This window comes from Oncorhynchus kisutch, unplaced genomic scaffold (assembly GCF_002021735.2).
Source record: "Oncorhynchus kisutch isolate 150728-3 unplaced genomic scaffold, Okis_V2 Okis01b-Okis20b_hom, whole genome shotgun sequence".
NCBI classification, from domain to species: domain Eukaryota; kingdom Metazoa; phylum Chordata; class Actinopteri; order Salmoniformes; family Salmonidae; genus Oncorhynchus; species Oncorhynchus kisutch.
In genome coordinates, this window is record NW_022261978.1 from 8993320 (window position 1) to 9048351 (window position 55032).

Sequence of the window (55032 nt, forward strand, 5' to 3'; positions counted from 1 at the left end):
CATCCAGGAACAGTTTGGTGACAACCAATGCCTTTTCTAGCATGATGGAGCACCTTGCCATAAGGCAAAAGTGATAACTAAGTGGCTCGGGGAACAAAACACAGATATTTTGGGTCCATGGCCAGGAAACTCCCCAGACCTTAATCCCATTGAGAACTTGTGGTCAATCCTCAAGAGGCGGGTGGACAAACAAAACCCTACAAATTCTGACAAACTCCAAGCGTGGCCCAAAAGTTAATTGACAGCATGCCAGGGCGGATTGCAGAGATCTTGAAAAAGAAGGGTCAACACTGCAAATATTGGCTCTTTGCATCAACTTCATGTAATTGTCAATACAAGCCTTTGACACTTATGAAATGCTTGTAATTATACTTCAGTATTCCATAGTAACATCTGACAAAAATATCTAAAGACACTGAAGCAGCAAACTTTGTGGAAATTATGGCCATGACTGTACTTTTCATGATTTCTCAATAAACTGGAAAAGACACACAAATGTTGTCAAAAGTGTTAGTGTTCAATTACTGGAGAGTCGAGACCAAATCACGGACGCTGGACAGAGTGGATTTCAGTTGTAACAAAAGGCAGTTTTAATGAGTCAAAAGATATCTTGTCCTGCAGTTTAACGTGCACGGACCTATTCGCATAACTCAGTAGGGAGTTAGGTGAAAAAGGGACCTATACAAAGGTTACAATCATTTTTATACATAGAATAAAGTAGGTAGAGTCTTGTCGCCTTCTGGATGGTCCTGAAGGGTTGGAGGCGGACCTGCTCTAGCCAGAGCAGGAGCCCCATTGGTGCACAGCAAAATCTTCTGTTCTGAGCACCCGACCAGTAGAGGGGGGTTGAGATGTGTGTGTTTATGCAAGGAGATATTTGTGTGTCAGGGGATCGTGAGGCAGGACAACAGAGAGGGGGCAGTTTTATGGCTGGGTGTATGTGTTCTTGCGATGGAATGTCTTTGTTTCCTGGGGTCGTGAGACAACAGAGCTGAGGGGGTAGTTTTAGGGGGGTAGTTTTATTGCTGGGTGTGTGAGCTAGTTCCTGTTTTAGCAGGGGTACGTAAGATGACTTGAGTCAGGCGGTTTGGCTTGGCGCTGTATAATATATGAGCTATGTGTATGAATGTTTACACATATATATATATATATGACAAAAGTTAAATATTATTTGTATTTTTTTTAATGACCAGTCCTTACTAAAACCCTGACCCTCACCGTCTACTGGCCGTGGCAAACACAGGAAAGGAAGTTAGGAAAGTAAAGAGAGCTAGGAAAGGAGGAAGGAAGATAAGAGAGTTGTATGTTGCTGGGATTCACCACAACAAGTAGATGATAATAGCATTAGCTAGTTTTAGTGACAGGCTAGTTTTAGTGACAGGGTAGTTTTAGTGACAGGCCACTTTTAGTGACAGGGTAGTTTTAGTGACAGGACACTTTTAGTGACAGGCTAGTTTTAGTGACAGGCCACTTTTAGTGACAGGCTAGTTTTGGTGACAGGCCACTTTTAGTGACAGGGTAGTTTTAGTGACAGGCTAGTTTTAGTGACAGGGTAGTTTTAGTGACAGGCTAGTTTTAGTGACAGGCTAGTTTTAGTGACAGGGTAGTTTTGGTGACAGGGTAGTTTTAGTGACAGGCCACTTTTACTGACAGACAACTTTTAGTTTTTTTAGTGACAGGCCAGTTGCTGCAGGTCTCCAGCCTGAACTGTCTCGCTGACAAATAAAACACCTGTCCCAGGTTTTCAGAAGACTGAGAACTGTTAAGATGGGCTTTGCTCCTTTCGCATTTATTTTGATCCTAACAAAGCTTACCCATAACATGATGCTGCAAGCAACAATAGTACAATAGTCCCGACACTCTGTTAACACGTTAAAGGCTTAATGCAGCCATTTTTATATCAATATCAAGTATTAAAAAAAGATTACAAATTAAATGATGAAACATTGAATTTGGCAATAATGCTATTAGCCCATAGAAACACCTTGAATAGCAGATTCATACTTGGAAAAACTGAAAACTAGCTATTATTGTCAGAGAGGTTGGAACTCTTTGTTATTGGTCTATTAACCAATTCACCGATTTTCACCTTGGAAACCTTACAGTGTTCATTTCATCTGCTACTGTACAATATGATATGAAGCAAGGAAAAACAGAATTTTTAATTTCTGCATTGGGCCTTTAATAATCAAGAATCTGATTAAACAGCATGATCATTACACTTAAAGGGCCACTCTAACAGTTTTGAGAATTGAATGTTAATTTATCTAACATAACGTTGTTTTACAGAAGTCCAAACAGCCTCACAACTGCAGACCAAGTATATGGTGCTGTGTGGGCGAGCGGTTTGCTGATGTCAACGTTGTGAACAGAGTGCCAACAACTGCAGACCAAGTATATGGTGCTGTGTGGGCGAGCGGTTTGCTGATGTCAACGTTGTGAACAGAGTGCCAACAACAACAGACCAAGTATATGGTGCTGTGTGGGCGAGCGGTTTGCTGATGTCAACGTTGTGAACAGAGTGCCAACAACTGCAGACCAAGTATATGGTGCTGTGTGGGCGAGCGGTTTGCTGATGTCAACGTTGTGAACAGAGTGCCAACAACTGCAGACCAAGTATATGGTGCTGTGTGGGCGAGCGGTTTGCTGATGTCAACGTTGTGAACAGAGTGCCAACAACAACAGACCAAGTATATGGTGCTGTGTGGGCAAGCGGTTTGCTGATGTCAACGTTGTGAACAGAGTGCCAACAACTGCAGACCAAGTATATGGTGCTGTGTGGGCGAGCGGTTTGCTGATGTCAACGTTGTGAACAGAGTGCCAACAACTGCAGACCAAGTATATGGTGCTGTGTGGGCGAGCGGTTTGCTGATGTCAACGTTGTGAACAGAGTGCCCCATGGTGGCAGTGGGGTTATGGTGCATTCAGGAAGTATACAGACCTCTGGACTTTTTCCACATTTTGTTACATTACAGCCTTATTCTAAAATGAACAAAACAGTTTTTCCCTCATCAATCTACACACAATACCCCATAATGACAAAGCAAAAAAAACAACTGTTTTTTTTAATCAATTTTTGCCAATTTACTACAAATAAAACACTGAAATATCAAGCATTCAGACCCTTTTCTCAGTACTTTGTTGAAGCATCTTTGGCAGTTTCGCTTCGCGTGACGCTTGGCATTCAGGTCAAAGAGTTCAATCTTGGTTTGATCAGACCAGAGAATCTTGTTTCTCATGGTCTGAGAGTCTTTAGATGCCTTTGAAAAAACTCCAGGAGGGCTGTAATATGCCTTTTACTGAGGAGTGGCTTCCATCAGGCCACTCTACCATAAAGGCCTGATTGGTGGAGTGCTGCAGATATGGTTGTCCTTCTGGAAGGTTCTCCCACCTTCACAGAGGAACTCTGGAGCTCTGTCAGAGTGACCACCGGGTTCTTGTTCACTTCCCTGACCAAGGCCCTTCTACCCCGATTGCTCAGTTCTAGGAAGAGTCTTGGTAGTTCCAAACTTATTCCATTTAAGAATGATGGCCACTGTGTTATTGAGGACTTTGGGGACTTTCAATGCTGCAGACATGTTTTGGTACCCTTCCCCAGATCTGAGCCTCGACACAATCCTGTCTCGGAGCTCTACGGACAATTCCTTTGACCTCATGGCTTGGTTTTTGCTCTGACATGCACAGTCAACTGTGGGACCTTATCTAGATAGGTGTGTGCCTTTGCAAATCATGTCCAATCAATTGAATTTATCACAGGTGGACTCCAATCAGGTTGTAGAAACATCTCAAGGATATTCAATGGAAACAGGATGCACCTGAACTCAATTTCTTGTAGGGCCTGGTCCGGCACAATCGCTGTCTTTCACCTCTGACAAATTGAGGTCAGTGATCGCTATTCTGATGTCACAAAGCTATTTTTGGCCATAGGAAACTATTGTGGAAAAATATTTTTTACTCCGAATCGCAACTGAGAATCAATTCACGTTTAGATGGAGTATTTGGCTGTTTTGACTGCCAGAGCCAGGTTACCTCTGAACATATTATAGGGCTCGTCACCTAAACATCAACAATATATTATTGGGCTAGTCACCTAAACATTAACAGTAGATTATTGGGTTTGTCACCTTAACATCAACAGTAGATTATAGGGCTCGTCACCTAAACATTAACAGTAGATTATTGGGCTAGTCACCTAAACATTAACAGTAGATTATTGGGCTCGTCACCTACATTTTATGAATATATTCTTGGGCTAGTCACCTAAACATCAACAGTAGATTATTGGGCTAGTCACCTAAACATTAACAGTAGATTATTGGGCTCGTCACCTACATTTTAAGAATATATTCTTGGGCTAGTCACCTAAACATCAACAGTAGATTATTGGGCTAGTCACCTAAACATCAACAGTAGATTATTGGGCTAGTCACCTAAACATTAAGAATATATTATAGGGCTAGTCACCTAAACATTAACAGTAGATTCTTGGGCAATCCTGGTTCTAAATGGAGAGCACAAGACCACATGAGTGATGTGTCATCCAGAACGGCAGGGAATTTTACAACATCACTCAACATTATCATCACTCAACATCTCTCTCTCGTTCCCTTGTCTCTGTGTGTGTTTACCTTTTTTTTACCTAGGTGCTTTTGTTGTTTATCCAGAACTGGGAGTTTTTACAAAATCTCCTCTTTTCCCTCCATCCCTTTTCATCACCTTTCTTATGTTGCGTTGTTGTAACACCACAGCATCACAATGTGGCAGCAACACAATGTGGTAGCAACACAACGTGGCAGCAACACAATGTGGTAGCATCACAATGTGGCAGCAACACCACATGGTAGCATCACAATGTGGCAGCAACACAACGTGGTAGCATCACAATGTGGCAGCATCACAATGTGGCAGCAACACAACGTGGTAGCATCACAATGTGGCAGCAACACAATGTGGTAGCATCACAATGTGGCAGCAACACAACATGGTAGCATCACAATGTGGCAGCAACACAATGTGGTAGCATCACAATGTGGTAGCATCACAAAGTGGCAGCATCACAATGTGGCAGCAACACAATGGGGTAGCATCACAATGTGGCAGCAACACAACGTGGCAGCATCACAATGTGGCAGCAACACAACGTGGCAGCATCACAATGTGGCAGCAACACAACGTGGCAACAACACCACATGGTAGCATCACAATGTGGCAGCATCAAAGTGTCTACTGTTTCATCACCTTTCTTATGTTGTTTTGTTTGCAGAGGCCTCTCAGGTCAAGTTCTGGGGGACTATATCATACCCTGCTCAAGTTCTGGGGGACTATATCATACCCTGCTCAAGTTCTGGGGGACTATATCATACCCTAGTCAAGTTCTGGGGGACTATATCGCACTCTGGTCAAGTTCTGGGGGACTATATCGTACCCTGGTCCAGTTCTTGGGGACTATATCGTACCCTGGTCAAGTTCTGGGGGACTATATCGTACCCTGGTCCAGTTCTGGGGGACTATAACGTACCCTGGTCCAGTTCTGGGGGACTATATCGTACCCTGGTCAAGTTCTGGGGGACTATATCGTACCCTGGTCCAGTTCTGGGGGACTATAACGTACCCTGGTCCAGTTCTGGGGGACTATATCGTACCCTGGTCCAGTTCTGGGGGACTATATCGTACCCTGGTCCAGTTCTGGGGGACTATATCGTACCCTGGTCCAGTTCTGGGGGACTATATCGTACCCTGGTCCAGTTCTGGGGGACTATATCGTACCCTGGTCCAGTTCTGGGGGACTATATCGTACCCTGGTCCAGTTCTGGGGGACTATATCATACCCTGGTCCAGTTCTGGGAGACTATACCGTACCCTGGTCCAGTTCTGGGGGACTATATCGTACCCTGGTCCAGTTCTGGGGGACTATATCGTACCCTGGTCCAGTTCTGGGGGACTATATCGTACCCTGGTCCAGTTCTGGGGGACTATATCGTAACCAAAATGTTGACCTGCAAGTATTATTTTTTACTTTTGAAGAGAAAAAGGAAAGTTTGGATCAAATAAGTAATTTGCTTTTGACCTCAATGCATTCTAATAACCACACCATGTGTAACAGTAGTCATAATGAAAGTGAAAACATATGGTCAGTAGGAGAAAACATTAAGCCTCTCTTCACACACACACACACACACACACACACACACACACACACACACACACACACACACACACACACACACACACACACACACACACACACACACACACACACACACACACACACACACACACATATATGAAGCAGTCTGGACTACATTAGCAAGTTAATTAAGGGCCTACCAAGAGGTAAAGCGCCTCCTGTGGGGATGTGGGCTTGGACAAAAACACATCACGATAGAGAGACACAACAACACGACATAAAGATAGACCTAAGACAACACAACATGGTAGCAACACATGACATACAGCATGGTAGCAGAAGAACATGGTAGCAACACAACATGGCAGCAACACCACATGGCAACAACACCACATGGCAACAACACCACATGGCAGCAACACCACATGGTAGCAACACAACGTGGCAGCAACACCACATGGTAGCAACACAATGTGGCAGCAACACCACATGGTAGCAACACAATGTGGCAGCAACACAAACTGGTAGCAAAACAACGTGGCAGCAACACAAACTGGTAGCAAAACAACGTGGCAGCAACACCACATGGTAGCAACACAATGTGGCAGCAACACCACATGGTAGCAACACAACGTGGCAGCAACACAATGTGGTAGCAAAACAACGTGGCAGCAACACAATCTGGTAGCAAAACAACGTGGCTGCAACACAATGTGGCAGCAACACAATGTGGCAGCAACACAACGTGGCAGCATCACCACATGGTAGCAACACAATGTGGCAGCAACACCACATGGTAGCAACATAACGTGGCAGCAATACAATGTGGTAGCAACACAACGTGGCAGCAACACCACATGGTAGCAACACAACGTGGCAGCAACACCACATGGTAGCAACATAACATGGCAGCAACACAACATGGTAGCAACACAACGTGGCAGGAACACCACATGGTAGAAGCACAACGTGGCAGCAACACAATCTGGTAGCAGCACAACGTGGCAGCAACACAATCTGGTAGCAGCACCACATGGTAGCAACATAACATGGTAGCAGCACAACGTGGCAGCAACACAATCTGGTAGCAGCACAACGTGGCAGCAACACAATCTGGTAGCAGCACCACATGGTAGCAACATAACATGGCAGCAACACAATGTGGTAGCAACACAACGTGGCAGCAACACCACATGGTAGCATCACAACGTGGCAGCAACAAAGTGTCTACTGTTTCATCACCTTTCTTATGTTGTGTTTTTGTTTTGTTTGCAGCGGCCTCCCAGGTCCAGTTCTGGGGGACTATATCATACCCTGGTCAAGTTCAAGGGGGACTATATCATACCCAGGTCAAGTTCTGGGGGACTATATCATACCCAGGTCAAGTTCTGGGGGACTATATCATACCCAGGTCAAGTTCTGGGGGACTATATCATACCCAGGTCAAGTTCTGGGGGACTATATCATACCCAGGTCAAGTTCTGGCGGACTATATCATACCCAGGTCAAGTTCTGGGGGACTATATCATACCCAGGTCAAGTTCTGGGGGACTATATCATACCCAGGTCAAGTTCTGGGGGACTATATCATACCCAGGTCAAGTTCTGGGGGACTATATCATACCCAGGTCAAGTTCTGGGGGACTATATCATACCCAGGTCAAGTTCTGGGGGACTATATCATACCCAGGTCAAGTTCAAGGGGGACTATATCATACCCAGGTCAAGTTCTGGGGGACTATATCATACCCAGGTCAAGTTCTGGGGGACTATATCATACCCAGGTCAAGTTCTGGCGGACTATATCATACCCAGGTCAAGTTCTGTGGGACTATATCATACCCAGGTCAAGTTCTGGGGGACTATATCATACCCAGGTCAAATTCTGGGGGACTATATCATACCCAGGTCAAGTTCTGGGGGACTATATCATACCCAGGTCAAGTTCTGGGGGACTATATCATACCCAGGTCAAGTTCTGGGGGACTATATCATACCCAGGTCAAGTTCTGGGGGACTATATCGTACCCTGGTCAAGTTCTGGGGGACTATATCATACCCAGGTCAAGTTCAAGGGGGACTATATCATACCCAGGTCAAGTTCTGGGGGACTATATCATACCCAGGTCAAGTTCTGGGGGACTATATCATACCCAGGTCAAGTTCTGGCGGACTATATCATACCCAGGTCAAGTTCTGTGGGACTATATCATACCCAGGTCAAGTTCTGGGGGACTATATCATACCCAGGTCAAGTTCTGGGGGACTATATCATACCCAGGTCAAGTTCTGGGGGACTATATCATACCCAGGTCAAGTTCTGGGGGACTATATCATACCCAGGTCAAGTTCTGGGGGACTATATCATACCCAGGTCAAGTTCTGGGGGACTATATCATACCCAGGTCAAGTTCTGGGGGACTATATCGTACCCAGGTCAAGTTCTGGGGGACTATATCGTACCCTGGTCAAGTTCTGGGGGACTATATCATACCCAGGTCAAGTTCTTGGGGACTATATCATACCAAGGTCAAGTTCTGGGGGACTATATCGTACCCTGGTCAAGTTCTGGGGGACTATATCGTACCCTAGTCAAGTTCTGGGGGACTATATCATACCCTGGTCAAGTTCTGGGGGACTATATCGTACCCTGGTCAAGTTCTGGGGGACTATTTCGTACCCTAGTCAAGTTATGGGGGACTATATCATACCCTGGTCAAGTTCTGGGGGACTATATCGTACCCAGGTCAAGTTCTGGGGGACTATATCGTACCCTGGTCAAGTTCTGGGGGACTATATCGTACCCAGGTCAAGTTCTGGGGGACTATTTCGTACCCTAGTCAGGTTCTGGGGGACTATATCGTACCCAGGTCAAGTTCTGGGGGACTATATCGTACCCAGATCAAGGTCTGGGGGACTATATCGTACCCAGATCATGTTCTGGGGGACTATATCGTAACCAGATCAAGTTCTGGAGGACTATATCGTACCCAGATCATGTTCTGGGGGACTATATCGTACCCAGATCAAGTTCTGGGGGACTATATCGTAACCAGATCAAGTTCTGGGGGAATATATCGTACCCAGATCAAGTTCTGGGGGACTATATCGTACCCAGATCAAGTTCTAGGGGACTATATCGTACCCAGATCAAGTTCTGGGGGACTATATCGTACCCAGATCAAGTTCTGGGGGACTATATCGTACCCAGATCAAGTTCTGGGGGACTATATCGTAACCAGATCAAGTTCTGGGGGACTATATCGTACCCAGATCAAGTTCTGGGGGACTATATCGTACCCAGATCAAGTTCTGGGGGACTATATCGTACCCAGATCAAGTTCTGGGGGACTATATCGTACCCAGATCAAGTTCTGGGGGACTATATCGTACCAGATCCAGTTCTGGGGGACTATATCGTACCATGGTCAAGTTCTGGGGGACTATATCGTACCCTAGTCAAGTTCTGGGGGACTATATCGTACCCTAGTCAAGTTCTGGGGACTATATCGCACCCTGGTCAAGTTCTGGGGGACTATTTCGTACCCTAGTCAAGTTCTGGGGGACTATATCGTACCCAGGTCAAGTTCTGGGGGACTATATCGTACCCAGATCAAGGTCTGGGGGACTATATCGTACCCAGATCAAGTTCTGGGGGACTATATCGTAACCAGATCAAGTTCTGGAGGACTATATCGTACCCAGATCATGTTCTGGGGGACTATATCGTACCCAGATCAAGTTCTGGGGGACTATATCGTAACCAGATCAAGTTCTGGGGGACTATATCGTACCCAGATCAAGTTCTGGGGGACTATATCGTACCCAGATCAAGTTCTAGGGGACTATATCGTACCCAGATCAAGTTCTGGGGGACTATATCGTACCCAGATCAAGTTCTGGGGGACTATATCGTAACCAGATCAAGTTCTGGGGGACTATATCGTACCCAGATCAAGTTCTGGGGGACTATATCGTACCCAGATCAAGTTCTGGGGGACTATATCATACCCAGATCAAGTTCTGGGGGACTATATCGTACCCAGATCAAGTTCTGGGGGACTATATCGTAACCAGATCAAGTTCTGGGGGACTATATCGTACCCAGATCAAGTTCTGGGGGACTATATCGTACCCAGATCAAGTTCTGGGGGACTATATCGTACCCAGATCAAGTTCTGGGGGACTATATCGTACCCAGATCAAGTTCTGGGGGACTATATCGTACCAGATCCAGTTCTGGGGGACTATATCGTACCCTGGTCAAGTTCTGGGGGACTATATCGTACCCTAGTCAAGTTCTGGGGGACTATATCGCACCCTGGTCAAGTTCTGGGGGACTGTATCGTACCCTGGTCAAGTTCTGGGGGACTATATCGTACCCTGGTCAAGTTCTGGGGGACTATATCGTACTCTGGTCCAGTTCTGGGGGACTATATCGTACCCTGGTCAAGTTCTGGGGGACTATATCGTACCCTGGTCCAGTTCTGGGGGACTATATCATACCAGATCAAGTTCTGGGGGACTATATCATACCCTGGTCCAGTTCTGGGGGACTATATCGTACCCTGGTCAAGTTCTGGGGGACTATATCATACCCAGGTCAAGTTCTGGGGGACTATATCATACCCAGGTCAAGTTCTGGGGGACTATATCATACCCAGGTCAAGTTCTGGGGGACTATATCATACCCAGGTCAAGTTCTGGGGGACTATATCGTACCCAGGTCAAGTTCTGGGGGACTATATCGTACCCTGGTCAAGTTCTGGGGGACTATATCATACCCAGGTCAAGTTCTGGGGGACTATATCATACCCAGGTCAAGTTCTGGGGGACTATATCGTACCCAGGTCAAGTTCTGGGGGACTATATCGTACCCTGGTCAAGTTCTGGGGGACTATATCATACCCTGGTCAAGTTCTGGGGGACTATATCATACCAAGGTCAAGTTCTGGGGGACTATATCGTACCCTGGTCAAGTTCTGGGGGACTATATCATACCCAGGTCAAGATCTGGGGGACTATATCATACCCAGGTCAAGTTCTGGGGGACTATATTGTACCCTGGTCAAGTTCTGGGGGACTATATCATACCCAGGTCAAGTTCTGGGGGACTATATCATACCCAGGTCAAGTTCTGGGGGACTATATCATACCCAGGTCAAGTTCTGGGGACTATATCATACCCAGGTCAAGTTCTGGGGGACTATATCATACCCAGGTCAAGTTCTGGGGGACTATATCATACCCAGGTCAAGTTCTGGGGGACTATATCGTACCCTGGTCAAGTTCTGGGGGACTATATCATACCCAGGTCAAGTTCTGGGGGACTATATCATACCCAGGTCAAGTTCTGGGGGAATATATCGTACCCTGGCCAAGTTCTGGGGGACTATATCGTACCCAGGTCAAGTTCTGGGGGACTATATCATACCCTGGTCAAGTTCTGGGTGACTATATCGTACCCTGGTCAAGTTCTGGGGGACTATATCGTACCCAGGTCAAGTTCTGGGGGACTATATCGTACCCTGGTCAAGTTCTGGGGGACTATATCGTACCCTAGTCAAGTTCTGGGGGACTATATCATACCCTGGTCAAGTTCTGGGGGACTATATCGTACCCTGGTCAAGTTCTGGGGGACTATTTCGTACCCTAGTCAAGTTATGGGGGACTATATCATACCCTGGTCAAGTTCTGGGGGACTATATCGTACCCAGGTCAAGTTCTGGGGGACTATATCGTACCCTGGTCAAGTTCTGGGGGACTATATCGTACCCAGGTCAAGTTCTGGGGGACTATTTCGTACCCTAGTCAGGTTCTGGGGGACTATATCGTACCCAGGTCAAGTTCTGGGGGACTATATCGTACCCAGATCAAGGTCTGGGGGACTATATCGTACCCAGATCATGTTCTGGGGGACTATATCGTAACCAGATCAAGTTCTGGAGGACTATATCGTACCCAGATCATGTTCTGGGGGACTATATCGTACCCAGATCAAGTTCTGGGGGACTATATCGTAACCAGATCAAGTTCTGGGGGAATATATCGTACCCAGATCAAGTTCTGGGGGACTATATCGTACCCAGATCAAGTTCTAGGGGACTATATCGTACCCAGATCAAGTTCTGGGGGACTATATCGTACCCAGATCAAGTTCTGGGGGACTATATCGTACCCAGATCAAGTTCTGGGGGACTATATCGTAACCAGATCAAGTTCTGGGGGACTATATTGTACCCTGGTCAAGTTCTGGGGGACTATATCATACCCAGGTCAAGTTCTGGGGGACTATATCATACCCAGGTCAAGTTCTGGGGGACTATATCATACCCAGGTCAAGTTCTGGGGGACTATATCGTACCCTGGTCAAGTTCTGGGGGACTATATCATACCCAGGTCAAGTTCTGGGGGACTATATCATACCCAGGTCAAGTTCTGGGGGACTATATCGTACCCTGGTCAAGTTCTGGGGGACTATATCATACCCAGGTCAAGTTCTGGGGGACTATATCATACCCAGGTCAAGTTCTGGGGGACTATATCGTACCCTGGTCAAGTTCTGGGGGACTATATCATACCCAGGCCAAGTTCTGGGGGACTATATCATACCCAGGTCAAGTTCTGGGGGAATATATCGTACCCTGGCCAAGTTCTGGGGGACTATATCGTACCCAGGTCAAGTTCTGGGGGACTATATCATACCCTGGTCAAGTTCTGGGTGACTATATCGTACCCTGGTCAAGTTCTGGGGGACTATATCGTACCCAGGTCAAGTTCTGGGGGACTATATCGTACCCTGGTCAAGTTCTGGGGGACTATATCGTACCCTAGTCAAGTTCTGGGGGACTATATCATACCCTGGTCAAGTTCTGGGGGACTATATCGTACCCTGGTCAAGTTCTGGGGGACTATTTCGTACCCTAGTCAAGTTATGGGGGACTATATCATACCCTGGTCAAGTTCTGGGGGACTATATCGTACCCAGGTCAAGTTCTGGGGGACTATATCGTACCCTGGTCAAGTTCTGGGGGACTATATCGTACCCAGGTCAAGTTCTGGGGGACTATTTCGTACCCTAGTCAGGTTCTGGGGGACTATATCGTACCCAGGTCAAGTTCTGGGGGACTATATCGTACCCAGATCAAGTTCTGGGGGACTATATCGTACCCAGATCAAGTTCTGGGGGACTATATCGTACCCAGATCAAGTTCTGGGGGACTATATCGTACCCAGATCAAGTTCTGGGGGACTATATCGTACCAGATCCAGTTCTGGGGGACTATATCGTACCATGGTCAAGTTCTGGGGGACTATATCGTACCCTAGTCAAGTTCTGGGGGACTATATCGTACCCTAGTCAAGTTCTGGGGGACTATATCGCACCCTGGTCAAGTTCTGGGGGACTATTTCGTACCCTAGTCAAGTTCTGGGGGACTATATCGTACCCAGGTCAAGTTCTGGGGGACTATATCGTACCCAGATCAAGGTCTGGGGGACTATATCGTACCCAGATCAAGTTCTGGGGGACTATATCGTAACCAGATCAAGTTCTGGAGGACTATATCGTACCCAGATCATGTTCTGGGGGACTATATCGTACCCAGATCAAGTTCTGGGGGACTATATCGTAACCAGATCAAGTTCTGGGGGACTATATCGTACCCAGATCAAGTTCTGGGGGACTATATCGTACCCAGATCAAGTTCTAGGGGACTATATCGTACCCAGATCAAGTTCTGGGGGACTATATCGTACCCAGATCAAGTTCTGGGGGACTATATCGTAACCAGATCAAGTTCTGGGGGACTATATCGTACCCAGATCAAGTTCTGGGGGACTATATCGTACCCAGATCAAGTTCTGGGGGACTATATCATACCCAGATCAAGTTCTGGGGGACTATATCGTACCCAGATCAAGTTCTGGGGGACTATATCGTAACCAGATCAAGTTCTGGGGGACTATATCGTACCCAGATCAAGTTCTGGGGGACTATATCGTACCCAGATCAAGTTCTGGGGGACTATATCGTACCCAGATCAAGTTCTGGGGGACTATATCGTACCCAGATCAAGTTCTGGGGGACTATATCGTACCAGATCCAGTTCTGGGGGACTATATCGTACCCTGGTCAAGTTCTGGGGGACTATATCGTACCCTAGTCAAGTTCTGGGGGACTATATCGCACCCTGGTCAAGTTCTGGGGGACTGTATCGTACCCTGGTCAAGTTCTGGGGGACTATATCGTACCCTGGTCAAGTTCTGGGGGACTATATCGTACTCTGGTCCAGTTCTGGGGGACTATATCGTACCCTGGTCAAGTTCTGGGGGACTATATCGTACCCTGGTCCAGTTCTGGGGGACTATATCATACCAGATCAAGTTCTGGGGGACTATATCATACCCTGGTCCAGTTCTGGGGGACTATATCGTACCCTGGTCAAGTTCTGGGGGACTATATCATACCCAGGTCAAGTTCTGGGGGACTATATCATACCCAGGTCAAGTTCTGGGGGACTATATCATACCCAGGTCAAGTTCTGGGGGACTATATCATACCCAGGTCAAGTTCTGGGGGACTATATCGTACCCAGGTCAAGTTCTGGGGGACTATATCGTACCCTGGTCAAGTTCTGGGGGACTATATCATACCCAGGTCAAGTTCTGGGGGACTATATCGTACCCAGGTCAAGTTCTGGGGGACTATATCGTACCCTGGTCAAGTTCTGGGGGACTATATCATACCCAGGCCAAGTTCTTGGGGACTATATCATACCAAGGTCAAGTTCTGGGGGACTATATCGTACCCTGGTCAAGTTCTGGGGGACTATATCATACCCAGGTCAAGATCTGGGGGACTATATCATACCCAGGTCAAGTTCTGGGGGACTATATTGTACCCTGGTCAAGTTCTGGGGGACTATATCATACCCAGGTCAAGTTCTGGGGGACTATATCATACCCAGGTCAAGTTCTGGGGGACTATATCATACCCAGGTCAAGTTCTGGGGGACTATATCATACCCAGGTCAAGTTCTGGGGGACTATATCATACCCAGGTCAAGTTCTGGGGGACTATATCATACCCAGGTCAAGTTCTGGGGGACTATATCGTACCCTGGTCAAGTTCTGGGGGACTATATCATACCCAGGTCAAGTTCTGGGGGACTATATCATACCCAGGTCAAGTTCTTGGGGACTATATCATACCAAGGTCAAGTTCTGGGGGACTATATCGTACTCTGGTCCAGTTCTGGGGGACTATATCGTACCCTGGTCAAGTTCTGGGGGACTATATCGTACCCTGGTCCAGTTCTGGGGGACTATATCATACCAGATCAAGTTCTGGGGGACTATATCATACCCTGGTCCAGTTCTGGGGGACTATATCGTACCCTGGTCAAGTTCTGGGGGACTATATCATACCCAGGTCAAGTTCTGGGGGACTATATCATACCCAGGTCAAGTTCTGGGGGACTATATCATACCCAGGTCAAGTTCTGGGGGACTATATCATACCCAGGTCAAGTTCTGGGGGACTATATCGTACCCAGGTCAAGTTCTGGGGGACTATATCGTACCCTGGTCAAGTTCTGGGGGACTATATCATACCCAGGTCAAGTTCTGGGGGACTATATCATACCCAGGTCAAGTTCTGGGGGACTATATCGTACCCAGGTCAAGTTCTGGGGGACTATATCGTACCCTGGTCAAGTTCTGGGGGACTATATCATACCCAGGTCAAGTTCTTGGGGACTATATCATACCAAGGTCAAGTTCTGGGGGACTATATCGTACCCTGGTCAAGTTCTGGGGGACTATATCATACCCAGGTCAAGATCTGGGGGACTATATCATACCCAGGTCAAGTTCTGGGGGACTATATTGTACCCTGGTCAAGTTCTGGGGGACTATATCATACCCAGGTCAAGTTCTGGGGGACTATATCATACCCAGGTCAAGTTCTGGGGGACTATATCATACCCAGGTCAAGTTCTGGGGGACTATATCATACCCAGGTCAAGTTCTGGGGGACTATATCATACCCAGGTCAAGTTCTGGGGGACTATATCATACCCAGGTCAAGTTCTGGGGGACTATATCGTACCCTGGTCAAGTTCTGGGGGACTATATCATACCCAGGTCAAGTTCTGGGGGACTATATCATACCCAGGTCAAGTTCTGGGGGAATATATCGTACCCTGGCCAAGTTCTGGGGGACTATATCGTACCCAGGTCAAGTTCTGGGGGACTATATCATACCCTGGTCAAGTTCTGGGTGACTATATCGTACCCTGGTCAAGTTCTGGGGGACTATATCGTACCCAGGTCAAGTTCTGGGGGACTATATCGTACCCTGGTCAAGTTCTGGGGGACTATATCGTACCCTAGTCAAGTTCTGGGGGACTATATCATACCCTGGTCAAGTTCCGGGGGACTATATCGTACCCTGGTCAAGTTCTGGGGGACTATTTCGTACCCTAGTCAAGTTATGGGGGACTATATCATACCCTGGTCAAGTTCTGGGGGACTATATCGTACCCAGGTCAAGTTCTGGGGGACTATATCGTACCCTGGTCAAGTTCTGGGGGACTATATCGTACCCAGGTCAAGTTCTGGGGGACTATTTCGTACCCTAGTCAGGTTCTGGGGGACTATATCGTACCCAGGTCAAGTTCTGGGGGACTATATCGTACCCAGATCAAGGTCTGGGGGACTATATCGTACCCAGATCATGTTCTGGGGGACTATATCGTAACCAGATCAAGTTCTGGAGGACTATATCGTACCCAGATCATGTTCTGGGGGACTATATCGTACCCAGATCAAGTTCTGGGGGACTATATCGTAACCAGATCAAGTTCTGGGGGAATATATCGTACCCAGATCAAGTTCTGGGGGACTATATCGTACCCAGATCAAGTTCTAGGGGACTATATCGTACCCAGATCAAGTTCTGGGGGACTATATCGTACCCAGATCAAGTTCTGGGGGACTATATCGTACCCAGATCAAGTTCTGGGGGACTATATCGTAACCAGATCAAGTTCTGGGGGACTATATTGTACCCTGGTCAAGTTCTGGGGGACTATATCATACCCAGGTCAAGTTCTGGGGGACTATATCATACCCAGGTCAAGTTCTGGGGGACTATATCATACCCAGGTCAAGTTCTGGGGGACTATATCATACCCAGGTCAAGTTCTGGGGGACTATATCATACCCAGGTCAAGTTCTGGGGGACTATATCATACCCAGGTCAAGTTCTGGGGGACTATATCGTACCCTGGTCAAGTTCTGGGGGACTATATCATACCCAGGTCAAGTTCTGGGGGACTATATCATACCCAGGTCAAGTTCTGGGGGACTATATCATACCCAGGTCAAGTTCTGGGGGACTATATCATACCCAGGTCAAGTTCTGGGGGACTATATCATACCCAGGTCAAGTTCTGGGGGACTATATCGTACCCTGGTCAAGTTCTGGGGGACTATATCATACCCAGGTCAAGTTCTGGGGGACTATATCATACCCAGGTCAAGTTCTGGGGGAATATATCGTACCCTGGCCAAGTTCTGGGGGACTATATCGTACCCAGGTCAAGTTCTGGGGGACTATATCATACCCTGGTCAAGTTCTGGGTGACTATATCGTACCATGGTCAAGTTCTGGGGGACTATATCGTACCCAGGTCAAGTTCTGGGGGACTATATCGTACCCTGGTCAAGTTCTGGGGGACTATATCGTACCCTAGTCAAGTTCTGGGGGACTATATCATACCCTGGTCAAGTTCTGGGGGACTATATCGTACCCTGGTCAAGTTCTGGGGGACTATTTCGTACCCTAGTCAAGTTATGGGGGACTATATCATACCCTGGTCAAGTTCTGGGGGACTATATCGTACCCAGGTCAAGTTCTGGGGGACTATATCGTACCCTGGTCAAGTTCTGGGGGACTATATCGTACCCAGGTCAAGTTCTGGGGGACTATTTCGTACCCTAGTCAGGTTCTGGGGGACTATATCGTACCCAGGTCAAGTTCTGGGGGACTATATCGTACCCAGATCAAGGTCTGGGGGACTATATCGTACCCAGATCATGTTCTGGGGGACTATATCGTAACCAGATCAAGTTCTGGAGGACTATATCGTACCCAGATCATGTTCTGGGGGACTATATCGTACCCAGATCAAGTTCTGGGGGACTATATCGTAACCAGATCAAGTTCTGGGGGAATATATCGTACCCAGATCAAGTTCTGGGGGACTATATCGTACCCAGATCAAGTTCTGGGGGACTATATCGTAACCAGATCAAGTTCTGGGGGACTATATTGTACCCTGGTCAAGTTCTGGGGGACTATATCATACCCAGGTCAAGTTCTGGGGGACTATATCATACCCAGGTCAAGTTCTGGGGGACTATATCATACCCAGGTCAAGTTCTGGGGGACTATATCATACCCAGGTCAAGTTCTGGGGGACTATATCATACCCAGGTCAAGTTCTGGGGGACTATATCATACCCAGGTCAAGTTCTGGGGGACTATATCGTACCCTGGTCAAGTTCTGGGGGACTATATCATACCCAGGTCAAGTTCTGGGGGACTATATCATACCCAGGTCAAGTTCTGGGGGACTATATCATACCCAGGTCAAGTTCTGGGGGACTATATCATACCCAGGTCAAGTTCTGGGGGACTATATCATACCCAGGTCAAGTTCTGGGGGACTATATCGTACCCTGGTCAAGTTCTGGGGGACTATATCATACCCAGGTCAAGTTCTGGGGGACTATATCATACCCAGGTCAAGTTCTGGGGGAATATATCGTACCCTGGCCAAGTTCTGGGGGACTATATCGTACCCAGGTCAAGTTCTGGGGGACTATATCATACCCTGGTCAAGTTCTGGGTGACTATATCGTACCCTGGTCAAGTTCTGGGGGACTATATCGTACCCAGGTCAAGTTCTGGGGGACTATATCGTACCCTGGTCAAGTTCTGGGGGACTATATCGTACCCTAGTCAAGTTCTGGGGGACTATATCATACCCTGGTCAAGTTCTGGGGGACTATATCGTACCCTGGTCAAGTTCTGGGGGACTATTTCGTACCCTAGTCAAGTTATGGGGGACTATATCATACCCTGGTCAAGTTCTGGGGGACTATATCGTACCCAGGTCAAGTTCTGGGGGACTATATCGTACCCTGGTCAAGTTCTGGGGGACTATATCGTACCCAGGTCAAGTTCTGGGGGACTATTTCGTACCCTAGTCAGGTTCTGGGGGACTATATCGTACCCAGGTCAAGTTCTGGGGGACTATATCGTACCCAGATCAAGGTCTGGGGGACTATATCGTACCCAGATCATGTTCTGGGGGACTATATCGTAACCAGATCAAGTTCTGGAGGACTATATCGTACCCAGATCATGTTCTGGGGGACTATATCGTACCCAGATCAAGTTCTGGGGGACTATATCGTAACCAGATCAAGTTCTGGGGGAATATATCGTACCCAGATCAAGTTCTGGGGGACTATATCGTACCCAGATCAAGTTCTAGGGGACTATATCGTACCCAGATCAAGTTCTGGGGGACTATATCGTACCCAGATCAAGTTCTGGGGGACTATATCGTACCCAGATCAAGTTCTGGGGGACTATATCGTAACCAGATCAAGTTCTGGGGGACTATATCGTACCCAGATCAAGTTCTGGGGGACTATATCGTACCCAGATCAAGTTCTGGGGGACTATATCGTACCCAGATCAAGTTCTGGGGGACTATATCGTACCCAGATCAAGTTCTGGGGGACTATATCGTACCAGATCCAGTTCTGGGGGACTATATCGTACCATGGTCAAGTTCTGGGGGACTATATCGTACCCTGGTCCAGTTCTGGGGGACTATATCATACCAGATCAAGTTCTGGGGGACTATATCATACCCTGGTCCAGTTCTGGGGGACTATATCGTACCCTGGTCCAGTTCTGGGGGACTATATCGTACCCTGGTCCAGTTCTGGGGGACTATATCGTACCCTGGTCCAGTTCTGGGGGACTATATCATACCCTGGTCCAGTTCTGGGGGACTATATCGTACCCTGGTCCAGTTCTGGGGGACTATATCGTACCCTGGTCCAGTTCTGGGGGACTATATCGTAACCAAAATGTTGACCTGCAAGTATTATTTTTTACTTTTGAAGAGAAAAAGGAAAGTTTGGATCAAATAAGTAATTTGCTTTTGACCTCAATGCATTCTAATAACCACACCATGTGTAACAGTAGTCATAATGAAAGTGAAAACATATGGTCAGTAGGAGAAAACATTAAGCCTCTCTTCACACACACACACACACACACACACACACACACACACACACACACACACACACACACACACACACACACACACACACACACACACACACACACACACACACACACACACACACACACACACACACATATGAAGCAGTCTGGACTACATTAGCAAGTTAATTAAGGGCCTACCAAGAGGTAAAGCGCCTCCTGTGGGGATGTGGGCTTGGACAAAAACACATCACGATAGAGAGACACAACAACACGACATAAAGATAGACCTAAGACAACACAACATGGTAGCAACACATGACATACAGCATGGTAGCAGAAGAACATGGTAGCAACACAACGTGGCAGCAACACCACATGGCAACAACACCACATGGCAACAACACCACATGGCAGCAACACCACATGGTAGCAACACAACGTGGCAGCAACACCACATGGTAGCAACACAATGTGGCAGCAACACCACATGGTAGCAACACAATGTGGCAGCAACACCACATGGTAGCAACACAATGTGGCAGCAACACAAACTGGTAGCAAAACAACGTGGCAGCAACACAAACTGGTAGCAAAACAACGTGGCAGCAACACCACATGGTAGCAACACAATGTGGCAGCAACACCACATGGTAGCAACACAACGTGGCAGCAACACAATGTGGTAGCAAAACAACGTGGCAGCAACACAATCTGGTAGCAAAACAACGTGGCTGCAACACAATGTGGCAGCAACACAATGTGGCAGCAACACAACGTGGCAGCATCACCACATGGTAGCAACACAATGTGGCAGCAACACCACATGGTAGCAACATAACGTGGCAGCAATACAATGTGGTAGCAACACAACGTGGCAGCAACACCACATGGTAGCAACACAACGTGGCAGCAACACCACATGGTAGCAACATAACATGGCAGCAACACAACATGGTAGCAACACAACGTGGCAGGAACACCACATGGTAGAAGCACAACGTGGCAGCAACACAATCTGGTAGCAGCACAACGTGGCAGCAACACAATCTGGTAGCAGCACCACATGGTAGCAACATAACATGGTAGCAGCACAACGTGGCAGCAACACAATCTGGTAGCAGCACAACGTGGCAGCAACACAATCTGGTAGCAGCACCACATGGTAGCAACATAACATGGCAGCAACACAATGTGGTAGCAACACAACGTGGCAGCAACACCACATGGTAGCATCACAACGTGGCAGCAACAAAGTGTCTACTGTTTCATCACCTTTCTTATGTTGTGTTTTTGTTTTGTTTGCAGCGGCCTCCCAGGTCCAGTTCTGGGGGACTATATCATACCCTGGTCAAGTTCAAGGGGGACTATATCATACCCAGGTCAAGTTCTGGGGGACTATATCATACCCAGGTCAAGTTCTGGGGGACTATATCATACCCAGGTCAAGTTCTGGGGGACTATATCATACCCAGGTCAAGTTCTGGGGGACTATATCATACCCAGGTCAAGTTCTGGCGGACTATATCATACCCAGGTCAAGTTCTGGGGGACTATATCATACCCAGGTCAAGTTCTGGGGGACTATATCATACCCAGGTCAAGTTCTGGGGGACTATATCATACCCAGGTCAAGTTCTGGGGGACTATATCATACCCAGGTCAAGTTCTGGGGGACTATATCATACCCAGGTCAAGTTCTGGGGGACTATATCATACCCAGGTCAAGTTCAAGGGGGACTATATCATACCCAGGTCAAGTTCTGGGGGACTATATCATACCCAGGTCAAGTTCTGGGGGACTATATCATACCCAGGTCAAGTTCTGGCGGACTATATCATACCCAGGTCAAGTTCTGTGGGACTATATCATACCCAGGTCAAGTTCTGGGGGACTATATCATACCCAGGTCAAGTTCTGGGGGACTATATCATACCCAGGTCAAGTTCTGGGGGACTATATCATACCCAGGTCAAGTTCTGGGGGACTATATCATACCCAGGTCAAGTTCTGGGGGACTATATCATACCCAGGTCAAGTTCTGGGGGACTATATCGTACCCTGGTCAAGTTCTGGGGGACTATATCATACCCAGGTCAAGTTCAAGGGGGACTATATCATACCCAGGTCAAGTTCTGGGGGACTATATCATACCCAGGTCAAGTTCTGGGGGACTATATCATACCCAGGTCAAGTTCTGGCGGACTATATCATACCCAGGTCAAGTTCTGTGGGACTATATCATACCCAGGTCAAGTTCTGGGGGACTATATCATACCCAGGTCAAGTTCTGGGGGACTATATCATACCCAGGTCAAGTTCTGGGGGACTATATCATACCCAGGTCAAGTTCTGGGGGACTATATCATACCCAGGTCAAGTTCTGGGGGACTATATCATACCCAGGTCAAGTTCTGGGGGACTATATCATACCCAGGTCAAGTTCTGGGGGACTATATCGTACCCAGGTCAAGTTCTGGGGGACTATATCGTACCCTGGTCAAGTTCTGGGGGACTATATCATACCCAGGTCAAGTTCTTGGGGACTATATCATACCAAGGTCAAGTTCTGGGGGACTATATCGTACCCTGGTCAAGTTCTGGGGGACTATATCATACCCAGGTCAAGATCTGGGGGACTATATCATACCCAGGTCAAGTTCTGGGGGACTATATTGTACCCTGGTCAAGTTCTGGGGGACTATATCATACCCAGGTCAAGTTCTGGGGGACTATATCATACCCAGGTCAAGTTCTGGGGGACTATATCATACCCAGGTCAAGTTCTGGAGGACTATATCATATCCAGGTCAAGTTCTGGGGGACTATATCATACCCAGGTCAAGTTCTGGGGGACTATATCATACCCAGGTCAAGTTCTGGGGGACTATATCGTACCCTGGTCAAGTTCTGGGGGACTATATCATACCCAGGTCAAGTTCTGGGGGACTATATCATACCCAGGTCAAGTTCTGGGGGAATATATCGTACCCTGGCCAAGTTCAGGGGGACTATATCGTACCCAGGTCAAGTTCTGGGGGACTATATCATACCCTGGTCAAGTTCTGGGTGACTATATCGTACCCTGGTCAAGTTCTGGGGGACTATATCGTACCCAGGTCAAGTTCTGGGGGACTATATCGTACCCTGGTCAAGTTCTGGGGGACTATATCGTACCCTAGTCAAGTTCTGGGGGACTATATCATACCCTGGTCAAGTTCTGGGGGACTATATCGTACCCTGGTCAAGTTCTGGGGGACTATTTCGTACCCTAGTCAAGTTCTGGGGGACTATATCGTACCCTGGTCAAGTTCTGGGGGACTATTTCGTACCCTAGTCAAGTTATGGGGGACTATATCATACCCTGGTCAAGTTCTGGGGGACTATATCGTACCCAGGTCAAGTTCTGGGGGACTATATCGTACCCTGGTCAAGTTCTGGGGGACTATATCGTACCCAGGTCAAGTTCTGGGGGACTATTTCGTACCCTAGTCAGGTTCTGGGGGACTATATCGTACCCAGGTCAAGTTCTGGGGGACTATATCGTACCCAGATCAAGGTCTGGGGGACTATATCGTACCCAGATCAAGTTCTGGGGGACTATATCGTAACCAGATCAAGTTCTGGAGGACTATATCGTACCCAGATCATGTTCTGGGGGACTATATCGTACCCAGATCAAGTTCTAGGGGACTATATCGTACCCAGATCAGGTTCTGGGGGACTATATCGTACCCAGATCAAGTTCTGGGGGACTATATCGTAACCAGATCAAGTTCTGGGGGACTATATCGTACCCAGATCAAGTTCTGGGGGACTATATCGTACCCAGATCAAGTTCTGGGGGACTATATCGTACCCAGATCAAGTTCTGGGGGACTATATCGTACCCAGATCAAGTTCTGGGGGACTATATCGTACCAGATCCAGTTCTGGGGGACTATATCGTACCATGGTCAAGTTCTGGGGGACTATATCGTACCCTAGTCAAGTTCTGGGGGACTATATCGTACCCTAGTCAAGTTCTGGGGGACTATATCGCACCCTGGTCAAGTTCTGGGGGACTATTTCGTACCCTAGTCAAGTTCTGGGGGACTATATCGTACCCAGGTCAAGTTCTGGGGGACTATATCGTACCCAGATCAAGGTCTGGGGGACTATATCGTACCCAGATCAAGTTCTGGGGGACTATATCGTAACCAGATCAAGTTCTGGAGGACTATATCGTACCCAGATCATGTTCTGGGGGACTATATCGTACCCAGATCAAGTTCTGGGGGACTATATCGTAACCAGATCAAGTTCTGGGGGACTATATCGTACCCAGATCAAGTTCTGGGGGACTATATCGTACCCAGATCAAGTTCTAGGGGACTATATCGTACCCAGATCAAGTTCTGGGGGACTATATCGTACCCAGATCAAGTTCTGGGGGACTATATCGTAACCAGATCAAGTTCTGGGGGACTATATCGTACCCAGATCAAGTTCTGGGGGACTATATCGTACCCAGATCAAGTTCTGGGGGACTATATCATACCCAGATCAAGTTCTGGGGGACTATATCGTACCCAGATCAAGTTCTGGGGGACTATATCGTAACCAGATCAAGTTCTGGGGGACTATATCGTACCCAGATCAAGTTCTGGGGGACTATATCGTACCCAGATCAAGTTCTGGGGGACTATATCGTACCCAGATCAAGTTCTGGGGGACTATATCGTACCCAGATCAAGTTCTGGGGGACTATATCGTACCAGATCCAGTTCTGGGGGACTATATCGTACCCTGGTCAAGTTCTGGGGGACTATATCGTACCCTAGTCAAGTTCTGGGGGACTATATCGCACCCTGGTCAAGTTCTGGGGGACTGTATCGTACCCTGGTCAAGTTCTGGGGGACTATATCGTACCCTGGTCAAGTTCTGGGGGACTATATCGTACTCTGGTCCAGTTCTGGGGGACTATATCGTACCCTGGTCAAGTTCTGGGGGACTATATCGTACCCTGTTCCAGTTCTGGGGGACTATATCATACCAGATCAAGTTCTGGGGGACTATATCATACCCTGGTCCAGTTCTGGGGGACTATATCGTACCCTGGTCCAGTTCTGGGGGACTATATCATACCCTGGTCCAGTTCTGAGGGACTATATCGTACCCTGGTCCAGTTCTGGGGGACTATATCGTACCCTGGTCCATTTCTGGGGGACTATATCATACCCTGGTCCAGTTCTGGGGGACTATATCGTACCCTGGTCCAGTTCTGGGGGACTATATCGTACCCTGGTCCAGTTCTGGGGTACTATATCATACCCTGGTCCAGTTCTGGGGGACTATATCATACCCTGGTCCAGTTCTGGGGGACTATATCATACCCTGGTCCAGTTCTGGGGGACTATATCGTACCCTGGTCCAGTTCTGGGGGACTCAATCGTACCCTGGTCCAGTTCTGGGGGACTAGTTCGTACCCTGGTCCAGTTCTAGGGGACTATATCGTACCCTAGTCCAGTTCTAGGGGACTATATCGTACCCTGGTCCAGTTCTGGGGGACTATATCGTACCCTGGTCCAGTTCTGGGGGACTATATCGTACCCTGGTCCAGTTCTGGGGGACTATATCATACCCTGGTCCAGTTCTGGGGGACTATATCATACCCTGGTCCAGTTCTGGGGGACTATATCGTACCCTGGTCCAGTTCTGGGGGACTATATCGTAACCAATATGTTGACCTGCAAGTATTATTTTTTACTTTTGAAGAGAAAAAGGAAAGTTTGGATCAAATAAGTAATTTGCTTTTGACCTCAATGAATTCTAATAACCAAACCGTGTGTAACAGCAGTCATAATGAAAGTGAAAACACATGGTCAGTAGGAGAAAACATATAGCCTCCCTTCACACACACACACACACACACACACACACACACACACACACACACACACACACACACACACACACACACACACACACACACACACACACACACACACACACACACACACACACACACACACACACACACACACACACACACACACACACACACACACATTCTAATAACCAAACCCGTGTGTAACAGAAGTCATAATGAAAGTGAAAACATAGAATTTCTCTTCACACAGACACACACACACACACACACACACACACAGAACCCCTCCCCCACACAACACATATGAAGCATTACTGGATTTGAGTTCGAGGTAGACTATTAAAAAAATTATATATATTTATTTAACTAGGCAAGTTAATTAAGGGCCTACCAAGAGGTAAAGCGCCTCCTGTGGGTATGGGGGCTTGGACAAAAACACATCACGATAGAGAGACACAACAACACTACATAAAGATAGACCTAAGACAACACAACATGGTAGCAACACATGACATGCAGCATGGTAGCAGAAGAACATGGTAGCAGACCACATGGTAGCATCACAATGTGGTAGCAACACAATGTGGTAGCATCACAACATGGCAACAACACCACATGGTAGCAACACAACATGGTAGCAACACAATGTGGTAGCATCACAACGTGGCAACAGCACCACATGGTAGCAACCCAACGTGGTAGCACCACAATGTGGTAGCAACCCAACGTGGTAGCAACACAATGTGGTAGCAACACAATGTGTTAGCAACACAACGTGGCAACAACACCACATGGTAGCAACACAACGTGGTTGCAACACAACGTGGCAACAACACCACATGGTAGCAACACAACGTGGTTGCAACACAACGTGACAACAACACCACATGGCAACAACACCACATGGCAGCAACACCACATGGCAGCAACACCACATGGCAACAACACCACATAGCAACAACACCACATGGCAGCAAAACCACATGGCAACAACACCACATGGCAACAACACCACATGGCAACAACACCACATGGTAGCAACACCACACGTAGCAACACCACACGGAAGCAACACCACATGGTAGCAACACAACATGGTTGCAACAAAGTGTATACTGTTTCTGTTTCTTCCAAGTGTTTACTTCTGCTTCACCTGTCCCCTGACGGACACCTGTCCCTGACGGACACCTGTCCCTGACGGACACCTGTCCCTGACGCCGCACCCTCCAATTGGAGTGATTGTTCCTGCCCAAGCTTGAAAATCAAGTTGTCCGGGCTCTTAGCTTGCTTTCTATGCTCACAAGCTCTCGGAGTTCCGAGATTGTCAAACCAACATGGGCAGTAGGGCCCATTTGGTATACATGTTCGACAGAAACACTTGTTTGAATGGCAATAACTCTTCCGTTCCTGCTTCAGTGAGCATGCCAAAGTAAGCTGAACGAAGCCTATGATAGTAGGCTTGTGGGTGTTCATTCCCGAGCTTGTTTGACATGGTTAGCCAACGAGCGGTCGTGTTTGCGAGTCGCAGAACCACTGAATTCTACACTCTATTCTACACTCTTAGAAAAAAGGGTTCCAAAAGAGTTCTTTGGCTGTCCCCATTGGAGAACCCTTTTTGGTTCCAGGTAGAACCCCTTTTGGATCTGCGTAGAACTCTCTGGGGAAAGAGTTCTACTTGGAACCTGATACGGTTCTACCTGAAAAAATATTCTTTCAAGGGTTCTCCAATGGGGAGAGCCAAAGAACCCTTTTAGGTTCTAGATAGCACCTTTTTTCTAAGACTGTATGCACACAGAAATTACAATCAGCTTCTCTGAATTTCCTTGTGAAAGACTAACACTGTAAGATTGTATTGTATAATTTAGCTAGGAATGTTGTCATAGAATACGCTTTCAAATAATGGATGACATTTCCATGAATATTCTTATCATGTTACTGAATGTATCCAGAGTATTTTCAGATTTCGTTGTCAAAAAACAGCAAAGTAAATGTAAAATACAGATGAAATAAACATTGGATTCAGTCTTAACTGTTTTGTCCTCAACTTTAGTCCAACTCAATGGCGCCGGACGGGATGGCTGCTGTTTGACGGGCTCCTAACTATGCAAAATAATAATAATCTTGCATTGTTTGTAACTAATTTTGTACATAATGTTGCTGCTACCATCTCTTATGACCGAAAATATCTTCTGGACATCAGAACAGCGATTACTCACCTCGAACCGGACAAAGATGTTTTCTTTAATGAGTCTGACGCGAAGGATATACTGCCCAAATCCCGGTCATCAGCGTGAAGAAAATATGGAGGAGGGCGGGGTGCCTTGTACGAATTTGCCAACGAGTAGGTAAACCACCAAATCAAATCAAATGTATTTATATAGCCCTTTGTACATCAGCTGATATCTCAAAGTGCTGTACAGAAACCCAGCCTAAAACCCCAAACAGCAACCACCAACTTACCATCCTGAGACAAGGTTGAGTATAGCCCACAAAGATCTCCGCCATGGCAGAACCCAAGATGATTCAAAATTCCTATCTTTAACAGCTGATAATTCAGATATTTACTAAATATAAATATGACAAAGAAAATGACGTCTTTAGGATATCTAAAGGAAAAAAAACGTTTAGTGTTGCACTACTGTGAAACAAATTCTATTTCCAACCCAGACGTGTGAATGGACTACCACTCCGTGGCCAACATGGCCAACATGCAATCATTGGAAAACCACCAGAAGCCAGAACCAAAATTGAACTTTTTGGCAACAATGCAAAACCTTATGTTTGGCGTAAAAGCAACACAGCTCATCACCCTGAACACACCATCCCCACTGTCAAACATGGTGGTGGCAGCATCATGGTTTGGGCCTGCTTTTCTTCAGCAGGGACAGGGAAGATGGTTAAAATTGATGGAAAGATGTATGGAGCCAAATACAGGACCATTCTGGAAGAAAACCTGATGAAGTCTGCAAAAGACCTGAGACTGGGACGGAGATTTGTCTTCCAACAAGACAATGATCCAAAACATAAAGCAAAATCTACAATGGAATGGTTCAAAAATAAACATATCCAGGTGTTAGAATGGCCAAGTAAAAGGCCAGACCTGAAACCAATAGAGAATCTGTGGAAAGAACTGAAAACTGCTGTTCACAAATGCTCTCCATCCAACCTCACTGAGCTCGAGCTGTTTTGCAAGGAGGAATGGGAAAAAATGTCAGTCTCTCGATGTGCAAAACTGATAGAGACATACCCCAAGCGACTTACAGCTGTACTCGCAGCAAAAGGTGGCGCTACAAAGTATTAACTTAAGGGGGCTGAATAATTTTGCACGCCCAATTTTTCAGTTTTTGATTTGTTAAAAAAGTTTGAAATATCCAATAAATGTCGTTCCACTTCATGATTGTGTCCCACTTGTTGTTGATTCTTCACAAAAAAATACAGTTTTATATCTTTATGTTTGAAGCCTGAAATGTGGCAAAAGGTCGCAAAGTTCAAGGGGGCCGAATACTTTCGCAAGGCACTGTATATGCACTTTCCATACTTCTTCTGTAAGAAACATTTTAATTTAGCTATCAATACAGGACAATTCCCAATAGTGTAAAGGGTTGACTAGCTTTAGGAAAGTTTTTTTCAAAGTTTGTCGTAGTCAGAAAGTCAGCTGTTCTGTATAAAAGACCATCCCTGGCTGTAGAGAAAAACAGACAGACAGAGAGGAGGGAGAGACAAAACTTCATCACTGACTCCAGATCTGAGGACAAACTCATCTGAATAACCACTCACACCAATTCAAACAGGTGAGTGGATTTAAAGCCTCTAATGACAAGGTTTAGATTCAGAGCAATATTTGTCAGATTTGCGACTTCTCAGATTTAAAATGTGTTTTTTCAAATCATAGTTGGGTATTTCAATTCAATCCAAAATCATTAGAGTGGTGTGACTTTTAAATTGTCACTAGTCTATTAACCAAACAAAGGCTTGGCAATTATCGGGATAATGGTAAAACGCAAAATATTTCACCTAATCATTATCTTTTGGTTCAACAGGTGTGTGTGTTGTTGAGAAGACTGTAATCCCAATGATAATTAATAATAATGAGACTCTGTCATTTTAATAATAAGTAATAATAATCATCTAATAATTGTTATTCTGTCATTCTGGAGACTTTCTGTGGAGAAGGTATAAGACCAGCAGGAAGTCTAATGGCTGTTATTAAGGAATGGAATTAAGAATTTATAAATATCTGGACGAGCAATGTTGGAGCGGCATAGACTAAGACTATATAGACTAAGATACAGTAGAATAGGATAGAATACAGTAGATACATATGAGATGAGTAATGCATAGACTAATATACAGTAGAATAGGATAGAATACAGTAGATACATATGAGATGCATTAAACATATGAGATGAGTAATGTATAGACTAATATACAGTAGTATAGAATACAGTAGATACATATGAGATGAGTAATGCATAGACTAATATACAGTAGTATAGAATACAGTATATACATATGAGATGAGTAATGCATAGACTAAGATACAGTAGAATAGAATACAGTAGATACATATGAGATGAGTAATGCATAGACTAAGATACAGTAGAATAGAATAGAATACAGTAGATACATATGAGATGAGTAATGCATAGACTAAGATACAGTAGAATAGAATACAGTAGATACATATGAGATGAGTAATGCATAGACTAAGATACAGTAGAATAGAATACAGTAGATACATATGAGATGAGTAATGCATAGACTAAGATACAGTAGAATAGAATACAGTAACTACATATGAGATGAGTAATGCATAGACTAAGATACAGTAGAATAGAATACAGTAGAATATAATAGAATACAGTATATACATATGAGATGAGTAATGCAAAATATGTAACATTATTAAAGTGACCAGTGTTCCATTATTAAAGTGACCAGTGTTCCATTATTACAGTGGCCAGTGATTTCTATGTATATAGGGGCAACCGCCTCTAAACTGCTACTGATTTCTATTGAACTTTCTGTGGGGAAGCTATAAGAATTAGAGGACGTTTCTAGTGGATTTGGACTTCTGCCAAGAGTCCTTTTCCGGCCAACGTACTCTAGAGGGACTGTCGGAATCCACAAGAACACACAAACTCAAGGTCACAGCTTGTACAACGCCCACACAGACTAATGGCCACATACCCATGCAGTACATACAAACACACAGGCTAAAGGCCACACACCCACACACCCACGCAGTACATACAAACACACATAGAATTACACATGCACATTTACACGCATGTTTAAGCACACACAATGGTCGTATGTTGACAGACAAACGGCATCTCAGGTGAAACCATAGCATCAGGGCTTTCCAGAACCTAAGTACAAACTCAGACACATATATCACAAAAAAACATACGCTTACACAATACTGAAGGGTTAATGAAAGTGAGTGAGCGATTTAATACATGAATGAGCCCATTGGGGAGCTGCAGCGATGAGCCAAGGTCGTAATTCAGGGAGAAAATGGGGTAGAAAATACACTTGTGGCCATATCACCCTGAACATGCTTGATCTCGTCTGATCTCGGTGGCTGAGCAGGGTTGGGGCTGGTTAGTACTTGGATGGGAGACCATCTGGGAATGCCAGGTGCTGTAAGCTCTAAACCAGGGCTGTCCAACCCTCTTCCTGGAAATCTAGAGTCCTGGGGTTTTCAGTCCACACCTGGTTCTACTTATTAGCTGCTCAACAAGACCTTAACTAGCTGAATTAGGGTTGGACTGAAAACCTACAGGATAGTAGACCTCCAGGAAGAGGGTTGGGAAAGCCCTGCTCTAAACAATAAAAAAAAAAATGCATGAATGACCAGAAGTGAAGTTAAAAATAGGTTGGAATGAGTAGAAGAGTGTAGGAAATTTGAGTAGAATTGGGATTTGATTGGGATGGGACCGGGAGCTGTCACTGAGAGATGATCCTAACAGCGTTTACTGTGGAAGCTCTTGAGTCAGGTAAAGGGGTCTACACAGTCTTTGCAAACAGAGCTGACAGATCAAATCAAATTTTGTTGGTCACATATAATCTCAGCAACAAAAGAAACGTCACTTTTTCAGGACCCTGTCTTTCAAAGATATTTCGTAAAAATCCAAATAACTTCACAGATCTTTATTGTAAAGGGATTAAACACTCTTTCCCATGCTTGTTCAATGAACCATAAACAATTAATGAACATGCACCTGTGGAACGGTCGTTAAGACACAATTAAGGTCACAGTTATGAAAACACTAAAGAGACCTTTCTACTGATTCTGAAAAACACCAAAAGAAAGATGCCAGGGTCCCTGCTCATTAAACGTGCCTTAGGCATGCTGCAAGGAGGCATGCGGACTGCAGATGTGGCCAGGGTCCCTGCTCATCTGCGTGAGCGTGCCTTAGGCATGCTGCAAGGAGGCATGCGGACTGCAGATGTGGCCAGGGTTCCTGCTCATCTGCGTGAGCGTGCCTTAGGCATGCATCGAAGGAATGAGCGTTACACCAAGGCCTGTACACTGGAGCGGGATCGATTTGGAGGTGGAGGGTCTGTCATGGTCTGGGGCGGTGTGTCACAGCATCATCGGACTGAGCTTGTTGTCATTGCAGGCAATCTCAATGCTGTGCGTTACAGGGAAGACATCCTCCTCCCTCATGTGGTACCCCTCCTGCAAGCTCATCCTGACATGACCCTCCAGCATGACAATGCCACCAGCTATACTGCTCGTTTTGTGCGTGATTTCTGGCTAGACAGGAATGTCAGTGTTCTGCCATGGCCAGCGAAGAGCCTGGATCTCAATACCATTGAGCACGTCTGGGACGTGTTGGATTGGAGGGTGAGGGCTAGGGCCATTCCCCCCAGAAATGTCGAGGAACTTGCAGGTGCCTTGGTGGAAGAGTGGGGTAACATCTCACAGCCAGAACTGGCAAATCTGGTGCAGTCCACAAGGAGGAGATGGACTGCAGTTCTTAATGCAGCTGGTGGCCACACCAGATACTGACTGTTACTTTTGATTTTGACCCCCCCCCCCACTTTGTTCAGGGACACATTATTCACATGTCTGTGGAACTTGTTCGGTTTATGTCTCAGTTGTTGAATCTTGTTATGTTCATACAAATATTTACACATGTTAAGTTTGCTGTAAATAAACACAGTTGACAGTGAGAGGACGTTTCTTTTTTTGCTGAGTTCACGTGTTTAGCAGATGTTATTGGGGGTGTAGGGAAATGCTTGTGTTTTTAGCTTCAACAGTGCAGTAATATATAACAAGTAATATCTAACAATTTCACAACAATACACACAATACACACAAATACAAAGTAAAGGAATGGAATTTAGAATATATACATATTTGGACAAGCAATGTCAGAGCAGCATAGACCAAGGTACAGTAGAATAGAATACACTATATGCATATGAGATGAGTAATGCAAAATATGTAAACATTATTAATGTGTTCCAGTGTTCCATTATTAATGTGTTCCAGTGTTCCATTATTAATGTGTTCCAGTGTTCCATTATTAAAGTGGCCAGTGATTTTGTGACAATAACTCAGACCCAGGCGCAGAGAAACACAGCAGGCAGAGGTGAGGGTAAATACAGAATGTTTACTGAAGACTTCACAGAAAAAACAAAGCAATTGCACATGAGTACTACACAAAACAAGAGACCTGAGCAACTGGCCCAGTCCACCAAGGAACCTAAACCAATAAGCCCAATCAGGCTCACCTGGACACTAGAAAACATAGGGATGCCCTCCACTGGCACCCTCAGGGAGTACACTCCAAGATGACATCTAACCTGTGACAGATTTCAAGTCTATGTATATAGGGCAGCCACCTCTAACCTAAAAGAACTTCACTGGACTCTATGTAAACTGCAAACCATATATCCTGAGGTTGCATTTATTGTAGCTGTGGATTTTAACAAAGCTAATTTGAGAACAAGGTTACCTAAATTCTACCAGCACATTGATTGTTGTACCCGCTCGAGCAAAACATTGAACAACTTCTACTCTATCTTCCGCGATGCATACAAGACCCACCCCCTGCCCTCCCTTCGGGCAAATCTGACCATAACTCCATCTTGTTGCTTCCCTCCTAAAGGCAGAAACTAAAACAGGTGCTTAGGTCTATCCAATTCTGGTCTGAACGTTCGGATTCCACACTTCAAGATTGCTTTGATCACGTGGACTGGGATATGTTCCGGGTAGCCTCAGACAATAACATCGAAGTATACTCTGACTCGGTGAGTGAGTTTATTAGGAAGTGCATTGGAAATGTTGTACCCACTGTGACTATTAAAACCTTCCCTAACCAGAAACTGTGGTAGCATTTTCGCAAAACTGAAAGCACAAACCATCGCATTTAATCATGGCAAGGTGACTGGAAACATGACTGAATACAAACAGTATTCTATTCCCTCCACAAGGAAATCAAACAAGCAAAGTGTCAGTATAGAGACAAAGTAGAGTCGCAATTCAACGGCTCAAACGAGACGTATGTGGTAGGGTCTACAGACAATCAAGGGGAAAAAAAGGAAAACCAGCCCCATCGTGGACATCAACGTCTCGCTCCCAGACAAATTAAACAACTTCTTTGCGCGCTTTGAGGACAATACTGTGTCCCCGACAAGGCCCGCTACCAAAAACTGTGGGCTCTCCTTCAACGTGGCCAACGTGAGTAAAACATTTAAGTGATAACCCTCGCAAGGCTGCAGGCCCAGATGGCATCCCTAGCCGCGTCCTCAGAGAATGTGCAGACCAGCTGGCTGGTGTTTACGGACATATTCAATCAATCCCTATCCCAGTCTGCTGTCCCCACATTCTTCAAGATGACCACAATTGTTCCTGTTCCTAGGAAAGCTAAGGTAACTGAACTCAATTACTATCACCCCGTAGTACTCACTTCTGTCATCGTGAAGTGCTTGGAGAGTCTAGTCACCTCCACCCTACCTGATACCCACTCCAATTTGCTTTCCGTTCCAATGGGTCCACAGACGATGCAATCGCCGTCAGACTGCACACTGCCCTCTCCCATCTGGACAAGAGGAATACCTATGTAAGAATGCCGTTCATTGACTGCAGCTCAGCATTCAATGCCATAGTATCCTCCAAACTCATCATTAAGCTTGAGACCCTGGGTCTTGACCCCACCCTGTGCAACTGGGTCCTGGACTTCCTGACGGGCCTCCCCCAGGTGGTGAAGGTAGGAAACAACATCTCCACCCCGCTGATCCTCAACACTGGGGCCCCTCAAGGGTGCGTTCTCAACCCTCTCCTGTACTCCCTGTTCACCCATGACTGCATGGCTATGCATGCCCTCAACTCAAACATCAAGTTTGCAGATGACACTGCAGCTTTATTACCAACAACTTTGAGACAGCCTACACTTGGAGTGTGGTGTCAGGAAAATAACCTCTCAGTGAACGTCAACAAAACAAAAGGAGATGATCATGGACTTCAGGAAACAGCAGAGGGAGCACCCCCGATCCAAATTGACTGGACAGTAGTGAAGAAGGTGGAAAGTTTTAAGTTCCTCAGCGTACACATCACAGACAAACTGAAATGGTCCACCCACACAGACAGCATGGTGAAGAAGGAGCAACAGCGCCTCTTCAACCTCAGGAGGCTGAAGACATTTTTCTTGTCATCTAAAACCCTCACAAACTTCTACAGATGCACAATCGAGAGCATCCTGTCGGGCTGTATCACCTCCTGGTATGGCAACTGCACCGCACAACGCATCACCAGGGGCAAAGTACCTGCCCTCCAGGACAGCACAGGAAGGCCTAAAAGACCCAGCTGTCATCCAGAAGGCGAGTTCAGTACAGGTGCATCAAAGCTGGGACCGAGAAACTGAAAAACAGCTTCTTTCTCAAGGCCATCAGACTGTTTAAAACTTCTTAAGGCTGCAATCCCGTTAACGGGATCGATATGCCAACAGCCAGTGAAAGTGCAGGGCGCCAAATTCAAAACAACAGAAATCTCATAATTAAAATTCCTCAAACATACAGGTATTTTATACCTTTTTAAAAGGTAATCGTGTTGTTAATCCCACCACAGTGTCTGATTTCAAATATGATTTTCAGCGAAAACACCACAAACGATTATGTTAGGTCACCCCCAAGCCACAGAAAAAACACAGCCATTTTTCCAGTAAAATTAATCACTAACCTTTGATGATCTTGGGGCGGCAGGGTAGCCTAGTGGTTAGAGCGGACTAGTAACAGAAAGGTTGCAAGTTCAAATCCCTGAGCTGACAAGGTACAAATCTGTGTTCTGCCCCTGAACATGCAGTTAACCCACTGTTCCTAGGCCGTCATTGAAAATAAGAATTTGTTCTTAACTGACTTGCCTAGTTAAATAAAGGTAAAAACATTTTTTTTTATAAAATAAAATCAGATGACACTCATAGGACTTCATGTTACACAATACATGTATGTTTTGTTTGATGAAGTTCATATACAAAAATCTGAGTTTACATTGGCGTGTTACGTTCACTAGTTCCAAAAACATCCAATGATTTTGCATACCCACATCGATTCAACTTAAATACTCATAAATGTAGATGATAATACAAGTTATACACATGGAATTATAGATATACCTCTCCTTAATGCAACTGCTGTGTCAGATTTCAAAAAAACGTTACGGAAAAAGCAAAGCATGCAATAATTTTGGAGTCAACATAAACCAGAAATTACATGATAAATATTCCCTTACCTTTGATGATCTTCATCAGAATGCACTCCCAGGAATCCCAGGTCTACAATAAATGCTTGATTTGTTCGATAATGTCCATTATTTATGTACAATTAGCTACTTTTGTTAGAGCGTTTGGTACACCTATCCAAACGCTGGTGCTGGTCGACCATTTCTTCGGACAAAAACTTCAAAAAGTTATATTACAGGTCAAAGAAACTAAAATGTCAAACTAAGTACAGGAAGTTTTAGGAAGTTTTTATCATACATCTTCAATAAAGTTCCAACCGGAGAATTCCTTTGTGTCTTGAGGTGGAACGGAACGCAGGAAAATATCATTTGGTATGCGCGTGACCGGGAAATGGCTCTCTGCCAGTAGCCTGACTCATTCCCCTCTTATTCAGTCCCACAACACAGTAGAAGCCTCATTCAATTTTCTATAGACGGTTGACATCTAGTGGAAGCCCTAGGAAGTGCAACTTGATCCATATCCCACTGTGTATTCAATAAGGGCTGGGTTGAAAATCGACCAACCTCAGATTTCCCACTTCCTGTTTGGATTTCTTCTGAGGTTTTTGCCTGCCATATGAGTTCTGTTATACTCACTGTACACTGATGCCAGCGATGTAGGAGCAAGGGCTGCTTTGTACACTGATGCCAGCGATGTAGGAGCAGGGGCTGCTTTGTACACTGATGCCAGCGATGTAGGAGCAGGGGCTGCTTTGTACACTGATGCCAGCGATGTAGGAGCAGGGGCTGCTTTGTGCACTGATGCCAGCGATGTAGGAGCAGGGGCTGCTTTGTACACTGATGCCAGCGATGTAGGAGCAGGGCTGCTTTGTACACTGATGCCAGCGATGTAGGAGCAGGGGCTGCTTTGTACACTGATGCCAGCGATGTAGGAGCAGGGGCTGCTCTGTACACTGATGCCAGCGATGTAGGAGCAAGGACTGCTTTGTCATTACAGGGTATTGATGAGAATTATTTCATTTAATCAATTTTGGAATAAGGCTGTAACATAACAAAATGTGGAAAAATTCAATGGGTCTGATTACTTTCCGAATGCACCATAACCCCACTGTATATAGTGGTTTCATTTCAAGTCACAAAGTGCTTCACATCATGGAGTTTAAACAGTCTCTCTCTCCTTCTCTCGCCCCCAAACCTCTCACTTTCTCTCATCCCTTCTGTCTCTTCCATTTTCTTCCCCACTCCTCTCATACTCGCTCTCCTCCTTTTTCTCTCTCTCTTTCTCCTCCCTCGCCTCCCTCCCTTTAGTTCAGTAATGCCTTTATCAGCCCCTCCTCTCTTCTCCCTTCCTCTCCTCCTTCTGCTTTCTCAACTGGACTCCGCCCTCACCTGTCGTACTGCCAGCCAATCCCAGTGTGACTCTGCACCCTTTGTCCCCGGTCACAACCTGGCAGGGGAGGGTTTCGATGTGGTGACCCTGAAACGTAAAGGGGCCTACCTGATTGACCTGAGGACCTACCTGTCCCCCAGTAAAACCTGTACACTGTGTAGTAACCCCCTACAGGGGAACGAGCTGCAGAAAATACCCCTGTCTGTTGTAGACTGGAGGCCCTACAGCCACTGTACTGAGGATATCTCCAGCCACTCTCATGCGTCTGTCAGGTGAGTAGGATGGTTTCTGACTGTTTCCTTGATGGAAATTGGACAGTAAACATCTCTCCTCTGCTCTCCTCTCCTCATCTATCCTCTCCTCCTCTCCTCCAGTAACCTGGCACAGTCCACTACCAACGAGATCTCTACAAAATGGAAGGGGGGTTTGAGTAATGAGGCGAAGGTGTCTGTAAGCGTACCTGTGGGACCGGTGATTGTGAGTGTGGAGAAGGATGTGGGTGCTAGCATAGAGATGGGAGGGTCCCAGTCGGATGTAGCCATCTTTGCCACGACCAAGACCAAAGAGGACCACCACTCTTTCTTCTCACAGAACCTACGCTGCTGTCACTACAGGTAATAATAACAATAATGATTTGTTAAAAAAACGAAACAAAATGTGAAAACAATATGACCTCATGTGATTTTATTTACAACACGGGATGCAAAATGTAAAAATGACAACATTTTAGACAAAAACCTCCAGACCATTCAACAGCATCCCAAGGACGTCCAAAAAACATCCTCGGGGACATCCCTGGAACAAACCGGGAACTAGACATAAACCTCCAGGGGACCATGACAAAACGTTCTGAGATTGTTCTGGAACGATTGTTTTAGGTTGGAGGAAGTGATTGGCTTGCTCTGAAAAGGCAGTGCTACCCTCCTATGGAACAGGACCAACTAGCCCTGGGCTAAGTGCAGTGCTAACCCTGCTATGGAACAGGACCAGTTAGCCCTGGGCTAAGTGCAGTGCTAACCCTCCTATGGAACAGGACCAGCTAGCCCTGGGCTAGGTGCAGTGATAACACAGCTAGAAAGTATCAAAAAAGGACAGCAAGTGGGTCCATTTAAACTCTGAGAACTCATCCATATACTTCTTTCCATTCCACGCAGAAGGAAGTCTTTGAACTGCTGTGTGTTATAGGGAGCTCATTCCAGGGTTGGCTTGCTGGAGAAACTAAAGTATTTCCGATTAAAAACTGTAAATCAGATTTACAGACAGATTTAAATCAATGGCATGTACCGACTTGTTTAAAAAATAAGAAAATATATATTGAAAACCATGTTTAGTAAAATAACTAGGCAGGACATTCTCTACTTTTAAATCAACAATCAAATCAACAATCAAACAAACATTTTTTTTTTAATCTCTAATTTGTATTTTGATCAGATCAGAATTGGCCAAAGATCAGAATTGGTGTGCCTGTGTAAACGCAGCCACAGTGTCACAGATACATTGTCACTGTGTCCGCGGCCCAGTTAATCTAACTATTCTCTCTGTCATCGTTGATTGAATTGACTTATTTCAGCAGTTTAAGAGTTTTCTGTATAGTTGTCTAATTTCGGTGTAAAGTTGTGTAATTTAAGTGTATAGTTGTATAATTTTGGTGGGTTAAATTATGCTGTTTTAATGTTGCTCTTGGATCACTATGATAAATATAATAGTTTTTATTGAGTGTATTTTTTTAACAAAGCTGAAATTAACTTTGAAGTCCAATGTGTTACAGTTGATATCAATAATTGACACAGGATATGGTAGAAGGATACAGGATATGGTAGAAGGATACAGGATATGGTAGAAGGATACAGGATATCGTAGAAGGATACAGGATATGGTAGAAGGAAGCTCAAAATGCTGTGAACCAAGACGTTGTGAGTTCAAATCCCAGACGAGGACATGTTACATAAGCCTGGCTGTATAAATACACAATGTAGTATTTTCACATTCCAAAATAATTTAATTGTGGACACTACATCACTGCACTCTTGCTCCTCATTTTGTAAGTCACCTTGACACGTTTACGAGTTGCTGTGCGTTTTGTTGCCAACCTATTTTGCTACCTGACAACTTTACGGTTTTTACTTTTTAATTACCGTTTATATTTTTGTTTTTTCCCTCAACTTTTTCACTCCGGACGCTTTATCTGGACACGATTCGTCAGGACCTCCAACAGCCGAAGCTAAGTAGTAACATTAACATGATGCCTTCTAATTGCAGTCGCTGTACTCATAATATACAGGAGAACGATCACCTTACGGCGAGGATAGCTGTGCTACAAGCCCAGCTTCAGACGCAATCGTTAGGCAAGGGTAATTTCAGTGTAGGAAAGGATGAAACAGCGTCTGTGCCACCAGTAAGTACAGATAGTAGTATACATCCCCAGGCACAGTCCCCGCAGCCGGACAACTTTCTCACGGTTTCTGGAAGGAAATGCTGTAGGAACGCTCAACCGGTGTCGCTCATTCAGCCGACAGAAACTTTCAACCGGAGTGAGAGGCCGAGCCTTCTCTGGTCTCTACTCCTCCCGTTACGGGGTCTGAGACGTCGAAGCTTCCCACCATTAGCTCTGACAAATTGAAAACTCTAGTCATTGGCGACTCCATTACCTGTAGTATTAGACTTAAAACGAATCATCCAGCGATCATACACTGTTTCCCAGGGGGCAGGGCTACCGACGTTAAGGCTAATCTGAAGATGGTGCTGGCTAAAGCTAAAACTGGCGAGTGTAAAGAGTATAGAGATATTGTTATCCACGTCGGCACCAACGATGTTAGGATGAAACAGTCAGAGATCACCAAGCGCAACATAGCTTCTGCGTGTAAATCAGCTAGAAAGATGTGTCGGCATCGAGTAATTGTCTCTGGCCCCCTCCCAGTTAGGGGGAGTGATGAGCTCTACAGCAGAGTCTCACAACTCAATCGCTGGTTGAAAACAGTTTTCTGCCCCTCCCAAAAGATAGAATATGTAGATAATTGGCCCTCTTTCTGGGACTCACCCACAAACAGGACCAAGCCTGACCTGCTGAGTAGTGACGGACTCCATCCTAGCTGGAGGGGTGCTCTCATCTTATCTACCAACATAGACAGGGCTCTAACTCCTCTAGCTCCACAATGAAATAGGGTGCAGGCCAGGCAGCAGGCTGTTAGCCAGCCTGCCAGCATAGTGGAGTCTGCCACTAGCACAGTCAGTGTAGTCAGCTCATCTATCACCATTGAGACCGTGTCTGTGCCTCGACCTAGGTTGGGCAAAACTAAACATGGCGGTGTTCGCCTTAGCAATCTCACTGGAATAAAGACCTCCTCCATTCCTGTCATTATTGAAAGAGATCATGATACCTCACATCTCAAAATAGGGCTACTTAATGTTAGATCCCTCACTTCCAAGGCAGTTATAGTCAATTAACTAATCACTGATAATAATCTTGATGTGGTTGGCCTGACTGAAACATGGCTTAAGCCTGATGAATTTACTGTGTTAAATGAGGCCTCACCTCCTGGCTACATTAGTGAGCATATCCCCAGTGCATCCCGCAAAGGCAGAGGTGTTGCTAACATTTATGACACAGCACATTTCAATTTACAAAAAAAAAAAGCAGTTTTCGTCTTTTGAGCTTCTAGTCATGAAATCTATGCAGCCTACTCAATCACTTTTTATAGCTACTGTTTACAGGCCTCCTGGGTCATATACAGCGTTCCTCATTGAGTTCCCTGAATTCCTATCGGACCTTGTAGTCATAGCAGATAATATTCTAATCTTTGGTGACTTTAAAATTCACATGGAAAAGTCCACAGACCCACTCCAAAAGGCTTTCGGAGCCATCATCGACTCAGTGGGTTTTGTCCAACATGTCTCTGGACCCACTCACTGTCACAGTCATACGCTGGACCTAGTTATGTCCCATGGAGTAAATGTTGTGGATCTTAATGTTTTTCCTCATAATCCTGGACTATCGGACCACCATTTTATTACGTTTGCAATTGCAACAAATAATCTGCTCAGACCCCAACCAAGGAACATCAAAAGTCGTGCTATAAATTCACAGACAACACAAAGATTCCTTGATGTCCTTCCAGATTCCCTCTGTCTACCCAAGGACGCCAGAGGACAAAAATCAGTTAACCACCTAACTGAGGAACTCAATTTAACCTTGCGCAATACCCTAGATGCAGTTGCACCCCTAAAAACTAAAAACATTTCTCATAAGAAACTAGCTCCCTGGTACACAGAAAATACCTGAGCTCTGAAGCAAGCTTCCAGAAAATTGGAACGGAAATGGCGCCACAACAAACTGGAAGTCTTCCGACTAGCTTGGAAGGACGGTACCGTGTAGTACCGTAGAGCCCTTACTGCTGCTCGATCATCCTATTTTTCTAACTTAATTGAGGAAAATAAGAACAATCCGAAATTCCTTTTTGATACTGTCGCAAAGCTAACTAAAAAGCAGCATTCCCCAAGAGAGGATGACTTTCACTTTAGCAGTGATAAATTCATGAACTTCTTTGAGGAAAAGATTATGATTATTAGAAAGCAAATGACGGACTCCTCTTTAAATCTGCGTATTCCTTCAAAGCTCAGTTGTCCTGAGTCTGCACAACTCTGCCAGGACCTAGGATCAAGAGAGACGCTCAACTGTTTTAGTACTATATCTCTTGACACAATGATGAAAATAATCATGGCCTCTAAACCTTCAAGCTGCATACTGGACCCTATTCCAACTAAACTACTGAAAGAGCTGCTGCCTGTGCTTGGCCCTCCTATGTTGAACATAATAAACGGCTCTCTATCCACCGGATGTGTTCCAAACTCACTAAAAGTGGCAGTAATAAAGCCTCTCTTGAAAAAGCCAAACCTTGACCCAGAAAATATAAAGAACTATCGGCCTATATCGAATCTTCCATTCCTCTCAAACATTTTAGAAAAGGCTGTTGCGCAGCAACTCACTGCCTTCCTGAAGACAAACAATGTATTCGAAATGCTTCAGTGTGGTTTTAGACCCCATCATAGCACTGAGACTGCACCTGTGAAGGTGGTAAATTACATTTGAATGGCATCAGACTGAGGCTCTGCATCTGTCCTCGTGCTCCTAGACCTTAGTGCTGCTTTTGATACCATCGATCACCACATTCTTTTGGAGAGATTGGAAACCCAAATTGGTCTACACGGACAAGTTCTGGCCTGGTTTAGATCTTATCTGTCGGAAAGATATCAGTTTGTCTCTGTGAATGGTTTGTCCTTTGACAAATCAACTGTACATTTCGGTGTTCCTCAAGGTTCCGTTTTGGGACCACTATTGTTTTCACTATATATTTTACCTCTTGGGGATGTCATTCGAAAACATAATGTTAACTTTCACTGCTATGCAGATGACACACAGCTGTACATTTCAATGAAACATGGTGAAGCCCCAAAATTGCCCTCGCTAGAAGCATGTGTTTCAGACATGAGGAAGTGGATGGCTGCTAACTTTCTACTATTAAATTTGGACAAAACAGAGATGCTTGTTCTAGTTCCCAAGAAACAAAGAGATCTTCTGTTGAATCTGACAATTAATCTTAATGGTTGTACAGTCGTCTCAAATAAAACTGTGAAGGACCTCGGCGTTACTCTGGACCCTGATCTCTCTTTTGAAGAACATATCAAGACCATTTCAAGGACAGCTTTTTTCCATCTACGTAACATTGCAAAAATCAGAAACTTTCTGTCCAAAAATGATGCAGAAAAATTAATCCATGCTTTTGTCACTTCTAGGTTAGACTACTGCAATGCTCTATTTTCCGGCTACCCAGATAAAGCACTAAATAAACTTCAGTTAGTGCTAAATACGGCTGCTAGAATCCTGACTAGAACCAAAAAATTTGATCATATTACTCAGGGCTTTCTCCTATAGAGCTCCATTTTTATGGAACGGTCTGCCTACCCATGTCAGAGACGCAAACTCGGTCTCAACCTTTAAGTCTTTACTGAAGACTCATCTCTTCAGTGGGTCATATGATTAAGTGTAGTCTGGCCCAGGAGTGGGAAGGTGAACGGAAAGGCTCTGGAGCAACGAACCGCCCTTGCTGTCTCTGCCTGGCCGGTTCCCCTCTTTCCACTGGGATTCTCTGCCTCTAGCCCTATTACAGGGGCTGAGTCACTGGCTTGCTGGGGCTCTCTCATGCCGTCCCTGGAAGGGGTGCGTCACCTGAGTGGGTTGATTCACTGATGTGGTCATCCTGTCTGGGTTGGCGCCCCCCCCCCCCCCCTTGGGTTGTGCCATGGCGGAGATCTTTGTGGGCTATACTCAGCCTTGTCTCAGGATGGTAGGTTGGTGGTTGAAGATATCCCTCTAGTGGCTGTGCTTTGGCAAAGTGGGTGGGGTTATATCCTTCCTGTTTGGCCCTGTCCGGGGGTGTCCTCGGACGGGGCCGCAGTGTATCCTGACCCCTCCTGTCTCAGCCTCCAGTATTTATGCTGCAGTAGTTTATGTGTCGGGGGGCTAGGGTCAGTTTGTTATATCTGGTGTACTTCTCCTGTCCTATTCGGTGTCCTGTGTGAATTTAAGTGTGCTTTCTCTAATTCTCTCTTTCTCTCTCTTTCTCTCTCTCTCGGAGGACCTGAGCCCTAGGACCATGCCCCAGGACTACCTGACATGATGACTCCTTGCTGTCCCCAGTCCACCTGGCCGTGCTGCTGCTCCAGTTTAAACTGTTCTGCCTTATTATTATTCGACCATGCTGGTCATTTATGAACATTTGAACATCTTGGCCATGTTCTGTTATAATCTCCACCCGGCACAGCCAGAAGAGGACTGGCCACCCCACATGTGGTCTCTCTAATTCTTTCTTTCTTTCTCTCTCTCGGAGGACCTGAGCCCTAGGACCATGCCCCAGGACTACCTGACATGATGACTCCTTGCTGTCCCCAGTCCACCTGGCCATGCTGCTGCTACAGTTTCAACTGTTCTGCCTTATTATTATTCGACCATGCTGGTCATTTATGAACATTTGAACATCTTGGCCATGTTCTGTTATAATCTCCACCCGGCACAGCCAGAAGAGGACTGGTCCCCCCACATAGCCTGGTTCCTCTCTAGGTTTCTTCCTAGGTTTTGGCCTTTCTAGGGAGTTTTTCCTAGCCACCGTGCTTCTACACCTGCATTGCTTGCTGTTTGGGGTTTTAGGCTGGGTTTCTGTACAGCACTTTGAGATATCAGCTGATGTACGAAGGGATATATGAATACATTTGATTTGATTTGATTTGATTTAGTCAAAGTGTGTCAAATATGTAAGTTGAAAAGCACTGTGTGTCTTTTCATAATGAGTAACAGGGTATCGTGTGAACATTTGTGAAATTTGTAAAAATCCACATGTGAAGTGTTTCAAAACACATGATTTCGTGTGAAATTTCATATGAAATATCATCACATGTGAAGTGTTCCAAAAACTCACTGTTTAATATTGTGAAATAAAATTCCACATTTGCAAGATGTGGATTTTCCAATGTGTTTTTTCCATTTCATGAAGGCTTTGTTCACACAGTCACCCCAGTTCTGATGTATTGGCATATCTGATATACATCTGATCTTTTCCCCAATGTGCGAACAGCAACAGCAACAGCAACAAGAACAAAAAACATATGGAATCTGATCTTTTGAGTTCTGATTTATAACACATTCTAGCTGTAATGTGTTTTTTGTATGTGACCTGCTGTTACTGCGACACCCACCAAAATGTTGAAAGGACCATTGCTTCTGTGTGCTATAGGCTGAGAAAGGGTCGACCAATTGTAGATCAAGGTTGTCTCTGTGTCATATTTGAATTCACATCTGATATCCTAATTCCTGTGTTTCAGTTATCGCACGCCAAACACTCCAACTCTCAGCGATGAGTTCCGTAAGGACATTGATCGTCTGAGTCCATACTCTAAGACCTCTAAGGCCCAGTACCGTCGGCTCATAGACACCTATGGGACTCACTACATCCGCCAAGTTGACCTGGGAGGCCGGCTGACGATGACCACAGCAATACACACCTGTCAGGCCTCACATAGTGGCCTCTCTACAAACCAGGTGACTTACTTAGTCTCAATACCTGCTGTAATAAACAACATTTTCCATCAAAGGAAGCTACAGGAATTCAAACAGCAATCTGTAATCATTACATAGAACCAGAGCCATATAATGTTAGTGCAGGGCTCTTGAACACTGTTCCTGGAGAGATGCCCTCCTGTACAGGGCTCTCCAACCCTGTTCCTGGAGAGATGCCCTCCTGTACAGGGCTCTCCAACCCCGTTCCTGGAGAGATGCCCTCCTGTACAGGGTTGGAGAGCCCTGTTCCTGGAGAGCTACCCTCCTGTACAGGGCTCTCCAACCCCATTCCTGGAGAGCTACCCTCCTGTACAGGGCTCTCCAACCCCGTTCCTGGAGAGATGCCCTCCTGTACAGGGTTGGAGAGCCCTGTTCCTGGAGAGCTACCCTCCTGTATAGGGCTCTCCAACCCCGTTCCTGGAGAGATGCCCTCCTGTAAGTTTACATCTATCTAGACCTGGAATCCCCAACCCTGTTCTTTAAAAATTTTATTTCACCTTTATTTAACCAGGTAGGCCAGTAGAGAACAAGTTCTCATTTACAACTGCGACCTGGCCAAGATAAAGCAAAGCAGTGCGACAAAAAACAACAACACAGAGTTAAAAAATAGACAAACGTACAGTCAATAACACAATAGAAAGAAAAATAGAAAAATCTATGTATAGTGTGTGCAAATGTAGATGAGTAGGGAGGTAGGGGGAAAAAAAGGCCCTAGATGTGAAAATAATTACAATTTAGCATTAATACTGGAGTGATAGATGTGCAGATAATGATGTGCAAGTAGAGATACTGCGGTGCAAAAGAGCAAGAGGGTAAGTAATAATATGGGGATGAGGTAGTCGGGTGTGCTATTTACAGATTGGCTGTGCACAGGTACAGTGATCGGTAAACTGCTCAGACAGCTGATGCTTAAAGTTAGAGAGGGAGATATAAGACTCCAGCTTCAGAGATTTTTGCAATTTGTTCCAGTCATTGGCAGCAGAGAACTGGAAGGAAAAGTGGCCAAAGTAAGTGTTGGCTTTGGGGATGACCAGTGCATTGTACCTGCTGGAGCGCGTGCTATGGGTGGGTGTTGCTATGGTGACCAGTGAGCTGAGATAAGACGGGGCTTTAGCTAGCAAAGACTTATAGATGACCTGGAGCCACTGGGTTTGCCGACGGATATGTAGTGAGGGCCAGACACAGCGTACAGGTCACAGTGGTGGGTTGTATATGGGGCTTTGGTGATAAAACGGATGGCACTGTGATAGATAGACTAGAGCGACATCATTGATATATACAGAGAGAAGAGTCATCCCGAGAATTGAACCTTGTGGCTCCCCCACAGAGACTGCCAGAGGTCCGGACAACAGGCCCTCTGATTTGACACACTGAACTCTATCTGAGAAGTAGTTGGTGAACCAGGTGAGGCAGTCATTTGAGAAGCCAAGGCTGTTGAGTCTGCCGATAAGAATGCGGTGACTGACAGAGTCAGAGTCAAAGCCTTGGCCAGGTCGATGAATACGGCTGCACAGTACTGTCTCTTATCGATGGCGGTTATGATATCGTTTAGGACCTTGAGCATGGCTGAGGTGCTCCCTTGACCAGCTCTGAAACCAGATTGCATAGCGGAGAAGGTACGGTGGGATTCAAGATGGTCAGTGATCTGTTTATTAACTTGGCTTTCGAAGATGTTAGAAAAGCAGGGCAGGATGGATATAAGTCTATAACAGTTTGGGTCTAGAGGCAGGGCAGGGCAGGATGGATATAGGTCTATAACAGTTTGGGTCTAGAGGCAGGGCAGGGCAGGGCAGGATGGATATAGGACTGTAGCAGTTTGGGTCTAGAGGCAGGGCAGGGCAGGATGGATATAGGTCTATAACAGTTTGGGTCTAGACGGTCTCCCCCTTTGAAGAAGGGGATGACCGCGGCAGCTTTCCAATCTTTGGGGATCTTAGATGACACGAAAGAGAGGTTGAATAGGCTAGTAATAGGGGTTGCAACAATTTCGGCTGATAATTTTAGAAAGAGTGTCCAGATTGTCTATCCCAGCTGATTTGTAGGGATCCAGATTTTTCAATTCTTTCAGCACAGCTGTCTGAATTTGGGTGAAGGAGAAGTAAGGGCTTGGGCAAGTTGCTGCAGGGGGTGCTGAGATGTTGGCCAGGGTAAGGGTAGCCAAGTGGAAAGCATGGTCAGCCGTGGAAAAATGCTTATTGAAATGATCGATTATCGTAGATTTATCGGCAGTGACAGTGTTTCCTGCCTCAGGAAGCAAATTTCTGTTTGAAAAAAAAGCTAGCCCCCTAAATGACTGTGTATATTGGTTCCTGACTTCCGTGAAAAGTTGCATATCGTGGGGGTCTATTCGATGCTAATGCAGAACGCCACAGGATGTTTTTGTGCTGGTGTGAACCAAGGGCTATTTATGTTCTTAGTTCTAAATTTTTTGAAAGGGGCATGCTTATTTAAGATGGAGAGGAAAGCAATTTTGAAGAGCAACCAGATATCATCTACTGACTGGATTAGGTCAATATCATTCCAGGATACCCGAACCAGGTCAATTAGAAAGGCCTGCTCGCTGAAGTGTTTTAGGGAGCGTTTAATAGTGATGAGGGGTGGTTGTTTGACCGCGGACCCAGTACGCACGCAGGCAATGAGGCAGTGATCGCTGGGAACGTGGTTGAAGACAGCAGAGGTGTATTTAGAGGGCAGGTTGGTCAGGATGATATCTAAGAGGGTGCCCATGGTTACGGATGTTGGGTTGTACCTGGTAGGTTCCTTGATGATTTGTGTGAGATTGAGGGCATCTACCTTAGATTGTAGGACGGCAGGGTTGTTTTAAGCATGTCCCAGTTTAGGTCACCTAACAGTACGAACTCTGAAGGTAGATGGGGGGCGATCAATTCACGTATGGTGTCCAGGGCACAGCTGGGGGCCGAGGGGCGTCTATAACAAGCGGCAATGGTGAGAGACTTGTTTTTAGTCCAGGCCTCTCAAACCCTGTTCCTGGAGAGCACCCCCCTGTAGGTTTACATCCATCTAGTCCAGGGTTCTCCAATCCTGTTCGTGGAGAACTGTCCTCCTGTAGGTTTTCGCTCCAACCCTAGTTGAAACTAACTTGATTCAGCTCATCTACCAGCTAATTATTAGAATCAGGTGCACTAGATTAGAAATCTATTTCTAGATGTTCAGTTACCTTCAGAAAAGTCCATTGTTTAACATTGCCCACGTAGTAAATGTATCAGTCTTTTATGGAAGAAACCTTATAAACAACTCTCTGAATATATGGCTCTGTCTTCTATCTCTCCCCTTCTTGCAGGTGGAATCCTGCTTGTCCGCGGGTTTTAAGGGGAGCCTTGGGAAGTCAGTTTCCTTTAGCGTCGAAAGATGCTCCAAAGTTCTGGACAACCATGACTCGAAGACTTCCTACAGCTCTAGCATCCTCAGCCACCTCACCAAGGTGGTGGGAGGCTCCAGTTGGCCGGGGGAGCTGTCACTCAACCGTAATGACTCAGTGGGGTTCCATACTTGGATGAGAACCTTGAAGAACCTTCCAGACGTTATCTACTATTCTCTGATGCCTCTGCACCTGCTCATACCCAACACAGCTGTCCAGCAGGGAGTGAAGGTAGCCAATGGTTGTTCATATTTTTATCTCAAATTCATATCTGGACCTCGAAGCCAGTTCCACAGCTATTTTTCTTTCTACTCGCGGACTGATTTAGACCTGGGACACAAGGTGGGTGAAATAATAAGGTCTGGACCCACACCTTTTTATAGGTGGAAAAGTTCTGGCTGGACATTGTAATTTATGGACGTAGTAACAAACACCCACCCCAAACTGCCCACATCTCTGTTGTTGGCGTAGAGAACATTTTGCACATTTAAAGATAATTTCCTGCATTTCTAAACATCTTGCCAAGTCTTATGTTAGTTCAACTGCGACCTGTGACTCAACAAAATAATTTGGGCCCCTGGTGGTTGAGTCATAAATACACAATCAGTAACGATAAAATGGCTATATACAGGGGGTGCCAGTACAGAGTCAATGTGCAGGGGAATGAGGTAATTGAAGTAGATATGTACATATAGGTAGGGGTAAGTAGGCAACAGGATAGACTATTATCTATGCATAGTCGCTTAAAAAAAAACTGTCGTTCTGCCCATGAACAATGCTGTTAACCCACTGTTCCCTGTTAGGCCGTCATTGTAAATAACAATTTGTTCTTAACTGACTTGCCTAGTTAAATAAAGGCAAAATTAAAAATATAGGTTTTATTAACCTACTACATGTACAAATACCCACTACCCTCTGTAAGCACTTTGCGGTCAGATGCCAATTAGTTGCCACACCAAGTGGTGATGCAGCCAGTCAATATGCTCTCAATGGTGCGGCTGTAGAACTTTTTGAGGAACTGAGGCCAAATGTTTTCAACCTCATGAGGGAGAAGAAGCGTTGTCGTGCCCTCTTCACGACTGTGTTGGTGTGTGAGGACCATGTTAATTCGTTAGTGATGTGGAGACCAAGGAACTTGAAGCTCTCGACCCGTTCCACTACAGCCCCATCGATGTTGATGGGAGCTAGCTTGGCCATCCATTCCTGTAGTCCACGCTCAGCATTTTGTCTTGCTGACCTTGAGGGAGAGGTTGTTGTCCTGGTACCACAATGCCAGGTCACTGACCTCCTCCCTATAGGCTGTCTCATCTTTGATTGTGATCAGGCCCACAAACTTAATGATGGTGTTGGAGTTGTGCGTGGCCACGCAGTCGCAACAGGGAGTACAGGAGGGGACCAAGCACCCACCCCTGAGGGGCCACAGTGTTGAGGAACATCAAGGCAGATGTGTTGTTGTCTACCCTTACCACCTGGGGGCGGCCCACCTGGAAGTCCAGGATCCAGTTGCTGAGGGAGGTGTTTAGTCCCAGGGTCCCTGGTGATGAGCTTTGAGGGCACTATGGTGTTGAACATTGAGCTGTGGTCAATGAACAGCATTCTAACATAGATGTTCCTTTTGTCCAGATGGGAAAGGGAAGTGTCTAGTGCGATTGAGATTGCGTCATCTGTGGATCTGTTGCGTTTCCGGGATGATGGTGTTGATGTGAGCCATGACCAGCCTTTCAAAGCACTTCATGGCTACCGATGTGAGTACCACAGGGAGTAATCATTTAGGCATGTTACCTTCGCTTTCTTGGGCACAGGGACTATGGTGATCTGTTTGAAACATGTAGGTATTATAGACTCAGTCAGGGAGAGGTTGAACATGTCAGTGAAGACACTTGCCAGTTGGTCCGCGCATGCTTTGAGTACACGTCCTGTTAATCCATCTGTCCCTGCGGATTTGTGAATGTTGACCTGTTTAAAGGTCTTGCTCATATTGGCTACGGAGAGAGCGTGATCACACAGTCATCCGGAACAGCTGGTGCTCTCGTGCATGCTTCAGTGTTGCTTGTCTAGAAGCAAGCAGAAAAGGCATTTTGATTGTCTGTTAGGCTGTCTTCGTTGGGCAGCTCATGGCTGGGTTCCCCTTTGTAGTCCGTAATAGTTTGCAAGCCCTGCCACATCAGATGAGCATCAGAGCCGGTGTAGTCTGATTCAATCTTAGTTCTGTATTGACGCTTTGTCTTTTTGATGGTTCATCTGATGGCAGAGAGGGATTTCTTACAAGCGTCCGGAATAGTATTCCACTCCTTGAAAGCGGCAGCTCTAGCCTTTAGCTCGGTGTGGATGTTGCCTGTAATCTATGGATTCTGGGTAGGATATGTACGTACGGTCACTGTGGGGACGAAGTCGTCGATGCACTTATTGATGATACCGGTGACTGAGGTGGGATACTAGTCCATGCCATTGGATGAATCACAAAACATATTCCAGTCTGTGCTGGCAAAACAGTCCTGCAGCGTAGCATCTGCGTCATCTGACCACTTTCGCATTGAGCTAGTCACTTGTACTTCCTGCTTTTGTTTTTGCTTGTAAGCAGGAATCAGGAGGATAGAATTATGGTTAGATTTGCCAAATGGAGGGCTAAGGAGAGCTTTGTATACATCTTTGTGTGTGGAGTAAAGGTGGTCTAGAGTTTTTTTTTCTTCCTCTGGTGGTACATGTGACACACTGGTAAAAATGAGGTAAAACAAATTTAAGTTTGCCTGCATTAAAGTCCCCGGCCACTAGGAGCGCCGCTTCTGGATGAGTATTATCTTGTTTGCTTATGGCCTTATACAGCATGTTGAGTGTGGTCTTAGTGCCAGGATCGGTTTGTGGTGGTAAATAGACGGCTACAAATAATATAGATGAGAACTCTCTTGGTAGATGGTGTGGTCTACAGCTTATCATGAGGTATTCTACCTCAAATAGGCAATACCTCGAGACTTCTTTAATATTAGACATCTCGCACCAGCAGTTATTGACAAATAGACCCACCCCCCCACCCCTCCTCTTTACCAGCCGTAGCTGCTCTGTTCTGCCGATGCACGAAAACTCAGCCAGCTTTATATTATCCATGTCGTCGTTCAGCCACGTCTCAGCTCTATATTATCCATGTCGTCGTTCAGCCACGTCTCTATACTATCCATGTCGTCGTTCAGCCACATCTCTATATTATCCATGTCGTCGTTCAGCCATGTCTCGGCTCTATATTATCCATGTCGTCGTTCAGCCACGTCTCAGCTCTAAATTATCCGTGTCGTCGTTCAGCCACGTCTCTATATTATCCATGTTGTCGTTCAGCCACGTCTCGGCTCTATATTATCCATGTCGTCGTTCAGCAACGTCTCGGCTCCATATTATCTATGTCGTCGTTCAGCCACGTCTCGGCACTATATTATCCATGTCATCGTTCAGCCACGACTCGTCTCTATATTATCCATGTCGTCGTTCAGCCACGTCTCGGCTCTATATTATCCATGTCGTCGTCCAGCCACGACTCGGCTCTATATTATCCATGTCGTTGTTCAGCCACGTCTCGGCTCTATATTATCCATGTCGTTGTTCAGCCACGTCTCTATATTATCCATGTCATCGTTCAGCCACGTCTCTATATTATCCATGTCATCGTTCAGCCACGTCTCGGCTCTATATTATCCGTGTCGTCGTTCAGCGCGTCTCTATATTATCCATGTCGTCGTTCAGCCACGTCTCGGCTCTATATTAACCATGTCGTCGTTCAGCCACGTCTCGGCTCTATATTATCCGTGTCGTCGTTCAGCCACGTCTCGGCTCTATATTATCCGTGTCGTCGTTCAGCCACGTCTCGGCTCTATATTATCCATGTGAATATTCGGCCAGCTCTATATTATCCATGTCGTCGTTCAGCCACGTCTCGGCTCTATATTATCCATGTCGTCGTTCAGCCACGTCTCGGCTCTATATTATCCATGTCGTCGTTCAGCCACGTCTCGGCTCTATATTATCCATGTCGTCGTTCAGCCACGACTTGGTGAAACATAAGATATTGCAGTTTTTAATGGTAGGATAGTCTTAATCGTAGATCGTCCAGTTTATTTTCCAATGTTTGCACGTTGGCCAATAATACAGAGGGTAGTGGTGGTTTACCGACTCACTGGCGAATTCTCACAATGCACCCAGCACTTCTCCCCCTTTTTCTCTGTCTTTTCTTCACTCGGATGACTGGGATTTGGGCCTGTTCTTGACAAAGCAATATATCCTTAGCGTCGGACTCATTAAATATAATATCTTTGTCCAGTTTGGGGTGAGTAATCGCTGTTCTGATGTCCAAAAGCTCTTTTTGGGTCATAAGAGACGGTAGAAGCAATATTATATACAAAATGAGTTACAAACAATGTGAAAAAACAGCACAGAATAGCACAGTTGGTTGGGAGCCCGTAAAAGGGCAGCCATCCCCTCCGGCGCCATTTTATGTGAGAGAGCCTTCCTCTGTTTCCCTCCTCGAAGAACTCTGCAGAACAATTCGTCAGAACCGTCTTCGTTTTGGCGACAGTCTTCGTTTTACCGACGAGACCACCACCGACACAACCACCGCTTACAGCTGCCGCTGAGAGCCCATGGGAGGCTGAAGTACTAATGGGTGAGAGCCCATGGGAGGCTGAAGTACTAATTTCTGAGATTCATGGGAGGCTGAAGTACTAATGGGTGAGAGCCCATGGGAGGCTGAAGTACTAATTGGTGAGAGCCCATGGGGGGCTGAAGTACTAATGGGTGAGAGCCCATGGGAGGCTGAAGTACTAATTGCTGAGAGCCCATGGGAGGCTGAAGTACGAATTGCTGAGAGCCCATGGGAGGCTGAAGTACTAATTGGTGAGAGCCCATGGGAGGCTGAAGTACTAATGGGTGAGAGCCCATGGGAGGCTGAAGTACTAATGGGTGAATGCCAAGGAGAGGAGAAACCACTAATGGGTGAATGCCAAGGAGAGGAGAAACCACTAATGGGTGAATGCCAAGGAGAGGAGAAACCACTAATGGGTGAATGCCAAGGAGAGGAGAAACCACTAATGGGTGAATGCCAAGGAGAGGAGAAACCACTAATGGGTGAATGCCAAGGAGAGGAGAAACCACTAATGGGTGAATG

General features: G+C 45.8%; 1 protein-coding gene and 1 pseudogene across 1 annotated transcript; both read left to right on the forward strand.

Annotated features, from left to right (window-relative positions):
- Nucleotides 1–30005: 30005 nt before the first annotated feature.
- LOC116358832 (perforin-1-like) lies at nt 30006–49600 on the forward strand. Its single transcript, XM_031811073.1, has 5 exons — nt 30006–30108; nt 38319–38672; nt 38775–39014; nt 46273–46489; nt 49517–49600. The coding sequence occupies exons 2-5, from the start codon at nt 38326–38328 to the stop codon at nt 49598–49600; spliced, it is 888 nt and encodes a 295-aa protein (XP_031666933.1). The 5' UTR covers nt 30006–30108; nt 38319–38325.
- Nucleotides 31854–31972, forward strand: LOC116359043 (uncharacterized; annotated as a pseudogene).
- Nucleotides 49601–55032: the final 5432 nt, after the last annotated feature.

What these genes read in the sequence shown, in the direction of transcription:
- LOC116358832 (XM_031811073.1), top strand. Translation starts at nt 38,326, where the DNA reads ATGCCTTTATCAGCCCCTCCTCTCTTCTCCCTTCCTCTCCTCCTTCTG. An exon ending in CACTCTCATGCGTCTGTCAG is followed by an intron (nt 38,673 to 38,774) that starts GTGAGTAGGATG and finishes CCTCTCCTCCAG; the next exon opens with TAACCTGGCACAGTCCACTA. An exon ending in CTACGCTGCTGTCACTACAG is followed by an intron (nt 39,015 to 46,272) that starts GTAATAATAACA and finishes CCTGTGTTTCAG; the next exon opens with TTATCGCACGCCAAACACTC.